Below are 72,089 nucleotides of genomic sequence, written 5' to 3' on the forward strand. Positions count from 1 at the left end.
TAATGGATTAATAATGTAATAGTTTTTATTTATTCATTAAATCATTCCTTCATTTAGTTAAATGGGAACATCTAAAATATGACACAAAGCATAGCAGGCACAAAAATGGCATTCAATGGCAAGACTTGTTATTAAAGAGTATATGATATTAATTTGGTAGCTTTACAAATATTATATATTTATTTAACTTTACTTTTGGTATAAAGCAGGAATTATAGGAGTTGGATCAAGTGAAACATTGATCATTAAATCACATGTTCTAATTACGTAAAGAGTTTCACTCTTCTCACCTTTGGCTTCCTTTATAGTTCTTATAGAAACATAGATTTCTCCTGATATAGTCTTTTACTTTAATTACAGATAATTTAGTATCCAGATCTAATTATTTTTTGTAATATGTTTCACTGCCTGGTTCTCCTCAATTTCTGCTATTTTCCTTAGTATTAATTATCCTGTTGCTTCTCTACCTCTGTAGGGTTTTGTAAATGTATACATCTCCATAGTTTTTTTTTCCTTTTTTTTCTTATTTTATTTTATTTTATTTTTAATTATTATTATACTTTCAGTTTTAGGGTACATGTGCCCAATGTGCAGGTTAGTTACATATGTATACATGTGCCATGCTGGTGTGCTGCACCCATTAACTCGTCATTTAGCATTAGGTATATCTCCTAATGCTATCCCTCCCCCCTCCCCTCACCCCACAATAGTCCCCAGAGTGTGATGTTCCCCTTCCTGTGTCCATGTGTTCTCATTGTTCAATTCCCATCTATGAGTGAGAACATGCGGTGTTTGGTTTTTTGTCCTTGGGATAGTTTACTGAGAATGATGATTTCCAATTTCATCCATGTCCCTACAAAGGACATGAACTCATCATTTTTATGGCTGCATAGTATTCCGTGGTGTATATATGCTACATTTTCTTAATCCAGTCTATCATTGTTGGACATTTGGGTTGCTTCCAAGTCTTTGCTATTGTGAATAGTGCCGCAATAAACATACGTGTGCATGTGTCTTTATAGCAGCATGATTTATAGTCCCTTGGATATATTCCCCAGTAATGGGATGGCTGGGTCAAATGGTATTTCTAGTTCTAGATCCCTGAGGAATCGCCACACTGACTTCCACAATGATTGAACTAGTTTACAGTCCCACCAACAGTGTAAAATTGTTCCTATTTCTCCATATCCTCTCCAGCACCTGTTGTTTCCTGACTTTTTAATGATTGCCATTCTAACTGGTGTGAGATGGTATCTCATTGTGGTTTTGATTTGCATTTCTCTGATGGCCAGTGATGGTGAGCATTTTTTCATGTGTTTTTTGGCTGCATACATGTCTTCTTTTGAGAAGTGTCTGTTCATGTCCTTTGCCCACTTTTTGATGGGGTTGTTTGTTTTTTTTCTTGTAAATTTGTTGGAGTTCATTGTAGATTCTGGATATTAGCCCTTTGTCAGATGAGTAGGTTGCAGAAATTTTCTCCCATTAAATGCCCACAAGAGAAAGCAGGAAAGATACAAAACTGACACCCTAATATCACAATTAAAAGAACTAGAAAAGCAAGAGCAAACACATTCAAAAGCTAGCAGAAGGCAAGAAATAACTAAAATCAGGGCAGAACTGAAGGAAATAGAGACACAAAAAACCCTTCAAAAAATTAATGAATCCAGGAGCTGGTTTTTTGAAAGGATCAACAAAATTAATAGACCGCTAGCAAGACTAATAAAGAAGAAAACAGAGAAGAATCAAATAGATGCAATAAAAAATGATAAAGGGGATATCACCACCGATCCCACAGAAATACAAACTACCATCAGAGAATACTACAAACACCTCTAGCAAATAAACTAGAAAATCTAGAAGAAATGGATAAATTCCTCGACACATACACCCTCCCAAGACTAAACCAGGAAGAAGTTGAATCTCTGAATAGACCAATAACAGGCTCTGAAATTGTGGCAATAATCAATAGCTTACCAACCAAAAAGAGTCCAGGACCAGATGGATTCACAGCTGAATTCTACCAGAGGTACAAGGAGGAACTGGTACCATTCCTTCTGAAACTATTCCAATCAATAGAAAAAGAGGGAATCCTCCCTAACTCATTTTCTGAGGCCAGCATCATCCTGATACCAAAGCCGGGCAGAGACACAACCAAAAAAGAGAATTTTAGACCAATATCCTTGATGAACATTGATGCAAAAATCCTCAATAAAATACTGGCAAACCGAATCCAGCAGCACATCAAAAAGCTTATCCACCGTGATCAAGTGGGCTTCATCCCTGGGATGCAAGGCTGGTTCAATATACGCAAATCAATAAATGTAATCCAGCATATAAACAGAACCAAAGACAAAAACCACATGATTATCTCAATAGATGCAGAAAAGGCCTTTGACAAAATTCAACAAGCCTTCATGCTAAAAACTCTCAATAAATTAGGTATTAATGGGACGTATCTCAAAATAATAAGAGCTATCTATGACAAACCCACAGCCAATATCATACTGAATGGGCAAAAACTGGAATCTCCACAGTTTTATAAACCATGTATCTCAGAACAACTTGATCCCTTTCTAAGGTTTCTTTCACACTTTTCAATGTGATTTTAGAGTTCTTGCAGTCTAATCACTTTAAACATCCCAAAAAAAGCCAAAATATGAATAAAAAGAGTATATTGGAGTCAGGAATATTTTGCTGCACCATTGAAAATATTTGTCATATATGTAAATATGGTTCATGGACCTCAGAAGGATTGACACTTTCAGGAAGCCCATGATATCTGAGAAAGAGAAAAGCAGCCTCTAATATCCAGGAGTTTGCCTCACATCCACAGGCAAGACATGGTGTTCTGTTGGACATAATTCACAGAACATCAACAACAGACAAGGCCATTCTGCGAGCATACTGAATCAACATTTTGTTTTGTAATCATGTCTACACACAGAAAAAGCAAGGCCAATGTCCATCCCCTGATTTTGGCTGAGTGACTGCTTAGTATTTATGAATTACAGCTTTTGCATCATCTGTAATCTACCCTCTAGAAACATGAGATGTATGGAAGTACCTCAATTTAAGATCATCCCTGCTTCCTAAAAGCAATTCAGAGCCAAACTCCACTTCTTAAATTCTCTTCAAAACCATCAAATAGCTGGGCGTGGTGACTCACACCTGTAATCCCAGCACTTTGGGAGGCCAAGGCAGGCAGATCACTTGCAGCCAGAAGTTTGAGATCAGCCTGGCCAATATGGCAAACCCCATCTCTACTAAAAATATAAAATTATCTGGGGAAGGTGGCGTGCACCTGCAATCCCCGCTACGTGAAAGGCTGAGACATGAGAATCACTCGAATTCAGGAGGCAGAGGTTGCAGTGAGATCCCACCACTGCATTCCAGCTTGGGCAACAGAGTGAGACTCTGTCTCAAACCAAACCAAACAAAACAAAAACTACCAAATAAGTCCATATCCTGTAATAAATAAGTCCTTTTTAACACCTGTATGGAACACCCCATAGCTCTCTATGGTGGTATGCTCCTTACTAAGATGAGTATAAAACCAACCTGTTCAAACACAAGGTGTTGCAGGTGGTACTGACAGGTCTAAACTGTCTCTGTAATAATACTCAGATGTTATTTGGCCTTTCTCCTCTTTTTGAATTTGAACTAACTATGCAAAATCAATAGCAGATAAAACTATTGGAACCCTTAGCATCAGTAGCTTGACTGTCTTGGGATTGCTACTATGTTACTAGTTACTGTGTATGTCAACACCACACAGTTGGGGGGAAAAAAAGGAAAAAAAGAAGAATGGCTTAAAAATGTTCTTTTAAAGCTAGTCAGATAATGTTACATTTTAATATTCTGTGTGGTGAAATTAGAAGTACACATAAGGCATTTTTGTCGCCTACTGAAGTGTGATGGATCATGGGTAAAAGCACATAAGGGACTGTCTGAGTTCTGAACTGAATGAGCCATATTTTCCAAGGAACAACAATTTTATTGGAAAGAATGACACAAACTCTGGTTACTCAACTTGGGTTTTGGCAGATATTTAAGAAAATTGGCAAAATGAGCCTGTCACTTCAAAACAAATAACTGATAGTGTTTGCTTTAAATACCAACATTTTTGCCTCCCAGTTAAGATTAGAATTTGGGAAAATCTAATGGCCACCATGAGCTTGACAGCTTCCAATACTTAAAGGAAATATATCAACATTTGAAAAATTTCCATAATCCCTGAACTGATATTTTCTAAGTGGCAAATGCATGATAATCATACACATGTTAAAGATTTACCCAAAGTGCAAGATATTCCAACTTATTTTAAGGCAATAAAGTATGAAAAGTTCATTGAAATAATTTCAAATTACAAGTTGCAAATAACCTTTATTTAAGTAACTACCACATACCAAATCTTGGTGTGGTATCAAAGACAAATATCGACAATTACCACGGAAGGTAATTCAAATATTCCTCCCATTTCCAAATATATATCTGTGTAATGATGAATCTTCTCTATACAAGTTTTTAAAAAGTGAATCTGGAAAAAGATTGAGATACGAATAAGAAATTTCTAATGCCCTGTACTAATCCAAATATTAAATATGTATGCAAAACTACAAAAAAGTTCTTCTCTTGTCATGGTTTTTTTTTTGACAATAGAGTTTCTATGAGAAATAGGCTATTTATGTTAACATGATAAGTCCTATTTTATTGGTATATAAAAATATTTGTATTATTCCATTCTTACTCTGCTGTAAAAAAAACTACCTGAGATTGAGTAATTTATAAAGAAAAGAGGTTTAATTGGCTCACAGTTCTGCAGACTGTACAGGAAGTATGGAAGGTGAGGCCTCAGGAAACTTACAATCATAGCAGAAGGCAAAGAGGAAGGAGGCACATCTTCACATGGCCAGAGCAGGAAGAAGAAAGAGAAGGAGGGGTGCTACACACTTTTAAACAACAGAACTCATAAGAAACTACTCACTATTATGAAAACAGCAAGGGGGAAATCCACCCCCATGATCCAATCACCTCCCACAGGTGCCCTCCTCCAACACTGAGGATTACAATTTGCCATGAGATTTGAGTGGGGACACAGAGTCAAACCATATTATTTCACCCTGGCCCCTCTCAAATCTCATGTGCTTGTCACATTGCCAAATACAATTATTCATTTTCAACAGTTCCTCAGTCTTAACTCATTTTAGCATTAACTCAAAAGCCTACATTCCAAAGTCTTATCTAAGGCAGGGTAAGTCATTTCTACTTATGAGCATGTCAAATCAAAAACAATTTATTTACTTCCAAGAGACAATGGGGATGTAGGCTTTGAGTAAATGCTCCCCTTTCCAAAAGGACTGGCCAAAACAGAGACTGCAAGCTCCATGCAAGTCTGAAAAACAGCAGGTCAGTTATTAAATCTTAAACTTCAAAATAATCTCCTTTGGCTCCATGTTTCACATCCAGGCCACACTGATGGAACAGGTTGTCTCCCAAGGCTTTGGACAGCTCTGCTTTTTTGGCTCTGCTGGGCTCACCTCCCATGGCTGCTCTCAAGAGCTGCTGTTGAATACCTGCAGCTTTTGCAGGTGCATGGTGCAAGTTGCCAGTGTATCTACCATTCTAGGCTTTGGAGGATGGTGACCCTCTTCTTTCAGCTCCACTAGGCAGTGTCCCAGTGGGGACTCGGTGTGGAGGCTCTAAGCCCACATTTCCACTCCACATTGCACTAGTAGAGGATCTCCATAAGGGCTCCGCCCCTGCAGCAGACTTCCTACTAGACATGCAGACATTTTTACACATCCACTGAAATCTAGGTGGAAACTCCCAAGCCTCAACTCTTGCCCTCCGTGCACCTGCAGGTTTAACACTACATGGAAGTTACCAAGGCTTATGGCTGGCACCCTCTGGAGAAGCAGCCTGAAACATACCTGGGGCCTTTTTAACCACAGCTCCAGCTGGAGTAGCTGGGATGCTGAGAGCAGTGTCTCAAGGTTGTGCAGGGGAGTGAGGCCATAGGCATGGTCCACAAAGCCATTTTTCCCTTCTAGGCCTCCAGGTCTGTGATGGTAGGGACTGCCATGAAGCTCTCTGTAATGTCTTCCAGGCATTTTCCCCATTGTCTTAGCTATTAACATTCGGCCCCTCTTTACTTACGCCAGTTTCTGCAGCCTGCTTAAAAACTGGTTTCTCTTTTCTACCACATGGTCAGGCTGCAAATTTTCTATACTTTTATGTTTTGTTTTCCTTTCAAATATAAGTTCCAGCTTCACATTATCTCTTTGCTCATGCATATGACATAACACTGTTAGAAGCAGCCAGTTCACATATTGAATGCATTGCTGTTTAGAAATTACTTTTTGTCAGATACCCTAAATCATCACTGTCAAGTCCAAAGTTCCACAGATTCTTAGAGCATGGGCACAATGCCTCCCCAATCTCCTTGCTAAAGCAGAGAAAGAGTTACCTTTACTCCAGTTCCCGATAAGTTCCTCATTTCCATCTGAGACCACCTCAGCCTGTACTTCATTGTCCACATCACTATCAATATTTTGATCACAACAATTTAACAAGCCTCTAGGAAATTCCAACATTTCCTAATCTATCTATCTTCTTCTGAGTCCTCCAAATTGTTCCAGCTTCTGCTCATTATCCAGGTCCAAAGCTGTTTCCACATTTTCAGGTATCTTTACAGCAATGCCCCACTTTCCAGTATCAACTTTCTGTATAAGTCAGTTCTTGCACTTCTATAGAAAACAATATGAGACTGGCTTATTTATTAAAAAAAAAAAAATAGAGGTTTAATTAGCTCGCAGTTATGCAGGCTGTACATGAAGCATGATGTACATAGAAATTTACAATCACGGAAAAAGGTGAAGAGGAAGGAGATACATCTTCACATGGCCAGAGCAGGAAAAAGAGAAGGGGGAGGTACTACAAACTTTAAAAAAACAATTAGATCTCATGAGGACTCACTATCAGGAGAACAGCAAAGGGAAAGGCTGCCCCCATGATCTAATCACCTCTCACCAGGCCTCTCCTTCAACACTGGGGGTTACAATTCAAAATGAGATTTGGGTGGGGACAGAAATCCAAACCATATCAATATCAATAAATAGTATTCAATAAAATATAAATAAACAATATTTAAACATTATTAGTTGTAATTACCAATACAGTAAATAGAGACAGAAATAGTAATTTAGACTATTTAGAACTTCTATAATAGTTTTTAATATAAAGGCATCCTGAAAACAAAAAGTTTAAGGGCTTCTGGGTTAATATATTAAAAATATTTCCTATAACAATATTAAGCAATTAATGTATAAGTCTCTTTTCTTCCCTTTTGGAAACTGAGTACATTAATTGTAATGCAAATAGCAGAGTAAAAGTTTATATTAGTTCTGAGACATTGTCAACATACTAAGAATACCAAAAAATTATAAGAACTATTGCTTCTTTTATATTCTGAGTTCCCAGAATGACTCTATTTCCATGATACCCTGACCAAAATTTATTTTTAGAAAACTATTTTGTATTGGGGAAACCAGCCCCCAATACTTCAATGTAGGTCCTTTCTATTTTCTCTAAGCATCAACCAGTCTGAGAAATAAAGAGTACAAAGAGAGGAATTTTACACCTGGGCCTCCGGGGGTGACATCACATATCAGTAGGTCCATGATGTCCCCTGAGCCACAAAACCAGCAGATTTTTATTAAGGACTTTAAAAGGGGAGGGTGTGTCTGGACAGGGAGTAGGTCACAAAGATCACATGCTTTAAAGGGCAATAAAGATCACAAGGCAAAGGGCAAAACTAGAATTACTGATGAGGGTCTATGTTCAGCTGTGCACGTATTGTCTTGATAAACACCTTAAACAACAGAAAACAGGGGTTGAGAGCAGAGAACCGGTCTGACCTCAAATTTACCAGGGCGGGATCTTTTCCCCACCTTAATAAGCCTGAGGGTACCGCAGGAGACCAGGGCGTATTTCAGTCCTTATCTCAACCGCATAAGACAGACACTCCCAGAGTGGCCATTTATAGACCTCCTCCCAGGAATGCATTCCTTCCCCAGGGTATTAATTATTAATATTCCTTGCTGGGAAAAGAATTCAGTGATATCTCTCTGACTTGCAAGTCCAATTATAGCCTCTCTGCAAGAAGAAAAATATGGCTCTATTCTACCCAACCCCGCAGGCAGTCAGACCTTTGGTTGTCTTCCCTTGTTCCCTAAAATTGCTGTTATTCTGTTCGTTTTCAAGGTGCACTGATTTCATATTGCTCAAACACACGTTTTACAATCAATTTGTACAATAGTGGTCCTGAGGTGACATACATTCTCAGCTTATGAAGATAACAGGATTAAGAGATTAAAGTAAAGACAGGCATAAGAAACTATAAGAGTGTTAATTTTGGGAACTGATAAATGTCCACGAAAACTTCACAATTTATGTTCAGAGATTGCAGTAAAGACAGGCATAAGAATTTATAAAAATATTAATTTGGGGAACTGATAAATCTCCATGAAATCTTCACAATTTATGTTCCTCTGCCACAGCTCCAGCCAGTCCCTCCATTTGGGGTCCCTGACTTCCCGCAACATTTTGTCCTATTTTGGATTCCAATGTTTTAATATTTGGAAAATGCAGAAGATAATACACTAATAGTCAATAACAATGCTTTGTTTATGGGGTATAAATCAAGTATAAAATCATTTTTAGAAGAATAAAATGTTAGTAGGTTGTAAAATTCTCAGAGTTTAGGAAAGAAAATGTGAGAAAACAACTGCTAATAAGAAAAGAATTTCCAATGACAAAAATGTGTACAAAACTATAGTCTGTTGTTACTTTCAGTGAATCCAATTAATTAAAGTGATTGAAGGATATGACTTCTATTTATATAAAGCAAGGCTGGCTAATATTTTTAATTTTTAAATTTTAAGTTGTAGGATACATGTGCAGAATGTGTCAGTTTGTTACATAAGCATTGATGTGCCATAGTGGTTTGCTGCACCTATCAACCCATCATCTAAGTTTTAAGCCCTGCATGCATTAGGTATTTGTCCTAATGCTTTCCCTCCTCTTCCATCCCAGCCCCCAACAGGCCCTGGTGTGTGATGTTCCTCTCCCCATGCTCATGCGTTCTCATTGTTCAACTTGCACTTATGAGTGAGAACATGTGGTATTTAGTTTTCTGTTCCTGTGTTAGTTTGCTGAGAATGATGGTTTCCAGCTTAATCCATGTCCCTCCAAAAGACATGAACTTATTCTTTCTAATGGCTGCATAGAATTCCACGGCGTATACACGCCACATTTTCTTTATCCAGTCTATTATTGATGGGCATTTGGGTTGGTCCCAAGTCTTTCCTATCATAAATAGTGCTGCAATAAACATACGTGTGCATGTGTCTTTATAGCAGAATGATTTATAATCCTTTGGGTATATACCCAGTAATGACATTGCTGGGTCAAATGGTATTTCTAGTTCTAGATCCTTGAGGAATCGCCACACTGTCTTCCGCAATGGTTGAACTAATTTACTCTCCCACTAACAGTGAAAAGTGTTCCTATTTCTCCAGATCCTTGTCAGCATCTGTTGTTTCCTTACTTTTTAATGATCGCCATTCTTACTGGCATGAGATGGTATCTCATTGTGGTTTTGATTTGCATTTCTCTAATGACCAGTGATGATGAGCTTTTTTTCATGTGTTTGTTGGCTGCATAAATGTCTTCTTTTAAGCATCTGTTCATATCCTTTGCCCACTTTTTGACGGGGTTCTTTGGTTTTTTATTGTAAATTTGTTTAAGTTCCTTGTGGATTCTGGGTATTAGACCTTTGTCAGTGGCTATAGTGCAAAAATTTTCTCCCATTCTGTAGGTTGCCTGTTCACTCTGATGATAGTTCCTTTTGCTGTGCAGAAGCTCTTTGGTTCAGTTAGATTTCATTTGTCAATTTTGGCTTTTGTTGCAATTGCTTTTGGTGTTTTAGTCATGAAGTCTTTGCCCATGCCTATATCCTGAATGGTATTGTCTAGGTTTTCTTTATGAGTTTTTATGGTTTTAGGTTTTACATTTAAGCCTTTAATCCATCTTGAGTTAAATTTTCTGTAAGGTGTAAGGAAGAGGTCCAGTTTCAGTTTTCTGCATATGGCTAGCCAGTTTTCCCAGCATGATTTATGAAATAGGGAATCCTTTCCCCATTGCTTGTTTTTGTTAGGTTTATCAAAGATCAGATGGTAGTAGATGTGTGGTGTTATTTCTGAGGCCTCTGTTCTGTTTGTTGGTCTATATATCTGTTTTGTTACCAGTACCGTGCTGTTTTGGTTACTGTAGCCTTGTAGTATAGTTTGAAGACAAGCTAATTTTCTTTCCTGTTCATTTTTTGTCTGTTTTTATTATTATTTTTTTATTTGTTGTTTTAGGGAGAGGTAGTAAAAGGGACATTATATGCTATCATTGGTAGTGGAAAAATGATCATATATAATGTTGCCACTTATATTTAAAGATTAGAAAAAATATTGTAATCACTAAAAGAAGCTAAGTAATGATCCCAATTTCCAGCAAAGCTATTAGTGAAGTTCAGTAATTAGATCAACTTCATTAATTACAAAAAGCTAAATTTTTAGGTAAATCTTTGAAAAATTATGAATTGAGAAACAATTTTATATCACAAATCTAAAAGTCTCTTTCTTATGAATCTTTCAGGATATTAGTAGATAACTCAGAAATATTATAACATTATAAAATCAAAATGTCCTTTGGACCTAAATTTTAAGAGTTCCTCTTTACGCTTTCATACCCCAGCCACTTCCCACCACTGTTTCTTAATACCTGTTGATTTGCATTGTCCAACAAAGACTACAATATTATAATTACAGCAAAAGCAAAATGTTGCTGTTGTGGTCTTAATCTTAAACTGGAAAAAAATCTTAAACTGAAAAAAAAAGTAATCTGGAAAGCAATCTTTCTTACAATTGGCACAAAAATGATTACAAGGCTCTCAGCAGGTTCAGAATTAATAAAGCTTAAAATAAGCAAGCAAGAAAACATCCTAGATTCCCTATCTCTTGTCTAACCAACATTATTTGAATATTAAAGTAAATAATTGGCCTAATTATGCTATACAAAGTATTATCTTTGTTAACTTTCATTTACCTTACACAGTAAGGTAATTAAAAATTATAAGTACTATCAAATAACATCAACATATATAAGCCTTCAACTTCTTTAAAAAAGAATTAAGCCCTGAATCAAATTCTGTACTTACACAACAATCCACCTAGTACATGACCTCATTGTAATCACACCAAATTACTTGTCAATATTTATCTACTCATATCCTGCTCTTAAAGTATTCCCAAAATGATATTAATAAAGTAAAAGAAAACTGTCATAAATAGGATTTCTTCTGGGAGTTATATCTTGACTTTTTAGCCTAGAACCTTTTGGGTTTTGTCTATCTTAAACACCAGCAAACTAAATGCCTTCAGTAAATATACATATATATAAAACTGAATATTAAGCATTTTAATAGCATTTTTAAGAGTGGACAATCTTTTTTTAACCTCATTGTATTTAAAAATAATAGAAACATGCATCAAAATGGACACGGCAAGAAGCATGTTAATTGTTTCTGAATGGAGAATTAGGTGCTCTGGCTTGTCCCTGAACATTAAGAATAGATGTATCATAATTTGTTATTATCTACATTCGTCTTATTTCAGTAATTTCATATTTTGCTTTCTAGTTCCAAGTTGGGATTCCTTGACTAGAACAAGATCTTGTTCATCCTGCAGGGAGTTTTCCCTCAGTATGCATTTTCTAACTGGGCTTAAATAATAAATTCAATAGTTAAGCTAGCTAAGCAAAGAGGAGTCAACAGTTGTTAAACGCCCTCTTCAATGTTTACACTCAAGGATATTGGTTAGGGTGGTGGGAATCTATTCTGAAGATACAAATTCTGAAATCAAGTAGTTTTGCAGAGAAGTGGGCAGCAAGAAATATAAAGGTATGAACTTAAATCATTGATAATGTGAACTTAGGTACTTCGGCCCTTTCCAAGGACCAGAGTTGCTTGTGGGGTCATGTGAGGGGACCTACGAGACCACACTTTTATATTAGTGCTGAGAACTAAGCAGTAGAGAAGAAAATTAGGGAAAGGAAGAAACACATGACCCTTCCAGGAGGAAATAACACAGTGGTGAGTTAGAGAATCTTTCATGGCTATCCACAAAATATTAATATTATTCAAGTAAAGATGAAGTGTCTTAATTTGACTTCTTTCATAAACACACTTTATGAAGAAATGAATAGTTCCTTTTACTATTCTCTATTAAAATCTACAAGAATATTGCTCCAACTAAAAAATATGTTACAATTTGTTTACTGGCACTTGTGAAATATTTTCTAGTCATGAGCAACAGAACAAATAATGTTTGTTGATTTCAAAACACATCAGAGAAGCATAAGCCTTTGAAAATAAAGATGCATAATCAAGGTATAAAATATTCTTAATGCCTTGCTAATTATGTTTGGAAGCACAAAAGCTTAATAAGTTCAAAACAGCATGAGAAATAAAAGTGCAATTCCATCAGTCAAAATAAAGAATGGGTTCAAAGTGTTTAAAATTCAAAAGCACTATAAGATGCAGTAGTCTTATAGACATCATTAGATCACAGATATTTGAGCCCTCATTAGATTAGATTTCCTTAAAGGACTTTAAATTCAGGTATGATTATTACTATGAGCAAAATAAAGAGAGTTAATATATTAGCCCTAAAGAGATTAATAATTTATCAGCCAAATCTCTTATAAGGTGGATTTATTTGTTAGGTAAAAATCTAATAACTTTGAATACAACTTAAACGAATAAATAATTTAAATTAAAATGGAATAATTTTAAGAAGACCAAGAAATGTAATTAGAATTGGAATGCCAAATCACCAATAGCTACTGTTCATCCAGTAGTTTATATGTGGCAAGCAGAACACAATATTGTCCATTTAAATAGCATCATCACATAATACATTAACATGACAGATTACATAGATTATATTATATACATTATGTATGGATAGATTATATAGAGAGAGGTTATATAGATTAAGAAATCCATATAGTGTGTCTCGTTTAATCCTCAAAGCAACAGAACATGGTAGGTTCTGTTATTATCCCATTTTACAGATGGGAGTATCAACCAGTTTTATTTTTCCCTGGGTCTGAATATCTGAAATTCAACATGGATAGCCAGCCCTTCAAGGCTTCAACCTTGCAATAATCAAAGGAAATCTTAGACAAATTTATGTATTGACCCCTTTGGATTAGACTATAATCCTAATCCACTTGAAATAGTCAGTGTTAAATTTGATTATATTTTAATCTTGCTTTCTATTTCATTATAGTTTTGCTTAAATGTCCACTGTCAGAGAGTAGAGAATAGTGGTTAACAGGATAATTTCTAAAGCTAGTCTGCTTGGGTTAATAAGTATAGACAATAGGCTGCTCTGCCTATGAAGTAGCCATGCTTTTATTCTTTACTTCTTTAATAAACTTGCTTTCACATAAAAAATTATAGATAATAAAAGGACCTACCTCATGGTAACAGTTGAAAGATTGTTAGACTATGTAAAGTGTTTAGAACAGGCCCTAGCCCTATGTAAGTGTTTTATTTACTTAATTACAATTTCTATGGATTTATTGTGTTAATGTTGTACTGTACCACCTAAAGTTAGATTTTTTATTCACCAATGTTCAGCTTTTCTTCTCTAATTGAATTATTTAAGGCTATAAATTTACATCTTAGCATTATTTTACCTGTATTCCACAGGTTTCGACAAGGAGAATTTTAACATTGATATCTAAATGTCTAATTTCCATTATAATTTCCGAATGGACCCAGAAGTTACTGATTATTAATTGGCTTTCTTACTAGATTTCAAAAGCATTTTTCTAGTTATCTCTTTTTTTTTAAGTTATTGCATTAGATGCAATGTAATCACAGAATATTGTGTTTTTTTTGTAAAGATCTGAACTAGCTTTATGTCTTAGGATATAGCCAATTCTCACAGATACTTTGTGTTTTATGTTTGTACCATATATTTAGCTTATTTATTGGTTTGTTCAGATATCCTATGACCCTATTTATAGCTTTAATTTTATGTGTCCTACCAATTATTAAGAAGGTAATGCAAAAATCCCTCCAATATAGTGACAGATTTTCTAATTCTTGTTATTAAAAATTTTGCTAAATATATTCTTAGATGTATCAACTCAGAACATGTTTCTACTGAGTTGAAACATTTATATGCACTTTTCTTCCCTAGGGTGCTTTTTGACCAAAAAAAGTCATTTTTTATATTAATATGGTCTAATCAGCATTCTTTTGGTATGTAATTGATTAGCATTTGCCTTGTATGTTTTAAATGTATCCGCTTAGATTTACTAATAATGTATTTGCTACCTTATTTGCTTATCTTTTCATTGTTTTCATTTCAGATATTACATATAGAATCACTTTCAGGAAACATCTTACTAGTTGCCTTAGAGAGGGTCTGTAGTGTCTAACCCTCAATTCTTATTTATCTAAAAATGCCCATATACTGTTCTCAGTTGCAATATTTTCAGTTCATATAAAAATCTGAGTTATATTTTTCTTTTACAAGCACTTTGTTTTTCAGTGTCTACTGAATTCTTATGGTTGAGAAGTGGGTTTTCATGAGAATTCTCTCATGCCATTGAGGATAATCTATACTTTCCTCTAGATGTTTTTTAAAGCTTAGTTTTCCTCTTCTTAATTCTTTCTCTCTATTTCTTCAGTAATGTTGATTAGAGACATCCTATTTCTTATTTTCATTTTCATTTTTCATGAAACTTTTTAAAATTTCTTTACTGCTCTGTGTTGTATTCAGAATAACATATTCAGATTTATCTCATGCTCACTAATGTTTCTTTAGATATTCATAATCTGATATTGTACCTGTCCAATTAGTGTTTATTTCAATTACATTATTTTTCCCTTTAGTTTCCTTTAAAATCTACTTTTTATATAACAATTTTGTTGAACATGTTTTAATAACTTACATTATTTCAATATAGATATTTTATATTTCATCTAGTAATTCTAATATCTGATATTTTTATTGACCTCACTCTGCTCTCTGCTTTTGATGTCAGTAGGAGTCAGACAGGTTCTTAGACAGAAAGGGGCAGGTCCCCGGTGAGGCCCAACCTTCAAGCCAGAGATGGCCTGAAGCCCAGGGGCCATGTTGCCAGTTCTGCCTCGAGTCCATGACAGAGTGGGCACTTCCTTGATCCCTTTTGGCCAATCAGATGGTGCAGAAGCCCACCTATGGACAAATCAGCACGTACTTTCTCTCACACATGGACCAATCAGCATGCACTTCCTCCATTCTGAGCCCATAAAAACCCCAGACTCAGCCAAACTCAGTAGGAGCTACCCACTTTGGGTCACTCGCCACTGAGAGCTGTTGTGTCACTCAATACAACTCTTTTTTGCCTTGTTCGCCCTCCAGTTGTCCATGTAATCTCTTTCTACACTTTCCTGGCCTGCTTACTGGAGCTGTGGGTGGTGACATGTTCCCATTCACCAGACTGGAAGTGAAGAATGGTGACCCATCTGGGGCCCCAGACCTCAGGATTCCTTGAGACACAGCTGTAACACTATAGCCCTCCCAACCTCCATCAGCACTGGGTGGGCACACCATGTGATGGCAAGCAGCAGCAGGGCTGGGCCAGCCTAGAAGCCATGGGTTGAAGTGAGGTGGCAGGACTAAACGAGCTGTAACACAAACGAGCTGAAACACACCCCACCAACTTTTTCCATGCTGTAGCTGATGGGAATGAAAGAATTGTAACATGTGCCTCACTAAACCCTTTGGGCTCTGTGATTGCTGACATCTCTGAGTTTTTGGGGGCCACCATGTTCCTCTCATCTGGACACCAATGCCCACAGCAGAAACCACTTCCACTATGCCTGGTTCAAGCTGCAGCCTTGCAGAGCTGATGCCTGTGCCAGCATCTGGAGCTGCCTGCCAAGCCACAGCAGCTGGCACAGCTGGATGTGCACAGTGGCCAGACTCTGCGCTCACATACTCACACACTTCTTGCCATTTCATGCCTGGCTCACCCTCGATGGTCATGGAATCTGGGCCGGTAGCATGAGTCAAGTGCAGCCTGCCTGACAGAGTGGGTGAAATGAGCAAAACTCAAGCAGAGGTGCCACTGGCCACAGAGGTTTCCAGCAGACAAAGCAACACTCAAAGGATCCTGTGATATTTCGTCTGCTAGTCTGAATAGTGTTTCATTTTTCTATCGTGTTTTTTGTGATTTGTGACTATGAGTTTATATTCACTGAACTTTACTGTGGCAATGCTTTTTGGCCTGATTTGAAATTGAGTTTCTGCAGAGAATTTTACTACTGCTTCTGTCAGGCATTTAAAGGCATTACTTAGCCCACTTTTAAATTAAATTTTGGCTTTTAGGTGTTTTCTATCTATAAAGTTGTATAAATTTATGATGCAAACCTGCAAAACCATGTTTTTGTACTTTTAATATTATTCTTTCTCCTCACTCAGGGCAGTATTTCTCAAGATCATCAGATGAGGGCAAGTGGGTTTATTTTTCTATTTTACTTTAGTATGATCATATTCTTTGGGACACTTAAAATATGATAAGCTAAGGATCCTATTTTCTTTCTTGAATTTTCTTCAGAACAGGAAAAAATGACTTTTCAGTACCATGTTGTGGAAATGAGAATATGCATGTAACTATTAGGAAATAACTATGCCACAGTCAACAATGTTTCTTTTACAGATTGAAGGGAAAATTGATTTTTTTAAGATCACAATTTACAAGAAAAATCTCTCACAACTCTAATAAAAAGTGGTATCAAAGAGCCATGAAAGCAAGAAGGCAATGCTAAGCAAAGAACTTTGGTTGCCTTATTAACTCTCTGTACTTAATTGTGGTCCAATTGGTTACCCATTTTAGTTGCTGAAGGTTTTGTTTTTGCTTTTATTTTGAGCAGTTCAAATCATATGTGAGTATTGATATTTCAAAGCTTTCCATCTTTGATAGAAGTAATTTTTAAAAATGAAAAAAATCACCTATTTTCTTTCAAAAGAATTAAAATCATTTTACCTAAAAAATACCATTTAAATCCATTAGACTTTTTAAAAAAATAAACCTTAAATACATTATGAGCTATCAGTGACATTATTTTCTTGTATTTTGAAACATTATTTACCACTGATTACTCACAATTATTTCTAACTATGGTAAAAAAGACAAAAATAAGCAAAATTAAGAAGGATGGAATAGCCAAGCGGGGTCCTGAAATACTAAATTTAATTATCTTTCTTATTGTGTTATACAAAGTATGTCATCATCTTTCAAGGAGTTATTGGACAAAAATGGAGACACCATTTTTGTCATCACTTTGAAATTTCATTTAATGGGGTTGCAAATCCAGAATTTTCCATATTCTGTATTTAATGAGAAAGAGAAAACATTAACATGAGAAAGCATGTATTATTACTAAATGGATTGGGAGATAAATACAATGCGACAGAGAACAGCCCTTTGAATGTTAATGTTAAAGGTTACATTAATCCTATTAGTGAACTTTCAGGCTGAATCTTCAGATGATGTTGTCCTAAATACATTTTCTTAAACTTAAAAACCATGAATAAACAGTACATTCCCAAGAACAAATGATAAGAGAGCATTATCACCTAGTCAGAAAGGACTTTATCTTACTTCAGTTAGATTTAAGACACAATTATCATGGAATAATTTTTTTTAATATCCAAATACTTATTCTAAAAAAAAAATTTTGTTGAAATCATTGCTATCTATGCTGCCATTTTTAACAATCGAATTTATCTCATAATATTGAGATGCAGGAATTTCACTTTAAACTACAGAATGCACATTTTGAAACTGCTGTTTTTCTTAAATGTTCATGTGCTTTCTTTATTAAAGCATTGATTCTCATGTTGATATAAAATAGAAAACTCAGCTTACATTTTCAGCTATTAGTGTGTGTAACATATAATTACATATTGAACCTTTAAGGAAGAGTTGAAACTCCACTGAACTCATGTTACTTAAAGTTCACAAAGTGAATACTGAAAAATATGACTATCTCTACCTCAATGACCCAGACCTGACACCTTCTTAAAAAATTCTTCAGGGACAAAATCAAATAAAAAAACCCAAAGAACATCTGTTTTGTATTTATACAATTGTTGATAAATTTAGTGTTTTAATAAAAGTTGTTGAGGCCAACTCTACTCTTTGTTTAGGTACAACATTTTCTAATTCTTCTACATTGTCTGTTATTACATCAGCTTACTAGGATAATAGCTGATTATCTGTCATCGTGGGGTGTAACATTTAATGGAATAATTCTGGAAGAGATCCTGGCCATATCCACAGATCTTAAGTGAGTTCAGAAGCAGAACTTAAAACTCATATGTTTGACATTGGTGTATGGTCAGTCACTGACCTTGGTTATCGGTTTCTCCTGACATATATTACCAAGCAAAAGGGTCTCACTGCCTGATGCACTAGAAGCCAATACTGTGACACAATGGTTTTTGAGGAAAAAAATAAAGCTTTATATTGAAAGTTTACTCACATGGAGAAAGGAGTCAAGCTCAAATATTTCTATATGTCCTGGTTTCAGGTCAGTATATTAAAAAATATTCAGCAGTGGATTCTGAGGTTAGCAGGTGATTGGTGGAAGGAAAAAGCAGGTCTGGAAAGTCTTTGCGTATGCAAAGTTATCTCTTCATGTTACCTAATGGGGGTATGGTGGAGGCACCTAACAGCTATAACAGAATCCTACTTTGAGAGTGACCTTATGGTCTAAGAAGAATGTCTGCTCTGAGTTCTGAGCAAAGAATCCAGAAGTGGCCAGCTCATTGATTCACTCCTTATCTATGAAGGATGTCTGAACACCCAGCCCATTCCTTAGAAAGCAGACTGTACAGGGAATCAAAGTCCTATGTTTTGAGTTAAATGGAAGTTACTAGGTGGAGGGTGCTGAAAATGCTATATAAACTACATGCTTTTCACAAACAATAGTGGTTCTCCTGTCCAGGCCACTACCACTAGACCGCCCCATATGTAATTCTCCTCAATAAATCTCATGTCTAATTCACTGAATTTCTAGTTCAGCCTCTCAGATATGGTTTCATCCATATTGGAGTCAATAGGGGTCTGGAACAACAATGGGTCACATGGGCAAATTTGGAGGGAGTTAATATGAAACACATGTGGAAATTTAGGCTGTGATGTCAGCAAGCTCATTCTGTGTAAACTCCAGTCAACCATCTTGGCCCCAACTGATTTCAGCCAGATTTCTCTTTATCTCATAAGCAGAGGGAGTTTCAGTGTTTCAACAAGTTGTTCTTTTCTTATCTGCTATCCTGCAAACTCAAGAATACATGTTAGTTTCTAGTTTCTTACTCTTTGGGGTACAGTTCCAGTTTCAGCTTTTAAGCAAGTTGCTTGTTTTTTTGTATACTATCCTGTAAGCCCAATAATTTCGTCATTAGTTTCCTTAACTCTTTGAGGCACGATTTCACATGTGCTCCCTCCTTCCCTTTGTTTGGTCATCTTTTATATTCTCCCACTTCATATGATAGCATTTACCTGTTTTCTCACCCAACTATGTAAACTCCATTGTTAACTTTAACTTACCCTTAGGTCATGAAATTTACTTCTGTCTTATTAGTTTCCCCGCTGTATCCTTGGACGTGTTGCATAATTATCTCAGATGTTATCAATAGTTCTAAATGAGACCCTTGACTCTATCCCCTTGGCTAGTACTGAGAATGGTTCCTAAAGACAATAGGTTTAGGATCATCCCTCTTGCTCGTCTATTATGATACCAAATCCTTGAATCTCTGACGACCTATTTCTTTCCTGTTCTCAACAAGCATTTATTAAAAACTTTCTATACCAGATTTCATGCTAGATACAGTCTGCTCTTGAGGACCTCAAAATGTACCACAGTGGTTCTAAATTTTGACAGCATGTAATGATAATTTTTTTTGTATTTAAATTCTTTAAATTTTTTTTTTTATTTTACTTTAAGTTCTGGGATACACGTACAGAACACACAGGTTTGTTACATAGGTATACACGTGCCATGGTGGTTTGCTGCACCTATCAACCTGTCATCTAGGTTTGAAGCCTCGCGTGCATTAGTTATTTGTCCTAATGCTCTCCCTCCCCTTGCTGATATCTTGGCCTTATGCATAGCCATTTTAATTCCATAAAGCCAAGGGAGGTGCATGAAAAAAATTACTCGCAGTGAATCTAACACTCATCTATATATAGGGATAGACAGGAAACCAATTAAAATGGAGCCAAATATATGTGCTAAGACAGTTTACTCTCAAACCCCAGGCACAAAAGCCTGGGAAGCTGCCCAAAATTAGTTGAGTAGACGTTCTTTCCTCGCATTTAGCATGAGCTAGAATTGTCCAGTCACACCTAGGCCATAATAACCTTACCAATATGTTGAAAGGGAGGACATTGAAGTTAAAACATTTTCTCTGGAATCAACCTGTCACCTAGGTGAACTTGAGCAAGACATTTAGCCTTTGTGAGCTTCAATTTCTTACTTGCAGCATGGTTATTAAACGTTATTACCTTTTAGGGGTTTGGGGATATTTGAATACAATAGTGTATGTTCATGCTTAAAGCAATGTCCAGTGCATAACCAATATATAATAAATGCAACATATTCATTTTTTCTAAGAAAACAATATCAGATGATTTTCTAAAAACCTCTAAAGTTTTACTTAAGGCATCAATACATTTTGTATTGTAATTTACGTATTTTTGCATTCCTTTTTACCTTATTGATCAAAATAAGTGAATGAAGGTGAGCCTCTCCTGAAGGTATAGGTGAGGGTCCCCCTTACGATAATCAATTGCGAAGCCCTGAAATAAACAGATCTGGGATCATTGATCCATGGGGTTGCCTGACAGACAGAAAAATGATTTAAACTGCATAGATTTACTAGAAGGTAATCTTGTGCCCTCATAATTCACTATACATAGTTTTACTCTCCTGAAGACGCTGAGTTCAACAAGCCTTGTCTGCTAAAGAATATCAGATAAAGCACCACAAATAAGCTAGTTAAAAGAATAATCTTAACTTCAAAAACAATGAAAAATCAAGTGGACTTAGATTGTTGCAAAACAACTAAAAAAATAATAATTTCAGCTATTTTCAGCTATTTATAAAAGCCCAGAAGTGTTTATGCTTATTTGAGCTTGGTTATCAAAAATGTGAGTTGGCTGGATGCAGTAACTCATACCTGTAATCCCAACACTTTGGGAGGCCGAGGCGGGTGGATCACCTGAGGTCAAGCGTTCGAAACCAGCCTGGCCAACATGGTGAAACCTTGTCTCTACTAAAAATACAAAATTAGCTGGGTGTGGTGGAGCATGCCTGTAATCCCAGCTACTCGGGAGGCTGAGGCATGAGAATGGCTTGAACCTGGGAGGTGGAGGTTGCAGTGAGCCAAATCTGCCTCATTGCACTCCAGCCTGGGCAACAAGAGTGAAACGCCATCTCAAAAAAGAAAAAAGAAAAAATCTGAGATATAAAAATTTTAAATCCCCATTGCTTTTAATTTGTACCATGTAAAATACAAAGATGTTATATAATGTTAACTCTAGGGATGTTAAGTAATAAGTCAACGTATCAGGCAGAGTCCAATCAGAAAAAAAAAGAACCTAAAATGAATATTTCAATGCAATGAAATAGTTACCAAAGAGTAAAAAAGATGAAAAGGTGCAGGTTTGAAAGAAAATGGTGGCCGGGAGCAGTGGTTCACACCTGTAATCCCAGCACTTTGGAAGGCCAATGTGGGCAATCACTTGGGGTCAGGAGTTCGAGACCAGCCTGGCCAACATGGTGAAATCCTGTCTACACCAAAAATTTAAAAAATTAGCCAGGTGTGGTGGTGCACACCTGTAATCCCAGCTACTCAGGAGGCTGAGGCAGGAGAATTGCTTGAATTTGGGAGGTGGAGGTTGCAGTGAGCTGAGATCGTGCCACTGCACTCCAGCCTGGGTGACAGAGCAAGACTCAGTCTAAAAAAAAAAAAAAAAAAAGCAGATGGTAAAGCTGCTACCAGCATTAGGGAGGAGGTGGAGCTGCCCCAGCCTTGGATTCAAGGCTTTTGGTGTAAATAAGAACCACAGATGAGATCAAGGTATTTAGAAATACATCCTGAACTAGAGCAAAAGATGAGTGTTTCTTCCAGCCCTTCACCCTACTAATTGCTTCCGGTGACTGTCATTGCCTAGTAGGCAGGAAAGTAGTTGGTTAAGAGAGAAGAAGAAGAAAGAAGAAAGAAGTTGGTTAAAAGATCAGAAAGAAAACAGGCAAAGGTCAACACAGTGAGAATATAAGGAAATAAATTGCAATGTACTAATGACTTTCTGAAGATCTGTTATAGAACAACTAGGAGTATGTGTTCACATACTCCCAGAGGCTTGTTCTTTGTAGCATCCTAAAATTAATGTCCCATAATTACCTGGCCCATGATTTCTTTATTTTCTTTAAGTGTTCTTGCCATAAATAAATAACATAATTAACTTAGAAAAAAACTTGATTGCATTTATTAAAAATCAACTCTGTATTTAATTTAAAGCAAAATTAAATGTCACTCAAAAATACAGCTAAAGTTAAATGTGAAAGAAACCAACTTGTAATCATGCATTAAGTATATGTTAATGGTTTGAGGCAGTCTTATGTTTGAATACCCTAGAGCCTTGTTGATAATTATATCCTTGTGCCTCTAATAAAGGTAGACAACAGCAATCAGGAGATTTTTCAAAATATATTCTCCTCTTGCACTCTCTAAACAGGCTTAGAAATGAAAAAAAATCTCTAAATAACAACAAAAGTTAGCATGAAATAAAATCTAGTGTACCCTAATTTGTTTAGATTGGTCACTTTCTGAAAGTTGTACTCCATTCCATGCATTCTGTGCTATTCTATGCGCTACTGAAAATAATTGACATTATCAGTAATCGCCATCAGGTAAGAAAACCATCAATGTCTAATTCAATGTGCTGGGTGAATTTAACTCTTATTCATTGGTGAGACAAAGTGTGGGAATTCATTAAACTTCTTTGAATATAGTTTCACCATTTAAATATTAGAAAGGAAGTAATGAAAGTCATTTAACATGAACATATTTAAAGGACATTACTAAACTCTCAAAATCTCATGTGGAGGTATTTATCCCATTTCATAGAGAAGGAAAGAAACCAAAACTAAGAGAGGTCAAAATAGCAGCTTCCTACAGTAATAGATGGGCAAAACCACAATTTTGGCAAAACCACTGCCCCACAATGTAATATTAACTAATACTATTAGAAAGTACCAGGCATATTTCTAAGAATTATTGAAAATTAACTCAATGAATAATCAAATAACAAGAAACAAACAAACAAAAAAGCAAAAAAACCCAAGAGTTCTCTATGGATGAAAACTAGGAAGCACAGAGGAATTACGTAATTTGTTCGAGGTCACACAGCTATTAAGTGGCAGAACTTCAACCAGTTGGGCCCTAGGGTCTTCACTGTCAAATAATGTTATATAATCTCTCAACAGACTGTATAGGGATATTGTGAAGATCATGTAAGTCAATATATGGGAAAATATTCATGGGATATAAAATGCTACGTATACATAAATTATCATTTTAATGTCTAACTAAAGTATCTAATAAACACCCATTGCAGGATTATAACAAAAATCACATTCAGTTACTCTTTGTTTTTGAACAATAATATTGCACAGTAGATACAATCAAGCAATGCTTTGAGTAAAGACGTACTGTATTTTTTCATTGGACTTAATATCTAAATTTTTATTCTAGCATGCCAATTTCTGCTTCAAATGGTCCCAGCTACTTCTCTAATGTTACCATTTCTTATCCTCTCCTGGCTCACACGTATTGAAGCAGATGAGTTTTCTAAGAGTATGTCCTAATGGGATAAGCTCAATCTTGCCTTATCCCTTTCCTCTGCCTGTGAGGCAATTCTTCCTGATCTCCTCATGAGCTGATACCGCTAGTATTCAAATCGCTTCTTCAGAGGTGCTTACCTGATCTTTTATTCTGAAGTAGACACTCCACCATGCTCTAGTCCATTGTCTTGTTTTCATTCTCTACAAAGTAATAACGCATATCTATTTTTTTCTTTTTTATAGTTACAGACTTTCATGCTCAACAGGAAGCAATCGCCTTGAGAAGAAGCTTTGTCACTCCTCACTGACTGGCATATAGTAAGCATTTCATAATGTGGGTGATAAATGAATGAACAAATGATAAATAACCAAATAAATATAAATTATGTGAATATAGAAAGCATTGTCCTAATAAGAAAAAAGTCATGAGTTAGATCTTTATGAGAAGCAATTCACTTTATCAGAGTTGCAATACTGAAAATTAACTCAACATGAAATTTTATAATAGCAGTTGAAATATAAAGTTAAGTATGAGTATAAATGAATAAGCACATATCCACACCACTTCACAGAATTTACCTTAGAATGAATGTAATTTTTGGTATTATGTCAAAGACAGTGTTAACAAAGTAAAAAATGAAAAATGTTATGTTGCTGCATTCTAGGTATACAAAATAAACACAATTTATTTAAAATAGTTTAAAAATTAAATTCAATAAAATTAATTTGATTTTAAAAATTCTTAAACAATCCCTTCAGGGAAAAGTAAAGGAAGAAAGAATTTACAAAACAACTAGAAAACAAGTAACAAAAGGGCAGAAGTAAGTCCTTACTTTTGAATAATTACTTTCAATATAAATGGATTAAGTTCTCCAATTAAAAGGCATAGAATGGCTGAATGGATAAAAAAACAAGAACTAACTATATGCTACCTGAAACAGACAAACTTAACATGTAAATACATGTATAGATTGAAAGTAAAATGGACAAAAGATATTCCATAGGAATGTAAATCAAAAAAGAGCAGGCGTTGCTATACTTATGTCAGATAACTTAAGCCAAAAGCCATAAAAAGACACAAAGAAGACCATTATCTAATAACTAAGTGGTCAATACAGCAAGAGGTTATAACAACTATAAATATATATGCATCAAAATAGGAACAACTAAATTTATAAAGGAAATATTAATAGAACTAAAGAGATAGACTACAATACAATAATAGAGATTTCAACCACCCCACCTTCAGCAATAAAATGATCACCCATACATAAAATCAAGAAACATCAGAGTTCCCATCCAGCAGTCAAAGCATATGTATCATTCCCAATAATACCTAGCACATTCTCCAGGATACATTATACTTTAGGCAATGAAAACGTCTTAACAATTTTTTAAAATTTAAATTATATTAAATATATTTTCTAACCACAATAAAATGAAACTAGGTAATCAATGTCAGAAACTGTACAACCCCATAGATATTAAACAACATGATCCCGAGCAACCGATGGACCAATGAAGAAATATTAAAAATAAAAAAAAATTCTTGAAACAAATGAAAGTGGAAAAACAATATGCCAAAACCTAGAGATACAGCAAAGGTATTCTAAGTGGAGCACTTATAGCAATTATTGCCTACCCCAAAAATGTAACTGGTACCAAAGATCTCAAATAAACAACATGTCATTGCACTTCTAGGAACTAGAAAAATAATTCCAGAAGAAGTATAAGGAAATAAATAATAAAGATCAGACCATACATCAGTGCAACGGACTTAAAAAATACAAAAGATCAATAAAATGAAGAACTAGTTTTTTGAAAAGATAAACAAAATCAATAAATATTTACTAGACTAAGAAAAAAAGAGATATGACTCAAATACAACCAGAGATGAAAAAGGAAACATTACAACTGGTACCAAGGAAGTACAAAGGATCACTAAAGACTATTATGCAGAAATACATGCCAAAAAATTAGAAAACTTAGAAGAAATGGATAAATTTCTAGACACATAGAAACTAAAAAAACTTAATAATAAAGTAGAAAACTTGGGACCAATAAGGAGTAATGCTGTTGAATCAGTTATAAGAAGACTCCTATCAAAGAAAAGCCCAGGACCTGATGGATTTACTGCTGAGTTGTACTAAACATTTAATTAAGAACTAATAGTAATTCTTCTCAAACTATTTCAAATAAATGAAATAGAAAGAATTCTTTCAAACTCATTCTATGAAGTCAGCATTACCCTGAAACCAAAACCAATGATATACACACACAAAAATAAAACTATAGACCAAGATCAACACAAAATAAACGAAATAATTGTAAGATACAAGACTACCAGAAGAAAACAGGGGAAAGGCTTCATTACATTGATCTGTGCAATGAATTTTTGAATAAAACCTTAATAGCACAGACAACAAAATCAAAAATAGATAAATGGGATTAAATTGTACTCAAAAGCTTCTGCACAGCAAAGGGAATGATCAACACAATGAAAAGACAAACTACAGAATGGGGGAAAATATCCGCCAACTGTGCATCTAATAAGGAGTTAACTTATAAAATATAAAAGGAACTCAAACAACTCAATAGCAAAAACTAAAAAAAAATTAAAATTAAAATCCTTCAATTAAAAAATGGGTAAAAATCTCAATATGCATTTCCCAAAAACACAGCAAATGGCCACCAGGTATATGAAAAAAATGCTCAGCATTACTAATCATCAAGCAAATGCAAATCAAAACTACAATGAGAATCACTTCCCACTATCCCAGTTTGTATGGCTGTTACAAAACAGATAAAATATAACAAACACTGGTTGGGATGTGGAGAAAAACACCCTCTTATAAACTGTTGGTGGGAATGTAAATTAGTATAGCCATTCTGGACAACAGTATGGAGGTTCCTCAAGAACTTAAAAATAAAACTAGCTGTCCCACTACTGGGTAAATATCCAAAGGAATTGAAATCAGCATGTCAAACAGATATCTACAGTCCCAGGTTTACTGCAGCACAATTCACAATGGCCAGGATATAGAATCAACCTAAGTGACCATCAATAAATGAATGGATACAAACAATGTGGTATATATAAACAACAGAATACTATTCAGCCATAAAAATGAAAATCTCTCATGTGTGACAATACAGATGAACTTAGAGGATATTTTGTTAAGTGAAATAAAAGAAGCACAAAAGGACAAATTCTGCATAATCTCACTTATATGTGGAGTCTACAAAAGTTGATCTCATAGAAACTAGAGAACAGAGTAGTGGTTTCCAGAGGCTGGGGAGAATAGGGAGATGGGTTGTGGCGAGCAGTTTTCCAATATGCACAAAGTTAGGGCCAGAAAAAAGAAATAAGTTTTGGTATTCTATTGTACAGTGGAGTGACTACAGTTCACAATAATATATTGCATACCTCAAAATAGCTAAAAGAAATAATTTTGAACGTTCTTACTACAAACAAATGACAAGTTGTAGAGGTGATAGATATGCTCACTTATTCTGATTTAATCATTACACAATCTATAAATGTATTGAAACAACACACTATATCTCATTAATATGTACAACTGTGTCAATTAAAAACAATAAATTTTACAAAAACAAAAGTCAAGCAAAAATTAAATTCATTAAAATTAATTTGATTTTAAATATTCATAAAATATCCCTTTGGTGTAATATAACATAATGGAAAAAAAAGCCAATTATTATAAATATGCTTTTACTCCAATTTCATTCGTTCTTTTTAATGTTTTTTCAAAATTGTTATGGTTTTAATTCTCATTAGTCACTTCAAATCCATTGCAGTTCTGAAAATCAAATAGTTTGCTTTCTTTATTCATGTTCATTTACAGTCACATAAAGCACCTTTCTCTAAGGGCTTATTTTCTATTACTTCCTTTTATCACTGTTGATGTATGAAATACGCCATTCCACTGAAAAACAAATATTTAAATTGAATAAGAATGACATTGACAATGAGGTTAACATGCATAAATGTATATCTAGATCAAAGTAACTTTTTCTATGATTTACAAAAAATATAGTTTACATTAAGGCAGCAAGATCAATATGCTTCACCACTGTTAGTGGAAATGTAAATTACAGATAACAGTATGGAAACTGCTTCCATTACAGACAACAGTATGGAAGCTGCTCAGAAAATTAAAAATAGAACCACATAAGGCAATAATCCCACTACCGGGTGTATATTAAAGGGAAATGACATCTGTTTGTCAAAGAGATATCCGCACTCTTGTTATTGAAGGACTGTTCATAATAGTAAAGATATGAAATCAACCTAAATGACTGTCAGTGATTAATCCCAAAATGTATGGAGGTTAAATAACACATGGTTCAAAGAATAAATCTCAAGACAAATCTAAAAATATTTTGAACTAAACGAAAATGAAGACACAACTTAGCAACATTTATGTGATTGTGATGCAGCAAGAACAACGCGTAGGAGGAAATCCATAGCACTGAATTCCTATATTAGAAAATAAGAAAGATCTAAAATCAATCTAAATTTCTTAGTGAAATTTTAAAAATAATAAGAACAAATTAAAGCCAAAGTAACCAGAAAAAAATGAAAGAACAGGAATCAGAGAAGAAATTAATAAAAGTGACAACAGAAAATTAATTTAAAAAATTAATAAAACCAAATGCTGATTCTTTTAAAAGATCAATAGAATTGATAATTTTCTGACCCAGCTAACTAGGGAAACAGAGGGATGACATGACTTTCTAATATTAGAAATAAAAGAGGATACATCATACAGGTGTCATGGACGTTAAGAGAGTAATAATGAAACATTATGAACAACTGTATGGCCCAAAGTTGATAACCTAGATAAAATGTACCAATTTCTTGAAAAACACAAATTGTAAAAACTCATAAAAGAAACACATCATCTGAATAAGCCTATATCTATTAAGAAAAATGAATCAATAATTAATCACCTTACAAAACAGAAAGCATCAGCCCCAAATGGGTTTATTGGAGAATTCTAGCAAAAATTTTAAGAAAAAATTGTACCAGTTATCCACAGCTTTTTCAGAGTATAGTCACATTGACAATACTTCCTAAATTATTCTATGAGAAAGCATTACCCTATTACCACAACCAGAAAATAACACTACAAGAAAAGAACAGTATCTCATGAACATAGATGCAAAAATCCTTAACAAAATATTAACATATTTAATATACAATTTGTAGAATTATACAACATAATAAAGTGGGATTTATCACTGATAGACAAGGTTGGTTTAATATTTTAAAATCAATTAATGTAATCATCATTTCAACAGGCTACAAAAATAAAAATCACACCATCATATCGACAGATGCAGAAAAAGCATTTGACAAAATACAACACTCATACATGGTAAAAACTCTCAGTAAACTAGTAATACAGGAAAATTTTCTCAAGTTGATAAAGAATATTCACACAAAACCTCTCTCCTAACATTGTACTTAATCTTGAGAAAATCAAACTTTCCCACTAAGATTAGAAACAAGGCAAGCGTATCCCCTCCCACCACACCTTTTCAACATCACACTGAAAGCACTAACTAATGCAATATAACAAGAAAAATAAATAAAAGGTACACAGATTGGGATGGAAGAAATCAAGCTGGCTTTGTTAGGAGATGACATGACCATCTGTGTAGAAAATCTGAAATAACCACCAAAAATCCTCTGAAAGAAATAAGTGATTACAGCAAAATTACAGGATATAAGGTTCATAAATAAAAATCAATCACTTTCCTATATCTAATCAATAGACAAGTGGAATTTTGAATTAAAAACAGATTATAATCGACATTAGCACCCTAAAAATAAAATGGAGATATATTTTACAAAATCTGTACAAGAACTATATGAGAAAAACTACAAAACTGTCTAATGAAATCAAAGAACTAAAAAGAGAGATATTCCATGGTTATAGATAAGAAAACTCAATAATATTAAGATGTCAGTTCTTCCACACTTAATCTACAGATTTGATACAATCCCAATCAAAATATCAGCGTGTTATTTTGTGCACATTGAGAAATTAATTCCAAAGTTTATATAGGGAGGCAAAAGACCCAGAACAAACAACATATTGAAGAAGAAGAACTGACAGTACCCAACTTCAAGACTTACTATAAAGCTACAGTAAGCAAGACAATGTAGTATTGGTGAAAGAATAGACAAATAGGTCAATGGAACAGAACAGAGAGCCCATGAATAGACCCACATATATATAGTCAACTGATGTTTGACAACGGAATAAACATAACATGATGGAGCAAACATGGCCTATCATTCAGCATGAAAAAAAAAAACCATGAGCTATCAAGCCATAAAAATACATGGAAGTATCTAAATTCATATTACTAAGTGAAATAAGCCAACCTGAAAATACGATATATTGTAAGATTCCAAATATACAACAATCTCCAAACCTATGGAGATAGTAAAAATTTCAGTGATTGCCCTGGGTTGGGGGGTAGGGGAAAGAATGAACAGCCATAATACAAAGGATTTTTAGGGCAATGAATATATTCTGTATGATTCTATAGGGATGAATGCATATTATCACACATTTTTCCAAACCAATAGAATGTATACACCAAGGGTAAACCTTAATATAAACTACAGACTTGGAGTGATTATTAAGTGTCAGTGTAGGTTCATTAATTGTAACTCATGTACCACTCAGGTGGGGGATGTTGCAAATGAGGGAGCCTCTCCAGGTGTGGAGCCAGGAGATCTACAGGAAATCTCTCAAGTTTCCTATTAATTTTGCTGTGAATCTAAAATTCCTCTAAAAACATAAAGTGATGCACACGTACACATAGAGTTGATCATATCAACTTAGCTTATCAATTCAAGCAAATTTGACAGGATTAATGCATCACAGTAAAGGAGAAGATTCTGTGCCAATAATTTTATTAAATATATTAAAGTATTTAAATATTAATGTCATGTCTTCCTTCTAAATATTGCCCTTTAATTCATCTTTAACATTCCTAATTTTCTGTAAGGGTATCATGAGTGTTTAATGTAATGTCTGTGTCTTACTAGCTTTGGATTTATTTTATTCTCATGCAGAATAAAATTATTAATTTAATTTTACTTGCAATGTTAGAATATTGATGTTGAACAAACAAATTTGTCATTGAAATAGCTGATGCCTAAATATGTATATTTAAAAGGTGTACTTTACAAAGCTATTGATTTATTCATTTATACTCTTCTTGTTCTGAAGGAATAATAAAGGAAACCTATACTTTAATAAAATTAGTATCCCCAGTCACCATCTAACATTCACTAATCTGTTAGTATATAAATAATGTATCAAGAAAGATCCTTGAAAAGGGTAAAATACTTGTATGGATTTAGAAAATACTTATTTGGGGAAAAAGAGAATGTCCACAGTCTAACATGAAGATTTGGTGGGTCAGCAAAGTTAAAATTAGGAAGGATAAATACCATCTCTCTCAGAAAATATATTTATAATAAGGAAGCAGAATATATTCTGCATATATATTTTTTGTTTTTAGAGACAGAGTCTTGCTCTGTCACCCAGGCTGCAGTGCAGTGGCACAATCATAGCTCACTGCAGCCTGCAACCTCGAATTCCTGGCCTCAAGTGATCCTCGTATCTTAGCCCCCAGAGGAGCTAAGACTGAAGGCATGTGCCATCAAGCCCAGCTAATTTGTATACTTTTTGTTTTGTTTCTGTTTTTTGTTGTTGTTGGTTTTTGTTTGTTTGCTTTTTTAGAAGTGAATCTCACTATTTTGCCCAGGCTGGTCTCCAACTCCTGGCCTCAAGAGATCCTCCTGCCTTAGCCACCCAAAGTGCTGAGATTACAGACATGAAATACCATGTCTGGCCCTGTGTTTGACTTGAAGGATCTTTCATATGTACTTATTTTGATATTTTACATATCTAATTTTCTCTACTTATTAGTTTTGCTAAACTCAATCCATGTAAGATAACTAATAAAATAAACAGTGGATTTACTACAGTGTTTTCACTCCCAGGTAACATTTACAAGAGGCCATCTTTGTCACTTCAATCACCAATGAACATTACTCTTATTTCACCTTTGTTTTTGTTTGTTTGTTCATTTCTGACAGATTTTTTTCCGCAACCGAACTTACTCCACTGGTTCTTTGTTTTACAATTAAGTGAGAGATACATCTCTGATAATTTTATAACCAGAGACACCTTTATTTATTTGGTTTATGAGATTCATAAAACAACCAAATAAAACTAAAAATCCTCCTAAATTTGACCTAGAATGTGTTGGAATTTCTTCTTTGTTCAATAGGAAAACTTTAAAATTTCCTATTGTTTAAATAGAACATGTTTGTATGCAGACAACATACAACTGTGGTACAAAATGACGATGAACAGTTTTGTGACTGAGGTGAAAACAAAGTTTTGGGGAACAGTGAGAAGAAAATATGGATTTATTCTGACTGAAGATGAGGAAAAACTTGACAAAAGGGGGAAAAACTTAAGCTAGCCTTAGTGGATGAGCAAACTTTTGACAGATAAGTATGTTGAAGAGTTTACTAGACATTCTAATATTTAAAAAATTGACTGTGCAACATTTTTGGCAGCTCTTTTTTTAATTAACTTTTTCCCTGCTTAAGCTCTGGGCAGACATTTAGCAATTCATCTTCTAGTGCTACAGTGAAATAGGCAATTGTGATTAGAATTGTTAATAGCTCAATGTGAGGATAAAATACAAAAAAGATAAAAGACATAAGTCTAAGATAATAAAAAGCCATAGTTCACCAGAGATTAGATTCCCCATATTGCAGATTTTGCTATGTAGCCTTCAGCTAGGCATGAGACATCACTAAATGTATCCCATTTACTTGTTATGATGGTCTTTTAGGAAAAGAGAAAGCTAAAGTACTTTGATATTTTACCAGTTATACTCCAGTCTGAGAATAAACTTTCTCCAAGGAAGGTAAATTATTTCAATGTTCAATTGATAAAAAGATGGTTTTCTAAAATGTGCAGTTAATTATCCACTTGCTTTCAAAACAATGAATTCTTTTTGGCTCAAGTTTGCATCAAGATCACTTCATATTTTATTATCACATCATCAATCTCCTTTCGTTCTCTATCTCCTGAATCCCATCTATGCATTAACTTTCATGACAATATTCTAGTTTTAACTCAGTCATATTTCCTGTTGGTATGATTGTAAATTTAGAATATACTTATGCTGTTTAAATTATTTATTTTCACAAAAATTCCACATAAATAGTAAAAAAATCAGGGAGATTTTTGTGGGGAAATCAATATAGAAGATTTTCTTCCTGGCTTTAATATTTAGGAGATTTGTAAGCTAACAAAAAATGTCCCAGGAAGCAAATGTGCTCATTATGAAAGTCAAAATATCAGATATTTGCTAAACCTACTCTGATATTTTCTAGAACTAAACTATAAAATTATATATATCCAATGCAAGTATATATTCTTTATTCACCTTTTACTAAAGGACCAAATTTATGTACCGTTTGAAATAATTTGAAGGAGGAGTCTGCTTTGGAAATTAGGAGAAAATGACATGTTAAGGAGATCCTTATGTAAATGTGGGATTTCATGTTGTAACAACTTTGAAAGGACATATGACTACTCTAAAACTTAGAACGAGTAATCCTTTTATTATTTGCATCCCTAAAAAAGCCTATTCTAAGTCTAGGTCAAGAAGCTAAACTTCCTTAAAGAGTAGAGGAACAAACTAGTTAATGAATAGGATTTCAGCATGTAAACAGGAGCATAAAAAGTAGGCCTTGGGAGAGATAGTCGAGGTTCCAGAACCACTGAAAACTCTTGAAGGAACCGAACATGGTCATAAACTTAGGCAGGAAGGTCATGGGCTAAATCCAGGAAACCATTTACTTGCATAATACAAGCAGAAAGAGCAAACTTACTGGACTCAGGCTTCAGCATTGCATTCGTTGTCATCTTGAGCTGCCAGATTAACTAAAAGATGCAAAAAGAAATACTGAAAAAAAGAGGGAGATCTGGACATGATTACTACCTGAAAAATTTGGCTGATGTTTAAACTTCATTTCTCCAAAAATCTCAGGGAAAAACAACAGCTGTAAGACTGAAAAATTTCAGCAGCTTCCTGAGAGTAACACAATATGTTTTGGAGTTTCATTCTGCTAAGCAGGAGGGATTTTGTAAATATTTTGTGCTTGATGAAACTCTAGAAGGGTCAGGACTCATAAGTAAGGATAGTATTTTTCCTTAATATTCTTGCTTAAGAGATTTGCTTAAGCTATAAGATCAAAATGGAAACTGACTTATTTTAACACAGGGGTCCTCAACCCCTGAGCCATGAACTAGTACTGGTCCATGGCTTGTTAGGAACCAGGCAACACAGCAGGAGGTGAGTGGCAGGTGAGTGAGTGAAACTTCATCTGTATTTACAGCCACTCCTCATTACTCACACTACTGCCTGGGCTCCACCTCCTGTCAGATCAGCAGTGACATTAGATTCTCATAGGCATTCAAATCTTATTATGAACTATGTATACAAGGGATATAGGTTGTTCACTCCTTATGAAAACCTAATGCCTGATGATCTGTCACTGTCTCCCATCACCCCCAAATGGAACCATCTAGCCTCAGGAAAACAAGCTCAGGGCTCTCACTGATTATACATTATGGAAACTTGTATAATTATTTCATTATGTATTATAATGTAATAATAATAGAAATAAAATGCATGATAAATGTAATGCACTTGAATCACCCTGAAACCATCCCCCGACCCTGGTCCACAGAAAAATAGTCTTCTATGAAACTGAACCCTGGTGCCAAAAAGGTTGGGGACTGCTGCTTTAACAAACCCAAAACCTAAAACTCCACAAAATAAACACGCATCAGTAGTCTAATTGCCCTCTAGGACAAAACTCAAAAACTCTTAAAAGGATGATTTTAAAAAAACAGTTTAAAATGTATCATCTACAATTTTCAGTATGCTGTTAAAAAATAAAGATGTGGGAAAAAAAAGAAACAGGAAAATGTGAAGAAAGAGGGAAGAGAAAAATCAGTCAATAGGAAAAGAATGATAGAAAACTATGATTTTAGAATTAACCAATAAACATTATTACAAACTATGATAAATGTGTAAGTGAATCTTCAGAAAATTATGAGAATGCTGAGTAAACAGATTGGAACTATCAGAAGAGGTATGAAAAGTCTTAAAAAATGGAATATTTAGGACAAAAATGTTACAAACAACAAAAAAGCATTTTTGTATGGGATGAAATCTGTAAGAAAATAGGTGACTTTTAAAACATGGTAAACAATTTGGTTAACTATGTAATTATGTACCCCACAATCGTGGGATACACCTTGTTTCAAATATACAAGAAATGTTATAGAAATTGATGGAATTCTGGGCATAAAGTAGCCTTTAGAAAATTAAACAAACTAAACTAAAACAAAAAATATGTGTTTTCTTACTACAATGCAGCCATTCTAGACATCAAAAATAATATGTAGATAACTCATGGTTAAATACAAAATTAAAACAGAAATTTGATTTTTTTTTTATGAATGATGGAACTGGTGGATTGTATCTTATTTTCAGGGAACTCTTTAACCCAAGCTGAAAATATCAGAAAAAAATAGTATTTTATTTTGTTTAAAAATCAGTGGCTAAGCATCCAACTCAATGTTATAATTTACCACTGTGCTGACAGTCCTCTTGCGTTCTATCTACGGCTACATACCAATGTTACCCCAAACAGTGGTTATACAACACACAACCATTATACCACAGTTTCTGCGGGTATGGACTTGACACAGCTTAGCTGGATCTAATGTTTCAGAGTCTCACAGTCTCCACTGAAGGTGTCAGCTCAGACTTCAGTCTCATCTCAACAGGGGAAGAATTTGCTTTTGAGCCCACCGGGTTGTCAATAGATTAAATTCTCTATTGCCTACTAAACTGGAGGGTTCATTTTCTTGCTGGCTTTCAGGTATTGGCCACCCTGGGTTCCTAGCTGCTTCTTGGCTGGAGAACCAGTTCTTTCCTACGTGGCCTTTCTCAGCATGGCCACTTGTTTCATCTAAATCAACAAAGGAGAGAGTCCACTAATGAGAATAACATTACAACCTTATGAAACATAATCACAGAAGAGACATCTAGTCACCTTTGCCATAGGTTATTATTTAGAGCAAGTCAAAGATCCTGCCCACACTCAAAAGGAGAATGCTGAAGGGTGTGGAAACCATGAGGTAGGCATAATCAGAGACATCTTGGAACGTTTCTGACACACTTTTAGTATCTCTCCATATGAACTCCTCGTTTTTCTCCACCCAGTGCAGTATCCTGAGAGGTTAACTTTCAAGGCTTGTGGTTAGGTATGGCCATGGGAGGCACAAGTGCGGGCAATTGTAAGACTAGAAAATTGTTCATGCCTGTAATCCCAGCAATTTGGGAGGCCGAGGCAGGTGGATCACTGGAGGTCAGGAGTTTGAGATCAGCCTGGCCAACATAGTGAAATCCCGTCTCTACTAAAAATACAAAAATTAGCCAGGCGTGGTGGTGCACACCTGTAGTCCCAGCTCCTTGGGAAGCTGAGGCAGGAGAATAGCTTGAACCTGGGAGGCAGAAGTTGCAGTGAGTTGAGATCACACCACTGCACTCTAGCCTGGGTGACAGAGAGAGATTCCATCTCCAAAAAAAAAAAGAAAGAAAGAAAAAAGAAAGAAAGAAAGAAAGAAAAGAAAATATATGACATTGTAGTATTTGCTCTGCTGGCCTCCTCTCTTCCCAGGCATGGTTTGATATGGGCTGTTTTATGCTACTAAAGCTCAGCATGTTGGCTCTCACTTACAGCATCAGCATTTCTCCAAATTATTATAATTTGCTTCCCTTTTACTCATTCCTTCAGGACCAGGAGTGGTAATGAAACTTGGCTTTTGGTAGAGCCAAGATGCGGTGGTTCTGCATCTCTTGCATGGTTCCCTAAACTGTGCCCACTGCATTGCAAATAATCTCTTCTTTAGACTCTTTTCAATTATGCTGGGGAAATGTGCCACATGTTTTCTCTGAGACTAACTGAGAAAACCACATGGTCAAATCACAGAAGAAAAATCACACAACTTCAGTAGATGCAGAAAAAGCATTTGTTAATATTCAGCAGCAAACACTGATTAACAATTTTAAAAATAACTATTTTTAATACTAAGAATAAAAGGAAATTAATATAATCTGATAAAGCATATTCTCCAAAATATTGGAGCAAACATGAAGTCAAATGGTAAAACATTGAAAACTTTTCCTTAAAGATTTAGAATAATACAATGATGTTTCCTATCTTGTTACTTAATATTGAATAGGAGACCTAATAAAGCAAGGCAAGAAACACACATAAACACACACACACACACACACACACACACACACACACACACACACATATATGCACAGAGATATAGACTGGGGAAACAATTCTCATTAGAAACAAATGTCAAGAGTATTAACTTATCTAAAATTATCTACAGAAAAAGTGTTAGTATTAATAAGAGAAATTAGCAAGTTTGATAAATTAAGAAATAATTATGTGAAAAAATCTGTAGTCAAATATTCCAAAGTATGAGAATATGAAATTTATTAGCATTAACTTAATAATCTATGGAATCAATGCAATTGCAATCAAAATCTCAATGTGCTCAGTGTGTGTGTATGTGTGTGTGTGTATGTGTGTGTGTATGTGTGTGTGTGTGTGTGTGTGTGTTTTTTTGTGTGTGAAGGTGGACAGAGAAAAGAAGAGAGTGCACACACATGGGTGACACAGAAAGCTAATTCTAATGGAAACACAGAGGACTAAGAACGGCCAAGTTACTTTCCTGAAGAAGAATGCCAAGGTGTGAAAAGTTGTTCTACCATACATCGATATTGATTATAAAGCTATAGAAATTAACACAGTGTGCTAGTGGATAGGTGAATGAGCAAATGGTAAAATATAGAAATCTCAGAAGCAGACACACAGGTACACAGACACTTGATTTAGGACAAAAGAATGCAAAGAGCCACAAAAAATACTATTATAAATAAATGGTTCTAAGTCAATTGGATATTGTAGCAGAAAAAAATGAACCTCGACCTCAAACACATGATATACAGGAAATGTTTAGTGTAAAATGTAATGACTTTTAATATGAAAGGCGAAATCTTAAATCTTCTAGAAAATAAAATAGAACATGTTTTTGACATTGGGAGTAGGCAGAGCGTTAGCCACAAAACACTAGACTACATTTTTGTCTAAAATGAAAGACTACATTGATATAGTCTTTTAAATTTTAAACATTTCAACACATAAATAGTTTATATATAAAATATAGTTGAAATGTATATATACCAATAAGTAAAAGAAAGGCAACGCAATAAAACAGTGGGCAAGAGGAGTAAACAGAACCTTTAAAAATATAGATAATCCAAAATGACCAGTACTTCTATCCAAAAGTAATTCCTCTCATTAATAATCAAGGAGCTGGGCACGGTGGCTCACGCCTGTAATCCCAGCACTTTGGGAGGCCGAGGCAGGTGGATCATGAGGTCAGGAGATCGAGACCATCCTGGCTAACACGGTGAAACCCCATCTCTACTAAAAATACAAAAAATTAGCCCAGCATGGTGGCGGGCGCCTGTAGTCCCAGCTACTCAGGAGGCTGAGGCAGGAAAATTGCTTGAACTTGGAAATCGGAGGTTGCAGTGAGTCGAGATCTTGCCACTGCACTTCAGCTTGGGCGACAGAGCAAGACTCTGTCTTAAAAATAAAATAAAATAAATAATCAAGGAAAGGCAAATTAAAACCACACTGGAATGGAAAAAAATTAAAATAGACATCACTGTCGATGTGGATGTTGCACAGTAACTTATACACACTGCAGATGGGAGGATAGAGACAATCGGTATCTAAAAATAACTATTGGCAGTATCTAGTAAAGCCAAAAATATGCATATCCTATGTCTCAGCAATTCTTTGTGTAAATGCAACAGAAATGCATACATATGTTCTACAAGAGATATATACAAGAATGTTCAAGCAACACTAATTGTAACAGTCATTATTAGAAACAACACAATAGTTTATAACCAGTAGAATAGCTATCTTTTGAAATATTTATTCAACAGAACATTAATTTGTAATGAGAATGAATAAACTTTTACTGCATGCAGCAATACGGATAAATCTCACAAACATGTTGGAAAACAAAACCTAGAAACAAAGAAATATACTCTGTGCAATTCATTTATAAGATTTTGGAAAAGTGGCAAAAGTAAAAAACAAAACAAAACAAAACAAAACAGAAACAGTACTAGAACTTAGAACAATCATTATCTTTGCAGAGAAGTAGAAACTGGAAGGGAGTAAGAGAAAGCTTCTAGGGTGTTGGTACATTCTAGTTCTTGATCAGGGTACAGAATAAGTGGGAATTTTCACTGTGTGGAAATCCATAAAGATGTATAATTGCTATTTTCACTCCACCTAAGTTATATGTCATGCTTTAATTTTTCATTTTTAAGCTGATATTATCAAGCACTGGCAAGAATAAGCACATAAGGAATTGTAAAGTACTGCTGGGAAGAATCAGAATTGTTATGACTACATTAGAAAATAATTTATCATGAATTATTATATTGAATGCATAAACTTATGACTCAGAAATCATACTCTATGGTTGCCAAATATGAACATGTGCACAAGAGGACATGAAGTAACAGGTTAAGAGGAGCATTTTAATCATAGCATCAAGAATTAACCAAGAACTTCACAAAAATCAAATAAATGATTGTGGCATACCCATACAATGCATGAAACACTATCTGGCCACAATAATAAATGGATCCAAGTCACAGGCAACAACTTAAATCATAAAAGCCTAAATTTCAATAAAAAATTAACAACTATGTGATTCTATTCTCCATAATAGGTCAAATGAAAGCCTATTTTAAAGTACAAGGAAAAACAAGGAAGTGGTTTCTGTAGAATTCAAACAGGTCATGTGAAACATACTCTGGAATGTAGCTCAAAGTTTTAGCACATGCTTGTAGATAAAAATGCAAACTTTAATTAATGCATAAATAAAAGCATCTACATCAGTGACAATAATAATAATACAAACAGTAATAACGTTTCTAGTAGTTAGACTTCTATGTGTAAGAGCATTGTGACATAGAGGTAATAACAACCAACATTCTAGAGTGCTTTACATTTATATGTCCATTACCTCATTATTGAAAAAAGTTATATAATTAATAGCATCACTAGAAGGATTAAACTGTAGCACTTCTGACATTAAATCTTGGACTTCCAGGGTCCATATAATTAAAATCCAAAGTCCTTTAACTTCAAGTAGACTGTTACAGATAAGTGGGATAAGACAATTCTTGGAGTTCTGTTTCTTACATTAAAATAAAGAAATTATACTAGATGTTCACAAGCATATGTTTTAATTTTAAATCTCTATTTCTACACCAGTATATTTTTTCTTTTTTGAAATTAATATATTTGCTCAGTGACAAGCCAAGTAAGATGAAATGTATAATTTTCAAACAAAGATAACTATAGAAAAACAGTGATTTTATATTTCCATTAACTAACTTAAAATAATATATTACTATGATTCACCCAGAAGATTTTGTTTCTATTCTAAGGATTTTTAAGTGAAAATAACACTTTAAAGATGATCTCTGAAATCCAAGAGGATCCCAGAAAAGTACGGAAATTAAATATTGTGATGTTTTAAACATCATTTAGGATCTAGTACTCATATGCAGTACCTTTAGTAAGACCCATCAGGAAAATTACTCCTCATTCATTTAAATGAAGTGTCATACAAATCTTTCCTCCACTCTTAGTTTTATCTCTCCAGGAGCAAATGATTGTATTCTCTTGTTTGCTATTAATATTTGGTCAAAGAAAGAGAGGACAGAGTTACATCATTTTATTTTTAGAGTATATCATTTTATGCCAATCGCTTCCTAAGCCTTTAACACAAACAGCTGAAATTTCATTATAATATTCATCCTTTAGATCATATCACTGTGGTATTTCTTCTTGTTCATTTCATATACCATGTATTATGACCCATGAAAAGGAAAAGTTCGTTTAGGAAGTGCAAATACAATTCTGTTGCTATATAGGGATATGAAGTAGGAGATACTAGGTGCATCACTTTCTGAGAAAAATGCTCCAGTTTAGAGAGTGCTTCCTATCACAGAGTATAGGAAGTAAAGTGTCACTTCCTCAGATACTAAATTTTCTTCCAGTAAGCTGGTGATTACAGCACATGCAGTTATGATTCATTATGGCATGTTCTTCATGTTTGTATCTCTCTATGACTTGAGTATAATTGTTAGAGAAGAAAATAACACCATAAAAACATCTCTGAGTAATTAAACAAGAATTTAATAAGTAACCTCACAGGAGTGATCTGTTTTATGCATATCACTCCTTGATATCTGATTAATGAATGTTTCAGGCCTCTGTAATCTTGGGGAGTTTGGTTACAATTGAAGCTGCAGAGTTTTAGCTGATGTAATTATTCATGTGATATAATCTGCACACAGATTTCCTGCCTGTCCTTGACAACCTCAGTGATGAGTTACCTACTAACGACTCTTACTTTAAAGGGTGAATAAAGGACTGAGCAGAGCCAAATAGAAGAAAATGGGCTACTTATGGTCCCTTGGGCTAGAAGGAAGCCAAGCAAAAGAAAAAGAATTCCAAGGTTACTGAGTCTGACTTTTAAGAAGCAACCATAAAAGCAAAACATTAGGATGATTTGTCGTCATACTTCTAAAGTGATGATGAGAAACCTTGTTCTAAGTAGTTACAACAAAGCTACCCCATCTCATTGTCCTGGAGGGATTAAATGTCAAATTAAATAGTAGATCTTGGACTACTCTCCATATTTGATTTATGAGACTATTGTGTACTGGAATAATTGTGAGAATTCCAAAGGATACAGGGAGGCTTTGGGTAAAACAAATGAAGGAATTCTTCCTTTAAATTTATGAACCTTAGAGTGAACATTCATCACTGTGGTCTCTGTAGATAAATTTCTGAATCATAGACCTGCTGCTGTCTCAGTAGGCATGCCGTCATGGAGAGAATTTGGGAATTCTGTTGTTCTTAGAGTAAAACTTTAAAAATTCCAGGGAGTTCGAGTAGTTATAGATTTGAGAAATATGAATCCATGAAAGTAGATTCATTAACTTCAGTGTTTACTTATAAAGAAAACAGTATTAGTCCTAAAAGCAAAGAAAGCACCAATTGAGGCTCAGCAGAATTCGCTAGGAATATGACAGAATAACATTTACAAGCCCATTTTTTGGAAAGATCTTAATAAAATTAAATATTGGCTTCCAGAATTGGAAAATTATGCACATTTTTTATATTTTTATCTTCAACGTTTTAAGCCTTTAATTGTACTCTTGAAATATAAACTTGAAGGCTGATGTTATTTTTATAAAGGCATTTTGCCTATACTTTGACCATAAATGGAGATATACGAAATCAATTTAATGAACTACCTGAATATTCCCATTTGTTGTAATGTATTAAGATGAGTTCATAAATAATAGGACCAGCACTTCTTCAGTTTTAATGGCCCCATTCATAGGATACCATTGCAATTAATTCCCTTCTATTATAATCAATTCCAACATTTGCATTTAAATGCAACATTTTGCATTTAATATCTTTTTTTTTTTGCTTGAGAAATGAAAAAAAAATAAGGCCACATTGAAGTATGGGAAAATGTAAGAATAAAACTAAACAAAAAGTATTATTTTTCTATGGCTGAAATATTAATAAGCTTTAAACAAAGCTAATGGCAATTTTTTTCAGAGAATACAAATTTATATTAATCAGTTTTATTTCCTTCTGTGGAATGTATTTCTTTAAAATATTTATGTTTTATTATTAATTTAAAAATGTGCACTGCTAAATTTGGGCATTTTTAAAAATCTATGCCTCTGGTTGTGTGTGTTAGCCCGATAATTTAATTATTACACAACATTTTAATTTTTTTTTTAATTTTGATAAACGCAATAATAGTTGCTAATGTTTAAATTTCTAAATCACAAATCTGCTGCTTTCTTAGTAGGCATGGTGCAAGGTAGATCTGGGAATTCTATTGCCCTTATAGTGAAATTCTCAAAATTTCCGGAAGTTTCAGTAGTTATAGATTTGCAAAATAGGAATACATGAGCATAAATTCATTAACTTCACTTTTTGAAGTTACAATTTTATAAGCAAAGGGAAATAAAATTACAGAAAAGTAACTTTATACTAGTAAAGTCAATCAAAAACAAAATTTGCCACATTAATATTATAGTTAATTATCATATTATTAAACATTTCTTTCAATTAAATATCTTAAGAGCAAAATTTCTAGAATAAAGCTGCTAAGCAAAATTTATTTTTACACTTCATTTAAGGCGCAAAAGACAATTCATAAGAAATCAAGGTTCAAAAATTTGTTTCTATATACAATTTCACAGTATACCTTGGGGACAGTACCTATCTGGCCTACTCACTTTCCATTTTTACAATCCATTTATAGTCTTACACAATAAAAGACAGTGTAAAACCCAAGTCATCAAAGAAAGACTTAGCAATTACTTTTAGCAGAATTAACTACCATACCAGGAAAAGCAACCGACTGATTTAAGAAAGACTTTCAACCAAAAACTTTGGGGAAAAATGATTTTTTGTTTTTTGATTTTTTTACCCAAAGTCTAATAAGAGGAGTCTAGGCTATTGCACAGTTTAATATATGGCAACTATGGCTTAAAATATGATGATCATGACAAGACAATTGTACTTCTGCTCCCAAGATTATCCTTATCTCTTTATACTCCAGCACGGTCACTGGCACCACCTACCACCTGATTAGGGACTCCCATTCTAAGTGTTGTTTGAATGGTTTCATGAAGTCTGGGGAATAGTGGCTGCAATATCATATCAAAACAACTTCATGTTACAGGCCAAAGAAAAAGGATTTTAGCTGTCAACTCTTTGTCTTTCCCTTTCCAATGGAAAAAGTCACTAGGTCATTCTGTTTTCGCTTTTGAAGATGAAAATGGTAGGACTTCAATAGGATGGGAGTTTACAAATTGCATTTCTCTGAACAAGCAGTGAAAGTGACACTTTTCTGATTACACTGCCTTGGACAATATATTAAATTATAAAAAGTGCCCAATTTTGAAAGATTCTGGTTATATTGTACATTATACAATACCTCAATCACTTTATATAAAAATATTTTCTGAGAGAAAAACTATGTGTAAAGATATAAGGCAACAGAGAATAAAATTTGCTGAAATCGTACATAAAGTAAATCTCATTCTTTCTTTCTAAAGATATAACTTTGAGCCAAATGTAGTGTAAAGTCTCAAGCACGGGACATTTACTATATTTCCAATAGTTAAATTGTAGAAGAAACTAACGGTTCACTTAAGATTGCCAGGCCTCCCCTGTAGGTCTGAACTCTGTCTTATGAGATATAAAGGATGTAACATAGGTCACCTTAAAAACATCTAAGGAAATCAGAACTTGTGTGCTCAGGGAATGCATACTCTAAGCTAGTCATCACTGACATTTTGCTGCTCCTCAAGCCTTCTCCGTCACCTGCTATGTTAATCTTTTCACAATTTGCCTTTGACTCTTGGTTAAGGCCTTTTTCGAGTATAACAGCATAAGTATTGGGCATCTACATGCAGCACAACATTTATATTATATATAAGCTGAATCTGCAACAATGGCATAAGTACACCTAATCTTGACAAACCCAATGAGGAGTGTGGAAAATTCTAAAGAGCCAACTTATTCAATACGTAAGGCCATTACATACAATATATTGTTATGTCAATTTAATTATTTACTTTGTCCATTGTTCTACAGCTTTCTGAAATTTATAATGAGCTTGCATGAAACTATTTATATAGTAATATTGCTATTCCAGTTTATGCAAATTTATGTGCAGGGCAAGTTGTAGAGCTAATGGATAAGCTTGACTACAAATTCTTAATCTACATTAGATAGTGCAGTTGCAACACAAAATGTGTGATCATAGAAATACTGCTCATTCCTTTTAAACCATTTAAAATTTGTGAACTGTATTTCCCTAAAACACATGAAAACTCTGCCCAAGGCCTTGGGAGCCCGTGTCTTGCACTAGTGTGCCCTGGATGTAGGACATGGAGTCAAATGAGATTATTTTGAAGCTTTAAGATTTAATGACTGCTATTCTGGGTTTCAAAATTGCATAGGGCCTGTAGCCCCTTTCTTTCAGTGGATTTCTCCCTTTTGGGAATGGAATGTTTACCCAACATCTATACCCCCATTGTATCTTGGAAGTAAATAACTTGCCTTTGATTTTATGGGCCCATAGGTGGAAGGCACTTGCTATGTCTCAGATGAGGCTTTGGATTTTGAACTTTTGAGTTAATGCTGGAATGAGTTAAGTCTTTGAGGGACTATTAGGAAGGTTTGATTGTATTTCTCAGTGAGAGAAGGAAATGAGATTTGGGAGGGGCTAGAGAGGGAATGATATGGTTTGGATATTTATGCCCATCCAAATCTCATATTGAATTGTAATATCTCATGCTGGATGTGCGGTCTGGTGGGAGGTGTTTGGATTACGGGGTGGATCCCTCATGACTTGGTACTATCTCCATGATGGTGAGTTCTCACGAGATCTGGTCATTTGCACCTGCCAACCCTACTCTCTCTCTGTCTCTCTCCTTCCCTCCCTCCTTCTCTCTCTCTCTCTTGCTTTCTCCATGTGATGTGCCTCTCTTGCTTTACCTTCTTCCTGAGTAAAAGCTCCCTGAGCTTACCCTAATAAATATGTAGAAATGAAACAGACTATGCTACATTTCTATAACTACTATTTACATTATTTTGATTAAGATATACACATTTCTCTAAGATACAAAGAACTTTAGGTTTCTTAAAGGGCTGCAAAATTCATCTAGTAACAACGCTACTTAGCGCTCTTCAATACATTTTGGTTTCTTAAAGGGCTGCAAAATTCATCTAGTAACAATGCTACTTAGCACTCTTCAATACATTTTGAGTATGGAAAGATTGTCATATAGGTCCTCTTCTCAGAGGAAGTTACATTTTTTCCTTGGGAACGTATAGATTGTGAAATGATTTAAATACCAAGGAAACACAGCATAGTAATATTTTTCAAAGTCTAGGCTTCAGATCACCTCCATGGGATCACCTGTTGAGCTTACTAAGGACGTAGTATTTTGGACTGCCCCCTCACCCCTCTTAATCATATAGTCCCTGAGGATGGAGATATGTATTTTGCATTGTAAAGAAACTCTCTAGCTGATTCTTATGTACACTATGAATTAACAACCAGCATAAAATGTACTAACAAAGATGTAAGATATATAATGCACATCAATAAGAGACCATCATGGGGAAGAAGTCAAAGAGTATTACACATGCAGCATTTAAGGTGAAGGCAGAAGATGACTCGTTTCATATAAAAATAACACAGCATTTATAGAAAGAGTATTTTCTTTCAATTTTTAAAGACTTAAATACAGTGAATGTCCTGATTATGGGAACCAGGATAATTGGATGTAAGACTGAAAATCAAAGTCAATGGAGCCAGTGCTAGGTACATAGGTTATGTAAAATAAATATTTGTTGGCTGATTAATTAATGAAGACCTTAAATGGGGAACTGAGAAATTCAAAGGCATTCTATGAAGTGAATAATAGCAATAGACATCATTTATTTCAAATATTTCTATAAAAATGGTTTTGTATTTTCATTTCTCATAATGTTCAGAACACCTCTCAGGATACATAGATAGTATCCTAAGTTACAAAACAGGAAATTCAAGCTTACAAAGTTAAAGTAACTTGCCTACTTCACGCAGTTACCCAGTGGCTCATGTCTACCACCATTGATGCTGCCTCTGCACATGATAAGGGGGCCTGGGAGGAGGAGGAGATCATGTACACAGTATGTTCAATGCTTCAGCTGTCTACATGTTCTGACTGGTTCTTTGTAAATTTTGTTTTTAAATGAAATCTGTCATCTAACCTTAGAATACATATTGTTCTATCTGAATTATGTTTTCACTATTTGCTGGGGGAGAAACAGTCTAGCTCTTTCAATGTAGGCTTTATTTATTTAGTTTTTTAAAAAACATATATATAAAACAAACACTATTCAATGTTTTATAGTTTTATACAGGAGGCTTCAAGTCCCTACAGGTAATCATGTCACTGTTCTTAAAAGTGAAAAACTTCTCCAGCATCTGTGCTGGAGAGGATGTGGAGAAATAGGAACGCTTTTACACTGTTGGTGGGAGTGTAAATTAGTCTAACCATTGTGGAAGACAGTGTGGCGATTCCTCAAGGATCTAGAACCAGAGATACCATTTGACCCAGCAATCCCATTACTGGGTATAAACCCAAAGATTTATAAATCATTCTAATCATTCTACTCTAAAGACACATGTACACGTATGTTTATTGCAGCACTATTCACAATAGCAAAGACTTGGAACCAACCCAAATGTCCATCAATGATAGACTGGATTAAGAAAATGTGGCACATATACACAATGGAATACTATGCAGCCATAAAAAAAGATGAGTTCATGTCCTTTGCAGGGACATGGATGAAGCTGGAAACCATCATTCTCAGCAAACTAACACACAGGAACAGAAAACCAAACACCGCATGTTCTCACTCATAAGTGGGAGCTGAACAATGAAAACATATGGGCACAGAAAGAAGAACATTACACACTGGGACCCGTCGGGTTTGGGGGGTTACAGGAGGGATAGCCTTAGAAGAACTACCTAATGTAGATGATGGGATGATGGGTGCAGCAAACCACCATGGCACGTGCATACCTATGTAACAAACCTGCACGTTCTGGACATGTACCCCAGAACTTAAAAAACTTTTTCTTTCCCAAAATCAGCCAATTGACTTTAATCCTGCACAAAACTGTGAAGTATAATTATTTTCATGATTGGTTTGCTCAGAAGCCTAGCCATAACTCTGGGGTGAGAATGGTTAATGAGTGAAACACATTAACCGATGTTTAGCATTTCTTTTAAGAAATGAGATTGTGATTTCAATTTAGATGACAATCACCAGGACCAGGCCTGCACATCGTTGAATCATCATCAACATAACTCTCACTGATCGCTTTAATGGTAGTGCAATAACAGCAACTGCAAAGTTATGACAATGATCTCTAAGGCCCCTACCACCCAGCTCTTCAAATTATCACTGAAGTGTTGAGAGGTGAGAATTATAGGCTATATTTCTTTGTTTGAACTCACTTTGTAATTGCTGTTGCTTAAGCCACCTAGTCTACGTGATTATGTTGTAGCTGCCTGAGTTGATTAAGAGATGCCCTGTTGCTGTTCCTGCTGTTAATAATAATTATCATGAAAAAATTAGGGGATGGCTTCTCATTTCATTTGGTGCTGATTGTGGATATAGGTTCAGGTAAGGTTCTAGGAACCTAGGTTAAGATAAATTAGAATACAATGCTCAAAGGTAATTAGGGGATTTGTGTGTGTGTGTGTGTGTGTGTGTGTGTGTGTGTGTGTGTGTGTGTGTGTGTTTCAGTTTTGAGAGAGGTCACTGAGATATTCAGATATTTTAATCTAAATAATTCCAATATAATCATTTGAGCATGATCCTCATTGGATCATGCTGAAGCTGAAATTTTAGGCAGCAGCAGGACAGGATAAAAAAAGAATGTATCCAATTAACTTAAAAGCTTTTATAATAGGGACATTTATGCTGTGGTATTTGTTTATAAAGATAAAGCTTTAAGTCAACGAGAAGGAAAAGGTTGCCCAACCAATAGGTAAGGCAGCACATCCCAGGGGTTAAAGAAGTTATGTTGAACTTGAGGTTTTCCACTTGAGGTCATTCCCTGATGAGCCACAGGGCAAACCTCTCTTTACTCACAGATTTACAAATCTTCCATAAAACAATGAAAATAGGCATCAACCTGACCCTCAGCACCATGATAACAAGGAAGACATGATGAGCCTTGGGGGAATCTTTCAGTACAGTATTTTTTAAAGAGTCATTATTCCTATAAAAATGGAGCTCAGGCCTTTTGCTTTAGCCAGTGGTTTATTTTATTTAATATGCTTTAGTTTATATGAAGTACCAGGGAATATAAGGAAGTGAGTAATCTACAGATATTATTAAAGAGAAGTGAAAATGAGGCAATCATAGAGGCTCTGATAAGTTTTCTGGCCTCAATTATCAAACGTATTTTGAAATGTATGTAAGAGGCTGAGTCACTTGAATAATTAAGTCAGCAGCTTCTTAGGACCAATTTCTTTTCTTCACAACTTAGATGGGTCACAAAGAATTCACATATCAAAAGGGAACACAATTGAATTTTCCTAATCTAATTTTTCAGTAATAATAAGAAATGATATTTCTAGCTTCTTAAATAACTTTTGATGTTTTGGCTGTGTCTCCACTCAAATCTCATCTTGAATTATAGTTCCCATAATCCTCAGGTGTTGTGGGAGGGGCCCAGTGGGAGATAATTGAATCACGAGGGCAGTTACCTCCATGCTGTTCTCATGATAGTGAGTGAATTCTCACAAGATCTGGTGGTTTTATAAGGAGCTTTCCCCCACTTCTTTCTTCACTTCTCCTTGCTGTCACTATGTGAAGAAAGACGTATTTGCTTCCTCTTCTGCCATGATTGTAAGTTTCCTGTGGGCTCCTCAGCCACGCAGAACTGTGAGTCAGTTAAACCTCTCTCCTTTATAAATTACCCAGTCTCAGGTATGTCTTTATTAGTAGTGTGAGAATGGACTAATATACTTACAGACTGTCATCTACTTGTTCTGTGAATATATGTTAAATTAAATTTGGAACCACAGCTAAATTACTTGATAAATGTTACTTAGTGTTTTCAGAGCAAGAACAGATGCATGCATTATGGTTCATTTGTTATATTTTATTATAACACAGAAAATTTTAAAATACCACAGACTTCAGAATATTAATTGGAAGTAGATTATATTTAACAGTACATTCCAAATATGTAGCATTTTCCCAACTAATGATAATATTAAGGAAAACTTAAGGCATACACATAAATTTTTACTTTGAAGTCAAATATCTATATAGTTTTAGTGAAGTTATGGTGAATATTAAATTACGTAGACAGCAGCTTCAATTTTCCATTTCAGTTTCCACGTATAGATAACACACAAATTGAATTTCTTCTAGGCCATAATTGAATATGTATTTTATGTATACATGAAATATATATTCAGACATGGCTATACAAAATCTATATTTATAACCGGAAAGGAGTATGGAAATTGAGGTATTTCATTATTTTAGTATCTGAATATTGAAATAAATGTTACATGCAAATAATTTCATCAGATTATGTTAATAAGGTATATCAAAACAATAAATAAAAGTAACATTTTAATAATAGTGAAATGGAAAGATATAAATTGTTGAAAGCAGAGAAATGGTAAGATTTGTTTAGAGGCTACACAATTTAATTTATGCTAGTATAGATCAGTTTAACACATTTAATATTTTTTTATCTGAAGTTGAATTATATGTAGATATTACCATCTAAGGCAATATTTTAAATATCAAATATTACTACATCTTTTCTCTTTCAACGAAGAATCCATCTCAGCTATTTTGCTTGGCATCTTTCCATCAATCTGTGTCCTTGGCAATCATTGTTATTCACAGAGATAATTTGCACATAGCCCTCAAAATTTTCCCTGCCATTTTAATTAGTGGTTTCTGTTCACACTGTAAGAACTGAGAATGCAAGTATTGAATTCATGTAATTAATAATAACTATTATTTGCAGGAAAGAAAATATTTTGAAACACAAACCTATTACATTTGAAAGACAAATATGTATGGAAAAACAGTGGAACACATATGGCACTGTTGTACAGTTATTATAAAAGAATTAAGTCCATGAAAATTATTTCTATCTGCTTAAGTCTCAAGATTATAGATACTCCTATTACATTATCTGAAGACTTAGAATAAAGCTCTGCTTCATGATTCCTCAATTTTAAGTATTATCTATGCTTCTACCATGTGACTTTTTTAAAAATTCTAATTCATCCATGAAGAAAAGGAAATGACACCCTAACCATTTTGCACCTGTACCCACAGCCCTGATTTTCAATTAGCTCCAGATGTTTGAATTATTTTCTGGGGGATAAAAAGTATTTTCTTCCAGATGTATTAGTTTTCAGATAAAGATTAAAAAATCCAGACACTAAAACTACTACTGAAATTATGTGTGTGTGTGTATATATATATATATATAAACCATATATATATTTATATATGTGAACATATACATGTTCCTCACCTCTTCAAAGGAACGTTTTCCTAATATTGTCTTTGTAAGCTAAAATGTCACCTCTGAATTCAAAAGGGTCAATTCAGTTTAACTCTGACAGATATGTTGTTTGATTTATTTGCCTATGTATGTAAAATGATAGTCTCATTGACAAGTAATATTAAATACTTAATATTATACTCACTATATTAATGAAAATGTACCACGTTTCATTTCCAAACCTTAGTGGAAAATACTTCTCTAATAACCTATTCATTGGCTGCAAGCTTCTCAGAATATTGTCTTCTATTTTTGGAATAAACTTTTATTGTAATTTAGATTCTACTTCAGGCAAACAACCTGTAGTAGTATTTTCTTGCAAAGTTAAAAAAATACTTGCAGGAAGACACAAAGGAAAAATAGAAAGAGCAGACATATTTGCAAGAGAGAATTCTGAGGTGGTAGAGCAATTTCCTAAGTAAACAGCAGTGTTTTCTCTCAAAAAGACTACACAAAAAAATATAAAATTATTTAGGCTACTAATAAAACTATGTGTTTTCTAATTCATTACAGGTAAAATATTCATTTCTGGATATAACTGATTTTGTTGACTATCATTATTAATATAACATATATTAAATTACAATTGTATTCATACAATGTCTACTCCTATTTAACTTTCAATTTTAAAAGTCCCAAACATTTATGATATGTAAAAGGTTAACTGATTCATATGATAGTTTTACTATTCCATAAACAGATAATGATCTTTATTTAAAGTTCTTATAATAGGGGTAGTGTAGATTAATGCTATATTCTAAAACTTTAGAGTGTGTTAAAGTAACATAATGTGCATGTTAAAACTCTCACTGCTGAGCCCTACTGCCAGAGTTTCTGATTCAGTAGATCCGGAGTGGGTCTGAGAATGTACATTTCTGAATAATTGCAGGTGATGCTAATGTTTCAATCCAGGCTGCAAACTCGGGTCAAAACAATTATAAGTTTATCTTCACACTTTATTTAAAGCAAGTAATTTTAAAACTAAAAGTTAACCTAGAACGGCAGTATCAATTCCTGAAATTCTATGCCAAGTGTAATTTATGGTAGACAGGGAATCTGACCTAGTTAGATATTGGAAAACACTAGAGAAATTTAGGTTTCTCTTAAGTCACCTGGAATGTTATTTCATTAGATAGATAGATTTATTTTTTGTATGTGAGATTCTTTTATGTTTATGAGGAATAGCAGATCCATGAAATTTTAGATTATCCAAACCATTTTGATTTAAAATGTATCAAACTTATAATCTTTCAAAAATACCTAAAATTAGGGATTTTTAGAAGTCGGCCTTTATGATGTTTACTATTATATGATTATGATGATTAATTTGTTTCATCTTTAACCAGAATCTGTCGTCAGAGAACTCTAAAGCACTTGCTAGGTACCACTGTTTTATGAAAGGAGAAAGAGAGAGAGACGGAGAGAGAAGCAGCAGGAGGAAGAAGAGGAGGCGGGGAGGAGGAGGAAGTGGAGGAGGAGGCGGGGAGGAGGCGGGGGGGAGGAGGAAGCGGAGGAGGAGGCGGGGGGGAGGAGGAAGCGGAGGAGGAGGCGGGGGGGAGGAGGAAGAGGAGGAAGAGGAGGAGGCGGGGAGGAGGAAGAGGAGGAAGAGGAGGAGGCGGGGGGAGGAGGAAGAGGAGGAGGAAGAAGAGGAGGAAGAGGAGGAGGAAGAAGAGGAGGTAGAGGAGGAGGAAGAGGAGGAGGAAGAAGAGGAGGAGGTGGGGGGAGGAGGAAGAAGAGGAGGAGGTGGGGGGAGGAGGAAGAGGAGGAGGAGGTGGGGGGGAGGAGGAAGAGGAGGAGGAGGTGGGGGGGAGGAGGAAGAGGAGGAGGAGGTGGGGGGGAGGAGGAAGAGGAGGAAGAGGAGGAAGAGGAGGAGGAAGAGGAGGAAGAGGAGGAAGAGGAGGAAGAGGAGGAAGAGGAGGAGGAAGAGGAGGAGAGGAGGAAGAGGAGGAGGCGAGGGGGAGGAGGAGGGGGAGGGGGAGGAGGAGGGGGAGGAGGAGGGGGAGGAGGAGGGGGAGGAGGGGGAGGAGGAGGGGGAGGAGGGGGAGGAGGAGGGGGAGGAGGGGGAGGAGGGGGAGGGGGAGGGGGAGGGGGAGGAGGAGGGGGAGGAGGAGGGGGAGGTGGGGGAGGAGGAGGGGGAGGCGAGGGGGAGGAGGAAGGGGAGGTGAGGGGGAGGAGGAAGAGGAGGAAGAGGAGGAGGCGGGGGGAGGAGGAAGAGGAGGAGGCGGGGGGAGGAGGAAGAGGAGGAGGCGGGGGGAGGTGGAAGAGGGGGAGGCGGGGGGAGGAGGAAGAGGGGGAGGCGGGGGGAGGAGGAAGAGGGGGAGGCGGGGGGAGGAGGAAGAGGAGGAGGCGGGGGTAGGAGGAAGAGGAGGAGGAAGAGGAGGAGGCGGGGGGGAGGAGGTAGGGGGAGGAGGAAGAGGAGGCAGCGGGGGGAGGAGGCGGCGGGGGGAGGCGGGGGGGAGGAGGCAGAGGGGGAGGCGGGGGGGAGGAAGCAGAGGGGGAGGCGGGGGCGAGAAAGCAGAGGGGGAGGCAGAGGGGAGGAAGCGGGGGGGAGGAAGCAGAGGAGGAGGCGGGGGGGAGGAGGAGGCGGGGGGGAGGAGGCGGGGGGGAGGCGGCGGGGGGGAGGAGGCGGGGGGGAGGCGGCGGGGGGGAGGTGGCGGGGGAGGCGGGGGGGAGGCGGCGGGGGAGGCGGCAGGGGGAGGCGGCGGGGGAGGAGTTGGGGGGGAGGCGGCGGGGGGAGGCGGCGGGGGAGGAGTTGGGGGGGAGGCGGCGGGGGAGGAGGCGGGGGAGGAGGGGGGAGGAGGAGGCGGGGGAGGAGGGGGGAGGAGGAGGCGGGGGAGGAGGGGGGGAGGAGGAGGCGGGGGAGGAGGGGGGGAGGAGGAGGCGGGGGAGGATGGGGGGAGGAGGCGGGGGAGGAGGGGGGGAGGAGGCGGGGGAGGAGGAGGCGGGGGAGGAGGAGGGGGGGAGGAGGCGGGGGAGGAGGAGGCGGGGGAGGAGGAGGCGGGGGAGGAGGAGGCGGGGGGTGGGGAGGCAGGAGTGGGGAGGCGGCGGGGGGGAAGCGGCGGGGGGAGGCGGCGGGGGGAGGCGGCGTGGGGGAGGCAGCAGGGGGAGGCGGCGGGGTGGGGGAGGCGGCGGGGTGGGGGAGGCAGCAGGGGGGAGGAGGCGGCGTAGGGAGGCAGGGGAGGCGTGGGGGAGGAGGGGGGGAGGAGGAGGCGGGGGAGGAGGGGGGAGGAGGAGGCGGGGGAGGAGGAGGCGGGGGGTGGGGAGGCAGGAGTGGGGAGGCGGCGGGGGGGAAGCGGCGGGGGGAGGCGGCGGGGGGAGGCGGCGTGGGGGAGGCGGCGGGGTGGGGGAGGCGGCGGGGTGGGGGAGGCAGCGGGGGGGAGGAGGCAGCGTAGGGAGGCAGGGGAGGCGTGGGGGAGGAGGCGGCGTAGGGAGGCAGGGGAGGCGTGGGGGAGGAGGCGGGGGAGGCGGGGGAGGAGGCGGAGGAGGAGGCGGGGGGAGGCGGGGAGGAGGCGGGGGGGAGGCGGGGGGGAGGCGGGGGGGAGGCGGGGGAGGCAGTGGGGAAGGAGGCAGGGAAAGCAGGGGGGAGGAGGAGGAGGGGAGGATGGGGAAGAAAGAGGCAGAAAAAGAGAAGGACAGGAAAGAAAGAAAAGAAAAGCTCACTTCTAAGGACAAAACTTTCTCTTCAAAGCATTTATTCCCCCTGACTTCCACCCAGGAATACTCAGGCAGAACTGGCTTTATGTATATTTGACCCGTACAATCACAAGATAAACTGTGTTCAGATGATCCCTGTGCTTAGCTGAATATTCTGCTGTTGTTGTCTTGAAATTTCTAATAATTTTAGAACAAGAACCCTGCATATTTATTTTGCATTGTAGCCTGTCCTGTCTTCAGGTAACAAAATTAATTCAAATATCGTTTTTTCTCGTCTTCCTCTTCCATTGTAAGTGTATACTTCTTAAGTAAATGTCTCAAAATTTTAAGAATGACTTAAAGCAGCAAATACTTTTAATCATGTTTACACATAGGGAATGTGTTAAGTATGACAGAATAAAAAGAAGAAAACTAAGGTTGGAGGGGAAAAAAGGAAAATAAGCCTATGTATGCTGGGAACAGATAAAGCCTGAAAGTCATCAAATAAAGGAAAAAGAATTTGAGCCAAAGACTTCCAGGTTTTGGAGGAACACTCCCATGTCTACAGAGGGAAGGACATCAGAGACTTGTAAAAAAGAGGAACATATTGTTGAGCAAAGTGGATTATCACATAATCTACTGTGAAATATTCACAGGCAGATCTAACACTTTATATTGTGTGTGGAGGGATTTCTGGCCTAGAGGAGCACAGATAAAATACCCAAATAGCAAAGCTAATCTACTCAATCCATGGCCTCCATTTGGAGGCTCTTATAAATTATCAGATCAATGCATTTTCTGTTACCCATAGAGACAAAAATTAGTATTTCTTTATTTTTTATCAGATTGCAAAAGTTCTTTCTTACAAATCGAAAGAAAATTCTCAAGCCTTTTTTTGCGCTACTTTTAAAGGACCACCCTAAGGAAGAGAATGCCTCCATTGTGTGCAGGGAGGCAGAGGGGACAGAGATAAGTAAATAGACATTTTGTTTCCATTATAATTAAATTCCAAGTCTCAGGAAAACAAAACATCTAACATCTTCAATAACTCATCCTCTGTTTGAAATAACAGCACAGTAAAAATGAATTACCCAAGAAATAAAGCACTCTAAAATAGGATATTGGGTCTCCTGTCCAAAAAGGATTTATTTTCATTAAAAAATATGTAAATGGTAGACACTGCATCAAAATTACTCCGGAATTTGAGTAGCAAAATTATAATTGATGATCTTCGTAAAGGTAAAATGTATTCTATACTGCATCCTACATGTTCATGTCCTTAACAGTTTTACAAATAGGATTCCTGAACTTCCAATTCTTACGAAATAGTCTTGTTTTGTTTTGTTTTTTGAGACAGTCTCGCTCTCTCGCCCAGGCTGGAGGGTAGTGGCACGATCTCGGCTCACTGCAACCTTCCCCCTCCCAGGTTAAAGTGACTCTCGTGCCTCAGCCTCCTGACTAGCTGGGGTAACAGGGCCTGTGCCACCACGGCTGGTTAATTTTTGTATTTTTTTTTTAGAGATGGTGTTTCACCATGTTTCCCAGTCTGATTTCAAACTCCTGACCTCAAGTGATCTGCCAGCCTCAGCCTCCCAAAGTGTTGGAATTACAGGCATGAGCCACTGTGCCTGGCCACATGGGCAATAGTCATGCAAAAAATAATTATTGTAATCCATCTGTATCGTTGTCTCCTTGAATTATGAAATTGAAAAGTGCATGTATTTTTTAAAATCACAGTAAAATGTATTTTGGAGACAAATGCTTGAGAATCAGGCCACTGAAATTTAAATACTGACTGACAGTTCTGTGAATTTGTGAAAATGCTTACATTCTCTGAACCTCACTTTTTTATCTTATATTAATGACAACAACAGCAAAATATCATACTTTTTTAAAAGAATTAAATGAATTAGATGTAAAGTGCCTAGAATGGTCCCCAGTATTCAGTAATTATTATTATTGTCACAATATAGCAAGTCCCAAGACTAATGAAACAATCACAAAAGGCCACCCAGAGGAAATGCTTTATGAAACTGAATTTAACTTCCCAACAAATGTTATGCACACATTTACTAAAGCACATATTGCTTAACTGTTCTGACATATTAGACTTGAATAAAGCAAGGTCAGTGTTTTACTCACTTTTGCATTATTTATGCAAAATTCCAAGCTTAAGAAATATTTGCTGGATTGAAATTGCCATATGACTTCAACTATTGGCACAAATTACTTCCAAACATTATAGAAAGGCTATGTTCTTTAAGATAACATAACAGGAAGTGATTATAATTTTAGATGTGGCCTGTAAGAGACCTTAGACATCAAGAAACCCAGGATTTTCATTAGAGAGATGAGAAAACTTGACCTCAAGAAGCCAAATTGCGTATCAATATATAGAGCAAGTGAACACCTGCAGTCAGATTATAACACAAATTCTTTATCAGCACTAGTCACACCAACACTAGGGATCATGAGACCTTTTAGTTTTTAATACCCAAGTGTGTAATAATTTTGTCTTATAACACTCATAACAATAGGCTTCCTTCCACTGTTGAAAATGCCTAGGAAAAGGACAAATCAACCAATTGCCTTGCTCTGCTCTTAGAAAAATGACCTCTTTACTCCCTCAGACACTGTGCTCTTTTTAAAAAGAGAGAATCAATGTAAACCTTATGTGCAAAGAAAATGTCACCCAATTATATTTCATTATGTTAAGTGTTATGGATATAGGAAAGAAAACAGAAGCCATGAAAATTCTATCAAAATGTTAACCCTAAACATTCTTCCATTATGAGTCAAGTGAATAAAAATACAATGTTAATTTTTTTCAGCAACACCAATTACATCTTGGCAAGGATCCAATTACAGTTGATATATCTGTTTGTTTGACATCTTACCTCTTTCTGATGACTAAAGAACATTCTGTTTTAGAGATGACACATATTCCTGAAATGATTTATTTCATTTTCTCACAGAACATCACATCTCAGGCAACTATAGCTACAAATATATACATATGTATATACATATGTATGTGTGTGTTTGTATGTGTGTGTATATATAAATATATATAAATATATATACACACATGCACATTTTATGATCATTTTGATATAAATAAGAGCCCTATTTACAAAATTTGAAAAAAATAAATGTTAAAGTTTATAAAATAAATTTATAAAACAAAACCATTCAAATGAGCAGATTGAAAAGCTTTGAAGAATATTCTACATACACAATGAAATTTCTATTCCACTCATAGCTGTTTTCTTATAATAAAAACAATATATAACTTGTCCAACTTTTAGCAGTCTCTACTGATATCACCCATATCTCTGGCTCTTCCATTAGGAGACGGGAGTCTCTGGTTCCTAGGTGTATTACCAATGCTTAACATAATGCTGGAAAAAATGATAAATATTTGATAAATAAATGCATCAATGGTTAAAAAGGTTTACAGAAGTTCTCTTGATGCAGAATAATCTGCAAGCATGGTGCTTAAAAGAAGTGCTTCCAATAAAAGCCCAATTTCAGTTCAGCAGCCTTCAATGCTTCGAAGGTATATGCTTATTACTACTCTGTCCTCAAAAAACCCTCCATATTTTTTTCTATTTTTTTTTTTTAATTTGCTCCTATTTCTTTCCAAAGGACAGCCAGCCACTAGACACAGTACAGCATTGAGTCACCCCTTTGACCTCCTATCCTCACTTCTTACAAATTCACTATCATTCTGTTAGATCCAGGCACGTGGACCATCTTCCTGTTCCTTAAAAGTGCCAGGCACATGCGAACCTTAAGCCCTTTGTACTGGCTGCTTATAACCTGTCATGTTGTGGCCCTTAATAATTATTGCCTTAAAGGATGAAACTTTATACTTTTTAAGGCTTTCTATTTTTTTTTTTAATTAAACAAGATCTGCTTGAAGCAAAAATTGCAAGTGATTGTGGAATGGGTTGGAGGAAGGGGTGATCTTGCTCCTCAGTTAACTATATCAGTATCTTTGACTAGAGGGTTTCTTTAGCTTGTCCTCTTACTACATGCACAGCTTTTACAAAGATGTTGACTAAGGAAAGAATAAGATTATAAAATATGAATTCAGGTCCTTGGGAAGAAGTGTAGAAAAAATTTATATGAAGTTTTATCTTTTAATTTTGAAATATTGAAATAATGTGTTAAATTGTGCTATGAAACCATAGTTGTTCAATTGTCAGAAAGCAAAGTAGAACAAAATATTTCAGAAATCGAAGACAATTTTCTTGATTTTTGTCAGCTTTTATACAGAAATTTGGAGAGATCGAGGAACAAAAGCCCATGTCCTCCATTCCCTAGTTTTCCTTGTAGAGGAACGATGGGTTAGAACATTCTTATATGCTCCTTCAAGATCAAATGTTCTGTTTCACCAAAGTGCCAAATTTTATTTTCTATCCCTACAAGACTATCTTCCATATTATCCTCTTCATGTGAATAATTTTCTATATTAGGAGTCATTTACTTACTTTTTCTCCTAAATTCTGCCAGTGCTTTTTCTTTCAGTAGGTATTATAGAGCCAGCTTGCCAGAGGAAATAAGGCTGAGCTACAGTGAGAGAGAGCAAGTACACAAAGGGGAGCACCCAGGGGAGGTTTGCAAATGCTCTCTCAAATGCGTAACGCTGAAATGAAGAGCAAAACTCTGCCTAGGATAGTGAGGAGGAAAAGAAGATTTGAAAGTAAACTCACAAAATTACACATGCATACACACTTTGATGCAGCAACGCCATGTCTACGAGTCTGTCCTAGAAATTCAGCTGCATAGAATTAAAGTGACATGTGCATATGGTAATTTATGATGACATAATTTGTAATAGTTAAAGATAAGAAACAGCCCTGTTTCCACAAAGAGAGGACATACGTAAACCGTAAGTGGGATACAATGCAACGTAAGAGTGAGAAAGTTCTCCACTTACTGTGGGGAACAATCTCCAAGGTATGTTTGAAAAAACAATCAAGGTGAAGAATCCTATGTATATTATGCTACCATTGTATTAATAGAGAAACTGAGAGGAGCGTATATACTTATATTTGATATTTATTCATAAAAATTCTAGAATTAGGTCTAATAATTTTTACATTTTAATTTAAAATTTAATTTGCACTTGTAATTTTACAAAAACAGTTAAAGTGTTACCCATATGTGCTGACTGAGACGGAGGTATGCTCTCTATGGAAACACACAGATGATAGGAAGTTATTCTTCTACACACCATTTAAATTATCCATATTTGAACTTTATAAATTAAATATCTATTCAAATACATCTGATCTTTGACAAAGCTGACAAAAACAAGCAACAGGGAAAGGATTCCCCATTTAATAAATGGTCCTGAGAAAACTGGCTAGCCATATTCAGAAAAGAGAAACTGGACCCCTTCCTTACACCTTACGCAAAAATTAATTCAAGATGGATTAAAGACGTAAATGTAAAACCCAAAGCCATAAAAACCCTAGAATACAATAAAACACACGGAATACCATTCAGGAAATAGGCATGGGCAAAGACCAAAAGAAATGGCGACAAAAGACAAAATTGACAAACGGAATCTAATTAAACTAAAGAGCTTTTCTGCACAGCAAAAGAAGCTATGATCAGAGTAAACAGGCAACCTACAGAATGGGAGAAAATTTATACAATCTACCCATCTGACAAAGGTCTAATATCCAGAATCTAAAAGGAACTTAAACACATTTACAAGAAAAAACAACCCATCAAAAATTCGGCAAAGGATATGAACAGACAATTCTCAAAAGAAAACATTTATGCAGCCAACGATCATGGAAAAAAGCTCATCATTACTGGTCATTAGAGAAATTCAAATGAAAACCACAATGAGATACCATCTCACACCAGTAAGAATGGCAATGATTAAAAAGTCAGGAAACAATAGATGGTGACAAGGCTGTAGAGAAATAGGATTGCCTTTACACTGTTGGTAGGAGTGTAAATTAGTTCAACCATTATGGAAGACAGTGTGGTGATTCCTCAAGGATCTAGAACTAGAAATACCATTTGACACAGCAATCCCATTACTGGATATATACCCAAAGGATTATAAATCATTCTGCTAGAAAGACACATGCACACATATGTTTATTGTACCACTATTTACAATAGAAAGACTTGGAACCAACCCAAATGCCCATCAATGATAGACTGGATAAAGAAAATGTGGCACATATACACCATGGAATACTATGCAGCCATAAAAAATGAGATCATGTTCTTTTCAGGGACATGGATGAAGCTGGAAGCCATCATTCTCAGCAGACTAACATGAGAACAGAAAACCAAACACTGCATGTTCTCACTCATACGTGGGAGTTGAACAATGAGAACACATGGACACATGGAGGGGAACATCACACACTGGGGCCTGTCAGGGAGTGGGAGACAAGAGGAGGGAGAGCATTAGGACAAATACCTAATGCATGCAGGGCTTAAAACCTAGATGACGGGTTGATAGATACAGCAAACCACCATGGTTTATGTTCACCTATATTACAAACCTGCACATTCTGCACATGTATCTAGAAACTTAGAGTAAAACTAAAATAAAACAAAAAACAAATGCATTTCACAATGAAATTATTAAGTAGGATACATTAAGTTTGATTAAATTTGGTATATTTTTAAGAGGAACACCATTGGAGTTTTGTTGGCTTTTTAATTTTTAAAAAATTTTTCATTGAGATATAACTGATGAAAGTTGTATATGCCCGTTATTAATATATACACTGTAAAATGATTTCCACAATCAAGCTAATTAACATATCCATGTACTTAAGATCTACTGTCTTAGCAAATTTCAAGTATGCAGTACATTATTATTAGCTACAGACACTATGCTACATATTAGGTCTCTAGAACTTACTTAGCTTATAACTGTACATTTGTACCTTTGATGGGGAGATGTGGATCTCCCCTGATCCCCACTCTTCTACTGTCTGTTTCTATGAGCTCAGTGTTTTAACATTGCACATAAAGCAAGATCACACAGTATTTGTCTTTCTGTGCCTGACTTATTTTACTTAGCATATGTCCTCCATGTTTATCTATGTTGCTGCAAATGACAAAATTTCCTTTTTTTATTTTAGATTTCTTAATTTTAATTATAACTTTTAAGGCTGAGTAATATCCATTATACATTTCTTTATCCATTCATCTGTTGATGGACAACTAGGTTATTTCCATCTCTTGGCTATTGTGAGTAATTCTGCAATGAACATGGGAATGCAGATACCTCTTCAAGATTAGTGATTTTATTTCCCTTCAGTATATAATAGACCCAGTAGTGGAGTTGCTGGATCATATGGTAGTTCTATTTTTAACTTTTGAGGAACCTCCATACTTTTTTCAATATTTTCATATAACTGTTGGTCATTTGTATGTCTTAATTGGGAAAATGTCTATTAAAGTTCTTTGCCAAATTTTTAGTCAGGTTATTATAATGATTTGCCATTGAGTGGTTGGAGTTCCTTATTATTTTGGATATTAACACCTTGTCAGATATGTTTGCAAATACTTCCTACTATTCCATGGGTTGCCTTTTCATTTTGCTTCTGTACAGAAAGTTTTTAGTTTAATGTAATCCCACTTGTTTATTTTTACTTTGGTTGCCTGAGTTTTAGCAACAATTGATATAAAAAAAATTTTCCAAGAGCAATATCATGGGGCTTTACCCCTATTTTCTTCTAAGAGTTTTTGGTTACAGATCCTATGTTTAAATTTTTAATCAATTGTGAGTGATTTTTAATTATGCCCTGAAATAAGGATTCAATTTCATTTCTTTTGCATGTGTATATTCAGGTTTTCAAACGTATTTTATTTAACAGACTACCATTTCCCCATTTTGTACTGTTAGCACCTTTGTTGAAGATCACTTAGTCATATACACATAGGTTTATTTTTGAGCTTTCTATTCTGCTTAATTGCTCTGTATGTCTGTTTTTAACAGTATCATACTGTTTTGATTACTGTGGCTTTGTAATATAATCTGATATCATAAAACATGATACCTCCAGCTGTGTTCTTTTTCCTCAATAATACTTTAGCTACTTATTTGAAGGATTTTATTTAATATTCATTTAAATTTGTTTTTGTATTTCTTTGAAAAAATGACATTGGAATTTTGATAGGGATTGCATTGAGTCTGTAGATTGCTTTGAGTAATACAAAAATTCTATGAAAGCATAACACTCAATGGTAAAATAGCAAATAGTGAAAATTAGAATGCCCTAATACTGTAATGCTCGTATATAAATTGCTTACATCCCAAGTATAAAGGTCAAAAGACAAAACTTTTAAAAATAACTAAGTTACAATAATTTGATAATAACTAAACAATATAAAAAGATATAAATTGTGACAAATCTAAACAGACAAATAATAAATAAGGAAATTGAATCAGTAATGAAAAGTCTCCCATCAAAGAGAAGCCTAGGATCTGATGGTTTTACTTGTGAAACTACCAAACACTTAAAGAATAAGTAATACCAATTCTTCTCAAACTCTGCCTGAAAATAGAGGCAGAAACACTTCCATATTTGTTCTATGAGGCCAACAACCAAGATACCAAAGCCAGACATGGACACTACAAGAAAAGAAAACTATTGGCCAGTATCTCTGATGAGCATAGATACAAAAATCCTCAATAAAATACTAGCAAACCAATTCAAGAGGACATTACAAAGATCATACACCATACCATGGGATTTATCCATACGATGCATGAATAATTAAACTTATGCAAATAAATTACTGTGATATACCATATTAAGAGAATAAAGGACAAAAATCACATGAACAACTCAATAGATGCAGAAAAACTTTTGACAATATTCAACAACCTTTCATAATAAAATCTCTCAACACATTAGATATAGAAAGTATGTATCGGAACACAATAAAGGTCAAATATCACAGGCCCACAGCTAACATTATGTTCAACAATGAAAAGCTGAAATATTTTCCTCGAGGATCAGGAAAAACACATGGACAACCAGTCCTGCCACTTCTACTAGAAGTCCTAGCCAGAAAAATTAAGCAATAAAAAATAATTAAAAGCATCCAAATTGGGCTGGGCGTGGTGGCTCACACCTGTAATCCCAGCACTTTCGGAGGCCGAGGCGGGAGAATCACGAGGTCAGTAGATTGAGACCATCCTGGCTAACATGATGAAACCCCCTTCTCTACTAAAAATACAAAAAAATTAGCCAGGCGTGGTGGCGGGCACCTGTAGTCCCAGCTACTCGGGAGGCTGAGGCAGGAGAAGGGTGTGAACCCAGGAGGTGGAGCTTGCAGTGAGCAGAGATCGTACCACTGCACTGCAGCCTAGGCAACAGAGTGAGACTCCATCTAAAAAAAAAAAAAGAAAAAGAAAACATCCAAATTGGAAAGGAAGAAAAAATTGTCTCTTTTTGTAGATGACATATATATAGAGAAAGAGAAAACTTTAAAGACCCCACCAAAAAACTGTTAGAACTGATAAACAGATTCAGTAAAGATGTAAAATACAAAAATCAAGACGGAAACATCAATTAAGTTTCTAGAAACTAACTTCAAAGTACCTGAAAAAGAAATTTTAAAAAAAATCTCATTTACAATAGCATTAAAAAGAATAAAATTTTCAGGAATAAATTTAACTGAGGAGGTAAAAGATCTGAAAACTATATGCTGAAAACTATAAAACATTTGAAAAAAATTGAAGGAGACACAAATCAATGGCAAGATACACTATGTTCATGAGTTGGAAGCATTAAAATTATTAAAAGGTCCATAGCACCCAAATAAGCAACTTTTTTGTTGGTTTGTTTGAAATTAAGTTTTAGTCTTTTTTGCCCAGGTTGGAGTGCAATGGCATGATTTTGGCTCACTGCAATCTCCACCTCCCAGATTCAAGCTATTCTCCTGCCTCAGCCTCCAGAGTAGTTGGGATTACAGGCATGCACCACCACGCCTGGCTAATTTTGTATTTTTAGTAGAGACAGGGTTTTACCATGTTGGTCAGGCTAGTCTCGAACTCTTGACATCAAGCGATCCACCCACCTTGGCCTCTCAAAGTGCTGGAATTACAGGCATAAGCCACCATGCCTGGCCCCAAATGAGCAACTTTAACTATAAATGCATTTAAAGATAAATGCAATAACATTACCAATGACTAATACCAATTCTTCTCAAACTTATCTTTGGACTTTCCATACCCCTTTTTATTAAGCAATATTTTCATGTACCAGGATTATCCCCAGGCTTTCTCCCACTATTCTCAAATGCCATCAATAGTTTTACCTTTTAATTATGATAAAAATACTTTCTCTCTGCTTAACATTAACTACTTACTGTTTTTCTAAATATCTACCAATACATAGCCAGCAGTCATGATATCTGTCTGTTACCTAGAAACACACATTCTGAGATGGTAGTCTCCTGGTTGTACTTTTAATCCAGGAACCTGGAATTTGAGTGCAAAGGGGTTTCATTACAAGCCACAATGTGAATTTAAAACTTAGATGGCAGCACTGAGAGATTTTATATCCATCTTATGTGAAGAATTCAACATTTTCTTGAAAACCTCATTGATGTGTTATTTGATTAACTGCCTTTTCAAGATATTACATAGTGCTTTCTCCTGAGAAAAAATTACTTCATTTGATTTACTATCAAATCATTAGCTAGCATGATTTAATATAGTTTCAATTACATCTGATCTCATAAATTCACGTGTGCACTTTTATAGATATTGTGCATGCATTTAGCAATTCTTGTAACTAGGAAAAAAGACTTAAATGTGGGTGTTTTTTACGTTTAAAAAAATTTTATAAAGATGAGACAGTCAACATTTTTTCTCACAGTTGAATGTTCTTTGAAACAAATAAATTCAATTTATATTGATACCTACACATTTATTCATTTGTGGGACATCTTCCCTCTGGAAATAAAAAAGAAATCACATTTAAAATTAGATTTTTATTAAGAAGAATTTTCATTCTGCTGTTAAAAATAGATTTTTCAGAAAACAAAACTTTTATATGGACTTTAATAAAACATCATTCCTTGACGATTATTAAAAAATCAGGAAACAACAGATGCTGACGAGGCTGTAGAGAAATAGGAATGCCTTTACACTGTTGGTGGGAGTGTAAATTACTTCAACCATTGTGGAAGACAGTGTGGCAATTCCTCAAGGAACTAGAACCAGAAATACCATTTGACCCAGCAATCCCATTACTGGGTATATACCCAAAGGATTATAAATCATTCTACTATAAAGATACATACACATCTATGTTTATTGCAGCACTATTTACGATAGCAAAGACTTGGAACCAACCCAAATGCCCAGCAATGATAGACTGGATAAAGAAAATGTGGCATATATATACCATGGAATACTATGCAGCCATAAAAAAGAAAGATCATGTTTGTTTCAGGGACATGGATGAAGCTGGAAGCCATCATTCTCAGCATATTAACACAGGAACAGAAAACCAAACACGGCATGTTCTCATACATGGGAGTTGAACGATGAGAACACATGGACACAGGGAGGGGAACATCACACACCGGGGCCTGTCGCTTTGGAGAAAGGGGAGGGGGAGCATTAGGACAATACCTAATGCATGTGGGTCTTAAAACCTAGATGACATGTTGATAGGTGCAGCAAACCACCATGATACATGTATAACCTATGTAACAAACCTGCACATTCAGCACATGTATCCCAGAACTTAAAGTAAAAAATAACAATAACAATAAATAAAACATTCTTAAAAATAATCTAACAGTGTAGATATGCCATCTATTTAGATCAACAGTTCTAATTTCTAATTTGTGTTTCAAATAAAGGAACATTTTATGTTATTAAAATGATTTGAGAAGCCAAAAGGGCTTTTGTTTTTGGTGGGTTATGTAAATCAAAATCTTTGTGAAAAATTACTATGTTCTATATCTCCCTCAAAATACAAAAAAGAAAGAAGAGGGAAATTATACCACAGTTTTGCACATTTCTTCATGTCTGGTTGAATAGCACACAGCAGGATTACCACATGTGATTATGGATCCATCTGTTGCCTCCTGCATATATGTAGTTGGATAATGGAGAAATATTTAAAAATAATTTTTCCATGATTGTAGATATTCTTCTTTGCTTCTACCACAAAGTTTAACAAGTGCACAAGTGGTGATTTCTTAACGGTTAGCTGCAATGTGGAATGTGAATTAGTATCAATGTCCTTTTCGTACTCTGTTACATTAAAATTTATTTTTTGAATTAAATTTGAATCAAATAGATCATTTACCCATGCATAATTTTGTAGTATCATGTACTGGTAATGTGGTATATATTGTCTCACTGAATTATGTAGCTCATGGAAATGTGGACACATTTTGTTTTATTACATCAAGACATCACATTCATTAATATCACCAATAATCTCATCAGAAAAGTCTTTCAGAATCCTGAATCTCTCAAGCTCATGACGATGGACACAAGTTTTCCAAAAGTCTAGTTTTCACTTGAAATTTCCAGTACAATCATTGACAACAATTACTGTCAGTTATCCTTGAAGTGACAGTATCACATCACTGATAATTTCTAGAAAATAGCTTTCAAATACTAAAATCCAAATAATTGCTGTTGGTCATTCTTTACAATAAAAGAAAACCACTTAGCACAGCTCACAACTCAAACAACTGCATATGAAACAATTGCGCCTACTCAAGTTAAGCATCATCTTTCCTTTTGTAACAAATGTGTGTGGTGTGTACTTCCCGTTTCACCACAGAGAATTTTTAAAACACAGGGATCTAAGGGTCACTCAGGTGTTACTCTCCTAAATAGTAAAGAGAATAAAGGGAGGCCACTAATCAAAGCAGAGTCATAAACTGATGAATTATTATTTTGTAAGGTGAAGTTTTCTTTACATCTTACTCCACTCCTTTGTATGACACCATTCCTTCCATTTTGGTCAAAATAGAAAGTGTTTCCCAAGCCTAGTTCCATACAGGAAAATGTAAAGTTTAATTTTTGTAGCAGAATTGCTCAATAAATATTCTATCATGTTGATGGTATGAATACTCACTCCATCTCTTAGGTGATTTTACTGTTCTTTACTTGGACCACAGAATGCAGATCTAATTGTGATATTAGTAACTTATCATATATGTTATCATTTAGCTCTCTGAGTTATATCATACATAGAATTTATATGATTTCTAAACATTTTTAAGATGTGCATGGATAGCATTAAATGTTGAGAATAAGCAAAAGTTTTTGCTTAGCCTTAGTTTTCAAATTAGCTTCAACCACAGATAAAATTCACTAAAGAATATAATCAGTATTCCAAAAATTATTGTGTGGGTATCTTCACAATTCATTCACCTCCTTTTTTTTTTTTTTTTTTGAGATACAGTCTCGCTCTGTCACTCAGACTGGAGTGGAGTGGCACCATCTTGGCTCACTGCAACCTCTGTCTCCCAGGTTCAAGTGATTCTTCTACCTCAGCCTCCTGAGTAACTGGGTAACAGGCATACACCACCACGCCCAGATAATTTTATATTTTCAGTAGAGATGAGGTTTCACCATGTTGGCTAGGCTGGTCTCAAACTCCTGACCTCAAGTGATCCACCAGCCTTGGCCTCCGAAAGTGCTGGGATTACAGTCATGAGCCACTGCGCCCGGCCTCACTTTCTAATTCTCTCTCTTTATAATAAAGCCACTAGATTTGTTTTGTAATTAGAACACTTTTTTATAAAGTGCACAGAAGTGCTTGGATTTACGCTGGAAAAAAAGCTGAATAAAATAAATACAAATGAAGTAGAGATCTCAGTCCACTGGATTCATTATGTGGAACACAGAGCAACAGAAGTATTTATTGTCACTTTGCTAGCTGATAAAAAGTATCTGGATTTGTTTCATGTAATGTACACTATTTCAGTTCTAGGAGAGTTTGTGAGAAATTGTTAAATTATATTCTTGAGATAAAGAGTTGAGGTCTGATAACCAGTTGGAGAAAAGTTTAGGGATAAATTTTCCCAAATAAGAAGTATAAATGCAAAGAAGATAAGATATTTATAATTCTGACTGTGTGTTTTAAAAAATACCTGTTACATATTAGGGTTAATAAAGACAAAATAGGTAGAAAGTATAAGAAAATTGGAATTAAAATTATTTTTTGATATTTTTAAGTGACCTAAATCACATGACAATAAAATATAGAATATGTTTTTTACAAGGCATAGTACCAAGAGCAAATAGTTGCAAAGATTATTTTAAGCTATTATTTTACTGAATCTTTGGCTGGGGAGTGAATTTAGAATAATTGTATTTGTGCTATTGGCAAGAACCTGTGGCTGAATGGAATGGAACAGCATCTCACTGGGAAGCAAATGACTTTATTTGCTCTTCAGCCAGTCAGAACACCTCCAGCAGCTTAAGCATGGCACATAGCTTACCATGAAGCAAAATAACTGTGCACAGGATGATGGGCTTTTCTTTTGAGGTGCTAATTAGTCATACAATTCACACTGGAATCAAAGTAATTAATGATCAGAAATTGTTACTTACAGGCTGCATCATTTGGAAATGAGTAAATAATCAGGCTAAGATTCTGGATTTAAGATCTCTTTGCCAAGTGGTTGTCAGCCAATACACAGGCCATGTTTGCCAGAAAAACTTCTGAGCCTATGAGCCTTCAGCATCCTGTAGTCCTCATGAGTCCCTACTGTCATGATAATGCCTTTCTTCCTCCTTTGTCCCCAAGATAGGCTCCTAGGAACTCTGATTTCAGAAAGATACCTGGAAGCAAATCCTCTCACAAAGTATATTTAATAAAACCATTAACAGACTAAAGACATGAAGAAAAAACTATTTCAAATTCTTATAAGAAAACCATAATTATATTTAGCAAGGCACTAGCTTTATTAAATGGCAAGGGCATGAACTCAGGATAAAAAATACAAACAACAACAATAATACTGTAACAAAGGAAAAATATGCACACCTGATGTCATAGGTTTTGTAAAGTAAGTAGAGTTTTTGTTTTAATACATAACTTCTATCCCACAAAATCTAACTTTGTACTGCTTAAGATAATAAACGACCAGTAAGAACATCAAGAAGCATAACTATTCTACAGCCTTTTATGCATAGGTAATAATTACAAATGTGTATGTGTGTGAAAAATATATTTTCAATATATTTTTAAAACTTCAAAACTTATGTTTCCATGTAAGTAAGCTAAGTATCTTACACCAACTCTTTTACCAAGAGTAGACATTAGCCCTGGAATCTAGAAGAATCCAAAAATTAGGTCAATTATCCTTCAAGTACCAGCAAATAATCTTAAAACATTCCCTGATGACTCAAGGAATCACCATCCTCCACTGCCCCAAGGTCCTTGAAGTCACTTCCTTTCCCCAAAAGCCCAGATACCATTTTGAAGAAACAGCAGAGAACAGGAATCTAAAAGACTGAGGCATTAAACCTATAGAAACTAATGATTTACTTGACTGTGCTGATTAAAATCCTCTTTCAAGTTTCTAAGTTTGCTGGATTGGACTACATTTCATATATTTTTCCTCTACCACCAATCAACGGCATGTCTGTGAGGGGGAGAAAAAGTAAAGCTTCACACATCCAAGTTGTAGTACTATGAATTATGTGATCAGAATGAATTCAATAAGATAAATAAAACAAAAAGAAATAGATGAAAAGAAGAAAATGACAACGAAAAGAAATGCAATTAATTCCCCGGGGCTTTTGATCCGTTATAATTTTATTTAACATGCGTCTCATCTCCTACAAATTTCTCTCTCTACTTCAGAGTTGATGCTCTAACAGGTATGTTTATCTTCATGTATCTGATGGCCTTCCTCTGTTCACCTCACATTTCCTGTTATTTTGTGCTCTGTCACCTCTGGGTTTCAACAAATCCCCAAAGTTTCTCTCCTATTACGGCTTTCTCTTTGACTTCCTTATCTTCCCGTGTCCTACCTGTACTATCAATGCCCAGTGATCAAGGTGTTACAGGTAGTTCAGCATGAACCGGGCAGAGGTGGGCTCCCCGCTCCGCCCACTAGAAATATCGGGTGATGATTCGGCTATTATCTCATTGCCTCTCTAACAGTGATAAGTTGGCAGCCAGCTCCAGGGAGAGGCCATTTCCTGATGGTCCACACCTGTTAACATTAAAGTGTTAGTTAAAGGCAGGCCCAGGGAGAAGAAACTTCCTAGGCATGCACATTAAGAGACAAAAATGGTGAAGTATGACCTTTCAGGTACACTCTCCACTGGAAAAAGGAAGAAAGCCTCAGCTGGGCATGCGTACAACTCCCTAAACGCTGCGTGCTCACTTCCTGAGGGTAAGGAGTGCTCTGCGCATGCGGGCAGCCTGCCCAGACCAGCTCGGTAGGGGAGACCCTAACCCAGCGGCGCTAGAGGAATTAAAGACACACACACAGGAATATAGAGATGTGAAGTGGGAAATCAGGGGTCTCACAGCCTTCAGAGCTGAGAGCCCCGAACAGAGATTTACCCACATATTTATTAACAGCAAACCAGTCATTAGCATTCTTTCTATAGATATTAAATTAATTAAAAGTATCCCTTATGGGGAACGAAGGGATGGGCTGAATTAATTGCAGCAGGAACACGCCCTTAAGACACAGATCGCTCATGCTAATTGTTTGTGGCTTAAGAATGCCTTTAAGCAGTTTTCCGCCTTGGGCAGGCCAGGTGTTCCTTGCCCTCATTCCCATAAACCCACAACCTTCCAGCTTGGGCATTATGGCCATTATGGACATGTTACAGTGCTGCAGAGATTTGGTTTATGGCCAGTTTATGGCCAGATTTTGGGGGGCTTGCTCCCAACACAGCCCACCCTAGGGGAAGAATCACGGGAAAG

The sequence above is a fragment of the Pongo pygmaeus genome, chromosome 4 (assembly GCF_028885625.2).
Source record: "Pongo pygmaeus isolate AG05252 chromosome 4, NHGRI_mPonPyg2-v2.0_pri, whole genome shotgun sequence".
NCBI classification, from domain to species: Eukaryota; Metazoa; Chordata; class Mammalia; order Primates; family Hominidae; genus Pongo; species Pongo pygmaeus.